At 39.3% G+C, this 72089-nt stretch overlaps 3 protein-coding genes across 8 annotated transcripts; 2 read left to right on the plus strand and 1 right to left on the minus strand.

Annotated features, from left to right (window-relative positions):
• The first annotated feature begins 6628 nt into the window (after nt 1–6628).
• LOC122033518 (ADP-ribosylation factor 2-B) lies at nt 6629–10392 on the plus strand. 3 transcript variants are annotated; one of them, XM_042592558.1, is made up of 7 exons: nt 6629–6778; nt 7098–7256; nt 8354–8424; nt 8712–8831; nt 9177–9295; nt 10018–10099; nt 10206–10392. In XM_042592558.1, exons 2-7 carry the CDS (start codon nt 7109–7111, stop codon nt 10206–10208), a joined length of 543 nt encoding a protein of 180 aa, XP_042448492.1. In that variant the 5' UTR covers nt 6629–6778; nt 7098–7108; the 3' UTR covers nt 10209–10392. The 3 variants fall into 3 exon arrangements, with proteins under 3 accessions (XP_042448492.1, XP_042448493.1, XP_042448494.1); XM_042592559.1 differs by having other exon boundaries at nt 7103–7256; XM_042592560.1 differs by lacking the exon at nt 6629–6778 and adding an exon at nt 6789–6914.
• Nucleotides 10393–19068: 8676 nt separating this feature from the next.
• On the plus strand, nt 19069–33650 carry LOC122033519. Of its 4 annotated transcripts, XM_042592561.1 has the most exons (5): nt 19069–19574; nt 20470–20660; nt 30199–30269; nt 31830–31911; nt 33092–33650. In XM_042592561.1, the coding sequence occupies exons 2-5, from the start codon at nt 20547–20549 to the stop codon at nt 33158–33160; spliced, it is 336 nt and encodes a 111-aa protein (XP_042448495.1). In that variant the 5' UTR covers nt 19069–19574; nt 20470–20546; the 3' UTR covers nt 33161–33650. The 4 variants fall into 4 exon arrangements, 2 of the variants coding, with proteins under 2 accessions (XP_042448495.1, XP_042448496.1); XR_006126567.1 differs by having other exon boundaries at nt 30974–33650; XM_042592562.1 differs by lacking the exon at nt 20470–20660.
• Nucleotides 33651–37873: 4223 nt separating this feature from the next.
• On the minus strand, nt 37874–40675 carry LOC122034030 (putative disease resistance RPP13-like protein 1). Its single transcript, XM_042593168.1, has one exon. The coding sequence runs from the start codon at nt 40673–40675 to the stop codon at nt 37874–37876; it is 2802 nt and encodes a 933-aa protein (XP_042449102.1).
• Nucleotides 40676–72089: the final 31414 nt, after the last annotated feature.

Here is a 72089-nt window from a genome sequence, read left to right on the forward strand (position 1 = left end):
CATCCAAGCTTGCTACCCTTAATCCTGACAGTCCAGAGACCGAGCTACCGAGCTCTTCTCCGACTATACATGCCAAGTTTCCATACTTGGACTTCCCAACACCAGATGTCCGATCACCCTTGATCCATCTGGATTTTCCCTTGCCTGGCTTCACTCACCAGGACTTTCCAATTGCCTGGCTTCACTCACCAGGACTTCCAATTGCCTGGCTTCACTCACCAGGACTTTCCAATTGCCTGGCTTCACTCACCAGGACTTTCCAATTGCCTGGCTTCACTCACCAGGACTTTTCCAATTGCCTGACTTCACTCACCAGGACTTTCCAATTGCCTGGCTTCACTCACCAGGACTTTTCCAATTGCCTGGCTTCACTCACCAGGACTTCTCCCGTGCCAAGCTCCTTGCTCGGACTTTTCCCAATCAGATTAATCAGGTCAACCAAGTCAACCCTGATTTGTCTGAGTTAATTCAATATCTGATTGAAACTTAAATCAGTGTCAACATCAAAACAACATCCAGGTCAGACTGTATCAACAGAGTTCACTGATTGGTTCGGCTATGTCACAACCAGGGCGCTCTGAAGGTTCCAGGCGTCCCGAACCTCCTATATAAGGAGGGTCAAGGCTGAAGCTCCAACAACAACTCACGACTCGATCTCCTGTGCTCCTGCGACACTGCGAAGCTACTCCGACCACGCACTGTTCTTTTGTTTTCTTCCTTTTGTCGGTATTGCTTTTCTATTAGCATTCTTGTAATTTAGTTTGTAATCAAATATTCGAATTGCTAGTGGATTGACCATCGAAAGCACCCTTGCATGCGGACCTTGGAGTAGGAGTCGCAAAGGCTCCGAACCAAGTAAAAAATAACTCTTGTTAGCATTGCTTTATTCTTTTGCATTTACTTTTCCGCTGTGTACTTTCGACGAGTTTTAAATCGCTATTCACCCCCCACCCCCCTCTAACGAAACTCTACGATCCAACAGTAAAAACATCATGGTTCTGCTGGAGGTAGTTGATCAGTTCAACTTTTTGCTCGGCCCCCAGGTTGGATGCTATAAAGGTCGTCACATCTGCTCGACCAGGATGTATCTGTACTTCTTTCTTTTCCTCATAAACCAGATTAGGAGGTTTTTTGATTATGGCGTGTACCTCTAGACAGGGCATCTTCCGAGCAGACTTGGCTTCTGTCTTGACCATCTCCACGTAGCAGCGTCGAGCAGCCAACTGATCCCCTTTGACTTCCCCGACCTGGTCTTCGACTGAGAACTTGATCTTCTGGCAGTAGGTTGACACTACCGCTTAGAACTCATTGAGGGCCGGTCGACCCAGAATGACGTTGTAGGTGGAGGAAGCGTCTACTACGATGAAGTTGGTAGTCCGCACCCTCCGAAGTGGCTCCTCTCCGAGTGATATGGCCAACCTTATTTGGCCGATCGACTGAACCTCATTGTCGGTGAACCCGTACAGAGGGGTCGTTATCGGCAGCAACTCGGTGCGGTCGATCTGGAGCTGATCGAACGCCTTCCTGAAAATGATGTTGACTAAGCTCCCTGTGTCAATGAATATGCGGTGAATAGTATAGTTGACAATTATCGCTCGGATAATGAGGGCGTCTTCGTGCGACACTTTAATCCCCTCGAGATCCCTGGGGCCGAAGCTGATCTCGGGTCCGCTCGCCTTCTCTTAACTGCAGCCTACGACTCCAGCCTCCGAGCGTATGATTTTCGGGCTCGATTAGAGTCTCCGCTGGTCGGTCCACCAGCTATGATGTTGATCTCCCACTGGGCGGCATTGCTTCTGTTCTCCTCCTCCCGGGCGGATGGTCTGCCTCGTTCGTGTGAGGCTCAAAGATGGTCATCACTTTTTAGCTGATGATGATGCCGACGCTCGGGTGATCGCCTACCCTCCTCCCGTCGTCCGGTGCTCTGACGCCTATGTCACCGGTCGGGGGAAGGCGATCGACGGCGATGACTTCTAGGGGTCGTTTGAGTGACTGAGGGAAACCAGCGACCATCGCGGGTGTTGTGGGTTGTCGACTGATGGAAAGCACAGAACATAGGAGTCCATACCTTTCCCTTTGGCTTTGGCCGCTCGGAGGCCACATGCTGGACGGCGTGTGGCCTTGCTTCCTGATGTGGCCGTGCTCCATCGGCTCGGGGCCCTCTTGGTTGCTGGTGGCTAGTCGGTGGCCTTCGCTTGGTCGGCACCAATGGTTCTGATGACGCTTCCTTCCTTCTGGCCGCTTGGGCTTCCTCCACGTTTATGTATTCGTTGGCCTTCTTCAACATATGATCGTAGTCTCGGGGCGGCTTCATGACGAGTGATCAGAAGAAGTCCTCGTCCACGAGCCCTTGCGTGAAAGTGTTCATCATGGTCTCGGATGAGACCGAAGGAATATCCATTGCTACCTGGTTGAAGCGCTGGATGTAGGCTCGGAGAGTCTCTCTTGGCCCTTGCTTCATGGAGAACAGACTGACGCTTGTCTTCTGATAGCGCCTGCTGCTCACGAAGTGGTGGAGGAAAACCATTCGGAAGTCCTTAAAACTCCGGATCTACCCATCCGACAACCTTCGAAACCAGCGTTGTGCCAAGCCGGATAATGTAGTGAGGAAGACTCGGCATTTGACTCCATTTGTGTATTGATGAAGAGTAGTGGCGTTGTCGAACTTACCAAGATGGTCGTCGGGGTCGGTTGTGTTGGTGCAACTTTAGGTCAAGGTTGACCTGGTTGACCTGACTCGAGTTGACCTGACTCGAGTTGTATTTTGATGTTTGACTTAGGAAGATTGTTGGTACAACCTTAGGTCAAGGTTGACCTGGTTGACCTGACTCGAGTTGACCTGACTCGAGTTGTATTTTGATGTTTGACTTAGGAAGATTGTTGGTGCAACCTTAGGTCAAGGTTGACCTAGTTGAGTTGTATTTTGATGTTTGACACTCGTGGAAGAGTTGTATTCTTGATATGGGACAAGAATAGATGTTTGGGAGATTATTGGTGCAACCGTAGGTCAAGGTTGACCTGGTTGACCTGATTCGGGAAAAAGTCCAAGTATGGAGACTTGGCACTGGAAAAGTCCAAGCAGGGAGCTTGGCACGCGAAAAGTCCAAGTAGGGAGCTTGGCACGGGAAAAGTCCAAGTATGGAGACTTGGCACTGGAAAAGTCCAAGTATGGAGACTTGGCACGGGAAAGTCCTAACTGGGATGTTAGGCAGTTGGAAAGTCCTGGTGAGTGAAGCCAGGCAGTGAGAAAGTCCTAACTGGGATGTTAGGAAGTTGGGAAGTCCTGGTGAGTGAAGCCAGGCAGTGAGAAAGTCCTAACTGGGATGTTAGGCAGTGTGGAAAGTCCCGTGAGTGAAGCCGGGAAAAATCCAGATGGATCAAGGGTGATCGGACACTTGGTGGAGAAGTGCTAGCAGTCAAGGGAGTGACCGGATGCTAGAATGATGTACCAACAGTCAAGGTTGACCAAATGTTGGTGTGAAGCCTTAGGTCTAGGGTCGAGAAGTTTGGATCGGCCCGATGACCGATCCAGGATATCGTTGCCGATCGGCCCGGTGACCGATCGTAATCGATCGCGGCTCATCGATAATATGATCGGTCCGGAGACCGATCAGAGGCAACGCAACCTCGCGAGAAGAAAGCGTGGATCGGTCTGCCGACAGATCCAGTGGAAGCCTGATCGGCCTATGGACCGATCAGAGGTTCGATCGGTCCACGCATCGTGAGACGCCGATCGATTTAGGATCGAATCTCGATCGGTCTGTGGACCGATCAGGAGGTTCCCTGATCGGTCCATGGACCGATCAGGAATCTAGCCGTTGCGACGCAACGGCTAGTTCTCTGCTCTTCTTCTTCGCAGGTATAAAAGAGGGCTACAGGACTTCGGTGAACGCTCTTCTTCTGGTTCTGCTTCTTCCTCTTCTTCCGACTGAGCTGCTGCTGTGCTCTTGAGCTTTGTTGAGTTCCGAAGCTTCGTGTGAGCTTCTTCGACTGGGTTCCTGCTGTTGTAGGCGTCTCGTGAAGTTGCTGCTTCAACCAGTCGACGAGAAGGCAAGCGTGTTGGTTTTTACATTCATATTGTCTTGTGCTTCTTTGTATTTTGTGTATTTCTATCTTGCTGTTGCAAGAGTTATTGTGGCGAGGTTTCTCCACCCACAAGGAGTATATATTAGCCGGTTCTCCGGGGACTCATCCACCGACGGATTGATAGGCTTCGTCCACCTTACGGACACGCCGAGGAGTAGGAGTTTCATCTCCGAACCTCGTTACATCGCTGCATCTAAGGTTTGATTTCTCCATTTACGTTTCTGTTGTTATTTTTCCGCTGCGCTAACCTGATTTGTAGAAAGAAACGAGTGATTTGGGGCGACTATTCACACCCCCCTCTCTAGCCGCGTACGAAGAGATCCTAACAGGTTGATCCGTTGTATTCTCCGATCGCCAGAGGAGCGTAGTGCCTCGGTAGCGGATCTTGCAGTATCGCCTCGGAGAATTGGCAGTTGACCCGCTCGGGAGACAAATAAGCTTTCTGCGCTTTGCCTTTCCTCGCGTCCCGAATGGGCGCTTCTTCTGACGAAGAACCTCGCTCTTGGTTGGCTTGCGCGATCTCGGAGGGCGTCTGGAATAAAGCCTGGTGGAATGGTATCGGGGCGTGCGTCGCCTCCCCTTGCGTGCCGGTTGACCCTTTATTCTGTCCTCAGATGGACAATTGTTCCGGCCGGTCTTCCTGCACCGCTCGACCTCCTGAAGCTGATGTCACCTGTTGCGCCAGCCGATCGACCAACGCTCTTTACTGCTGCTACTCGACTATTTTTGCCGCTCGTGCTTGTTTGAGCGTGTCGAGCTCCTCCTGAGTGAGCGTCAGGATGTGAAGTCGTCCATCTTCTTCCATCTTCCATCTTCTTCCATCTTCCACAGACAACGCTAAATTTGATCCTGTCCGAGAGTTGAGTCGACGGACATTGGGGAGATGGCGCTCACGTTGACTGGGTGTAGACTGAAGATGACGTGGGCCTCCGATGAGTTACGCCTGCAACCATAAGTCGTTAGTGCCGAGCTGGGGAGGGGTTTCCGGCGATGACCCTCTGACGCTCAAGTCAGTCACCCGCGGCAAGCGAATGAAGTAGAGAAAGAAGCAACAACGTAACTGTGGCTACGGTAGTGAACATACCTCCATCGAAGTCTGGGGGTCCTTATATAGGGCTCCCGAGAGACGCGCGCACGCTTCCCAAGGCGTGCACGCTTGTCAGAGCATACCTGGAAAGGAGGTGTCAGAAAAGTGTGTCTGACGCCATACCTTAACAACCCGAGCATATCCCTGCCGTGACAGTGGAAGCTTCCACCGTACGATTCTCTGTCTGATCATGCCGCCAACCATGCTGCTTGTCAGCTACACTGGTCCCTAGGAAGATATTGTCAATTGCTTCTTTTGTCTGTTATTGGGTCGAGCGAGAGAGTCGCTTGGCCAGTCTGTCGGCCGGGTGTTACCATGGCTGGGCCGAGCGGAAGAGCCGCCCGACCAGTCCATTGTCCGTTTGATATCATGGTCGGGCCGAGCGCCCGCTCAGCCAGTGGTCTGTTGTCCGGCTCCGTCCTGTCGAGCGAGGGAGCCCTGCCTGCCTGGTCGGGACTGCGCCCACCATATAACCGAGCGAGACGGCCGCTCGGCCTTCGTCCTTCCATGCTTGAGTATTTTGAGCATCGGAAGCTCGGTATTTTGCCGAGCTGTCGAAGTGTCGGATCGACTACTCTTCCTGCCGATTGAGAAGGTGGTTCGCCTGATCGGACTGGTGCTCAGGACGTTAACCACTTTGACTGACTTTTCACGTGGCGATGACTTTCTACAAGGCGGGCCCCACCCTTACCATCAGATCATATATTTTATCAATCAAATATATCTAGAAATATATATTTAAAATAAAATGGACACAAACGAGTACGCATATTTGATAAAAAGTATTATTTTTATTTTAAAAGTATAAGAAAGAAAGATAATAAATTAATATAAAACTTAATTTATATATATATTTTTAATCCGTAGGTCAACTCAAGTATGTCATGGGTCGATCCATGTGGATCGTGGATTTAGATAGGTCGGTCCATGGTAAATTTATGATGATAAAATTTTAATCCAATTCATTTAAATTATTGAAGAGAATAGATTAATTTGACGAATCTTACTTAAATTGACATCTCTAGATAATACAGTTGAGGTTTCGACGACTATGTGTACGGTGCACGATGCATGATGCACGACGGCTATCACAGGTTGATCAGAGACCCAACGGTGGCTTGGTTGCAGGACTGGTGGTTGGTACTAATTGAGTTTGTGTTGATGGTTTGTTTGGCCGATGTCTCGAGGTTAGTATCGTGAGAGTATACATGCATATAGTTTTATACCTTAGATAACTCGAGTACGATATTTTATCAAAAATAATTGACTATCTTTAAACATATATTTGATTTTGTACCTTTTATTGATGATATATAATGTACTTGTCATAAAAAATAAAAAATAATAAAAAAAATAAAATATAAAATGAGCACTGCCGTTGCAACACAGTTATATCAGACAGTTACGCCAATCTGATATATTATGTCCGTTATTTCGAAGAGTTACTTCGTCGCCTTTATATCGGTTAGCGCCTCTATGTACTCCTCTTCGCATTTTCTTTTTCTCCAGGCGGAACAGTAGAAGCGGAGACCTATCGGCTCTCACGTTCTCATATCCATCAACCTACCCGTTTCGTACGTTCTACACGCCTCCTGTGATCACCAGGTGATCCCGATTGCATTGTTTCATGTCGATCTCCTTAGTTTTAGGTCACGAGATGCTTGATCTGCTTCCTCCGTCTCTAAACGTAGATTGATCTTTCGCTTATTGGCGGCGACGCTCGGATCGGAGTCTTATTCACGTAGATCTTTTATTCTAAAATCTTCTCCTTGATTTGGTCTCAAAATTTTTGTTGTTTCGTGTGCAAATGCAACGCCATGCCTGGTTCTGCTTCAGATCTGTGGTCTTTGTTGTCGGATCTTCGTCGAGTGTTGTAGTCGTAATTGTTTTAGGCTTTATTAAGTTTGCGTTTTGTTCATGATAGATTAGGGAACGATGGGGCTCAGTTTCGCCAAACTATTTAGCCGCCTGTTTGCGAAGAAGGAGATGAGGATCCTGATGGTCGGGCTTGATGCTGCTGGTAAGACGACCATCCTCTACAAGCTCAAGCTTGGAGAGATTGTCACCACCATTCCAACAATCGGTGAGCACATTTGTGATCGCGCACATTTATCTGCATTTTCATTTTTTTTTTAATTTCAGCGAAGATTGCTATATTTGGTTTATTAACCTAATGTCCTTATCCAGTTATTTAAAAGTCGTAGGCATGCATTATTTTACCTAATGAAAGTGATTTTTGAAGATTTGTGTATGGTTGTAAATTGTGAACGGTCTTTTTTTTACATCATGGAGAACAAAAAACGGATGAAATCTAGTCGTGAATAATTGAAACAACATCTGTAGATTAGCCATGGAGATCAATTTAATTATACTAATGAAACATGATCAACCCTATTACAACTCTTAGACCCATATTCAAAACATAACCAAATTACTGCAATTTGTTTTTTTAGCAAGGTATGTAATATATTGTCAAATATTTAATGTGTTTCCAGGAGTTCTATTTTTCATCAAATTGAAAGATCTTATGATCAATTCATAGATCATTTTGACTCCATTGAAAATGAGGATTTAGAATTTCCCACATCGATCAAACAAAGATTCTACAAATAAAGGAAATGTTGATTCTTTGAGATCCTTCCTATCTCCAAATATGAGAACCAAGATAGAATCAGATCAACTCCAGTAAATACCTTTTTGGATCTTCCTTGATGGTCCCAGCTATTCACGGAACACAGAAAGCAGGCAGATTAACAAATATTTGCTTTTGGAAGACAAATTCAACAAAAGTTCTGAAAAAAAAACAAATTCATACAAATTGTCATGTTTTGAATTTGCTTTTATATCCGCATTAAAATCAGTTATTTTGGTAGGAATTGTAATAAATATTAAACTTGTATTTTGGTAAGTATTATTATTCTTTTTAAAATAGTTTTTGTTTTCATTTGAAATTAACTGTTATAATATTTGTTTGTTAAATAAATGATTCTTCCTTTTGGTGGCGATTATATTAATTTGAAGTGCTCTATATGGACAGGCAATACATGGGTAATTAGGTGTGGCTTGCAACACCATATGAAGTTTACATTTAGTTATTGTAGATTATTTGAAGGGTCCGTGGTTTTCTGATCTGTTTAAATGCATGCTATCTCATTTTAGTTAAAATTGGTTTTAATGCAGGATTCAATGTGGAGACTGTTGAGTACAAGAACATCAGTTTCACTGTATGGGATGTTGGTGGTCAGGACAAGGTACCACTTCATTATTGTTCTTGTTAGCCAGTATTTCTTATCTAAACAATTCTTTTACTTTGAAAAAGTGTTTTTGGTAACAACTGTTTTATGAGAATTCCAGAGGTTGATGGGACACTGAGACAGCATGGGTATTTAATATTTAGGTGGTATCATCAAAATTCACTTTAGATGTTATTAACTTGACATGCAGAGCTGACTTGATTCTCTCATGATGATTTGTTTGTTAATAGTTGCCTTGTTTGCCTTGTTTGCCTGTTTCTAAATAATGTTCTGGTGAACAACAGATCAGACCTCTCTGGAGGCATTACTTCCAGAACACACAGGGACTTATTTTTGTTGTTGATAGCAATGACCGAGATCGTGTTGTGGAGGCAAGGGATGAACTCCACAGAATGCTTAATGAGGTAACATGTTTTACTATAATATATTCCTGTTATAATTTTCAGAATTAATTCTCGTTCTTCATAATCTGTTCTGGAGGAATAAAGTAAATTTCTTCTTACATTTAAGCAATATGGTTGTGATATCATTTCTATTTTATTTTATTTTAAAAAAATGCATATTCTATATGTATCTAGCATATTCCTTAATAATTAAGGGAAATTGTGAAAAAAGTGGGAAACTTCTGTAGTTATATGCCGTACATATTCCTTTCCTGATTTAGTTAGCATGAATGGAAAATTCCTCAATTGTTTTTATTAATGCCTACATGGATCTTACTTTTATTTATTTTTAATCTATGATGATAGGATGAGTTGAGGGATGCAGTCTTGCTTGTGTTTGCTAACAAACAAGACCTTCCAAATGCAATGAATGCTGCTGAAATAACTGATAAGCTTGGTCTTCATTCTCTCCGTCAACGTCACTGGTAAGATATATTTGTGCTATCTGTTTCGATTTGTAACTAACATTTTGCTTAGCAATTGGTTTTTGGAATATATGCTGAATTATCATAAACCAGTCAAAAATAATAACAATCATACAATGGATTTTGTCGCATTAAATATGCTTAAGCTCGATGTATACTATTGTCTTCTTAAGATGATGACACTAAATTGCTCTTCAAGGTTAGAAGGTTGGGTTATTATTAATCTCTTCGATATCAAGAAAGTTGGTTTGGAAACTGCTCTCTCATGGAATCCAGATTGGTAATAATAATAGATCACCTTTCTTATTGCATGTGATGCTAATAAACTTGGGTTGCATAATGTTAGCATAGATCGTTGGCCTCTCTAAACTTAATAATTCAGAGTGACTTATAAAATTATGGTCTCGAGCAGGTAAGTTATATCAAAATGTCCTTTTCCAGTTCAGGGAAGTTCACAAAGAGTGACCCCGTCTATTTTTCTGAGCTGAGTTTTGCTAGTTTAGTCTACACAGCCTCTGCTTTCTGTTTTTTTTTTTTTTTAAATTTTTTTATATTAATATCTTCCCCATGAATCTGAAGTCGGTAGCTCTGCCTATATTACTAATGAATTAATGCCCTATTGTCATTTTCTTGGTTCTTCAACTTCAAGATAACCGTAAAGTTTAAGATGTTGCAATATTGATTTTTGGAGATTGAGAACATAGATTTTGTTTGTTTGCCAGGTACATACAGAGCACTTGTGCTACATCTGGTGAAGGTTTGTATGAAGGGCTTGATTGGCTCTCCAACAACATTGCTAGTAAGGTATCTACTTTTTTATTTTTTAAAGTTGAATCCATTATCTGTTACTTAAAAAAATAAATCATTTTATAGTTTTATTGTAATGTAATGCTTCCCTATTTGTTTACAGTAATCAAAACTTCTTGGAGGTTCTGTCTTAACAACAACCGTTGTTGGCATTCGATGCTTTGGCAACATCGCGGAAGCAAGAAAACTATCAGTGCCGTTTTTTTCCGCCTTATGAAAAACTTAATACTTATCTGTAGAACAAATATGTGCTTGGTTGTCAACAATTGCTATATAAATCACTTTTTATATGATTTATGGATCTCGTGGTTAAATTTCCTATATAGTTCAAGGCACAGCACACTCCCAAAAAAAATTGCACTCCCAGAAAAACCAAAAAAGTGTGTTGGTGAACCATAGTACAGTGTCAGAAAAGATATCCTTATTGTTGCCTAAAACTAGTCACATAAATACTAAACATTAAAAAATTGGGTTCGCACATTATGACATGCTTAACTCATTTAATTCACGGGGGCATCTTATGTCACAGAACAAATTTAAGGGTGCATTTAGTTTAAATTATCATGTATAATTTTAGTTATGTGATTATCATGTAATCATATAATCTTAGTTATGAGGAATGAAACATAACTTAATGTTGTTTGGTTTAATTTAGATAATGTAATAAAATTTTGTTTGTTTGAAGATTTTAGTATATAACCTAGTATGATATTTTATCATATTATTCTTAGTTTAATAAAGTATGATATTTTATCATATTATCCTTAGTTTAATAATGATAATATTATTATTAATAATGATAATATTATTATTAATAATGATATATAAATAAAATTGATTAACATTTTAATTGTTTATTATTATTTTAGGAAATTTTTAGATAATTTAATTAGATTTTAATTAAATCTATTCAATTTATCTGAATTTAATAAGGTTTTAATTAAAATAACAAAGTTAAAAAAAAAAAAAATCTCTGTATCTCCCTCTTCCGCGCGTCGCCTGCTCTCTCGCTCACGCGCCTACTCCCGCTCCCGCTGTCGGCTCCGGCTCCCGCCGCTTGTCGCCACCCCCCTCTCCCGCCCCCTGCTGCCACCTCCGGCTGCCATGCCTGCTCGCACCGCCTGCTCTCCCACTCACGCCGCCACTCACGCTCCCGCCGCCCCCTCGCACCGCCTGCTCTCCCTCTCACGTCGCCGCTCATGCTCCTGGCATGCCCGCTCGCACCGCTTGCTCTCCCTTCACGGCGTCGCTCACTCCCGCCGCCCTCTCAGGCTCCTGCCGCCCCCCCCCCCCCGCCCCCTGTTGCCACCTCCGGTCGTCATGCCTGCTCGCATCGCCTGCTCAGATCCCACCGCCCGCTCCTGCTCCACCTCCTCAACACTGCCTCGCTGTTGATATGAGACCGCCCAGATCGACGACCTCGGCTCGCTCCGATCAAAGGTTAATTTGGGAATATTTTTTTGCTTAACCTTAGGAATCGACAAAAACCAAGGCAGATGGAGGTTTTCTGATTCCTGGTGATATGCTCAAATTGATGACGTGTATGAATTGAGAAAAACTTAGGAATTTAAAAAAACCTTGAACCAAACACGGTTATCATGAATAACCATATACAGATAACTAAGATTATCCATAATAATTCTGAATCAAACACGCCCTATTAAGCACACAGACACACTACTATAAACATTTTAATATAAAATATCATAATATATTTAATAAAGTCGTATGTGGTAACGGAAACAAGAAATAGGATTAATAACTTTGCCAATAAATCTTGTAAATGTATCTAGATCTTTTTAGATAAACAAACTTTAAAGGTATTTAAATGGTTGGTAAATGGATTTACCATGTATATGTGGTTGTTTAACTAACTTATCGGATTTATGATTTGCTTATATTATATCATTTTATGTGGGTAGATGATATTATTTTATTAAATGAAATATGTGTTAGGACCAAAAGTAGCTAGAGGGGGAGGGGGGTGAATAACTCATCGTGTTCGCTAGGTATTCGGCGTTGCTTGTTTCTTCAAAGATATGGCAGCGGAAAATACACAAACAATCACACAACGCTAACACGGTTGGTTTACTTGGTATCCACCTCACAAGAGGTGACTAATCCAAGGATCCACACCAACACACACACCCTCTACTAATAAAACTCTCGTTTATGGTAACTACCAAGGGCGGAGAAGCCCTACAAGACTCAATACAAGAAGAGAGGGAAAGGATACAAGAAATACAAGCTTACAAGCTTACAATGAGTATAAACCCTAACCCTAGCTTCTCTTCTTGGCTTTGATCCGCCTCTTGACTTGGAGAACTTCCAAGATCCTTCAAGAACTGGCGATCTGAGCTTTGTGAGTGCTGTGGAGGAGCTGGCGAGAGATCTGGAGTGAATCGGTGAAGCGATACCGAAGACAACGTTCGCCTGCGGCTATAAACCCGACGCAACGGTCGGATCCCGATCGATTCGAATGTTCCCAATCGATCGGGGAGGCTTTGGATCGATCCACGGATCGATCCAGAGCGCCTTCGCGGAAACGCCGGATCGATCCATGGATCGATCCGAGCTATCACTCGCCCCAATCGATCCACCGATCGATTGGGACATCTGGATCGATCCAGGCTCGCTCACAGAAGGCCTGGATCGATCCACTGATCGATCCATCTCCTGGATCGATCCATTGATCGATCCAGCACTTGGTTTTTGCCCAAAACCAAGTCCCAAGCCTCTCAAACCAACATCCGGTCAACCTTGACCTGTTGGTACATCATGCCTAGCATCTGGTCACTCCTTTGACCTGCTATGACTTTCCACCAAGTGTCTGGTCAATCCCTTTGACCCACTTGGACTTTTCTATTCATGTCAAGTATCTGGTCACTCCCTTGACCTACTTGGACTTCCATCATATGTCTGGTCAATCCCTTTGACCTATCTGTATTTCCTCGTGCCAAGTATCCAGTCAATCCTTTGACCTACTTGGACTTCCCAACACCAGATGTCCGATCATCCTTGATCCATCTGGATTTTCCCTTGCCTGGCTTCACTCACCAGGACTTTCACCTAGCTTCACTCACTAGGGTTTTCCATCTGCCTAGCTTCACTCACTAGGGCTTTCACCTGGCTTCACTCACCAGGACTTTCACCTAGCTTCACTCACTAGGGTTTTCAATCTGCCTAGCTTCACTCACCAGGACTTTTCTTCTGCCTGGATTCACTCACCAGGACTTCCATTCTACCTAACATCCCAGTTAGGACTTCCCAGTCAAGTATCCGGTCAACCTTGACTCTTCTTCAATCAATTTCTTATTGTCAAACATCTAAACTCAAACCAAGACTCAGCTTGGTCAACCAGGTCAACCTTGACCTGAGGGGTGTTGCACCAACAATATGTGAGGGAGTAAATGCTAAATTAGAATTTTGATAGGAAATACTAGAAAGAAAAAGTTTTAGATTTAATAGAATAAAGTTAGAATATATGGAATTTAAGTTTAGCGATGTTAGACATAACGAGACAATTGTTATGATAAGAGATAATGAGTTGTCCGAAACTGAGAGTTGTAGATATTTAGGATCTTTTTTGTAAAATAATGGAGGGATTGAGAGATGTGTCTTACATATAATACAAGAATGATGATTGAAATGAAGGAGAGCGCCGGGTGTTCAGTTAGACCTGCTATATTATATATATATATAGAATTGAATGTTGGACTATAACTCGAGCACATCAGCAAAAGATGAGAGTTACAGAGATGAGAATATTAAGGTGAATGCATGAAAAAAAAACTTCGAAAGATACGTTTAAGATGATACAAGTATGTACTTAGACGACCAATAAATGATGTGAAACTATAATAAATAAGCATATCAAACGAGAAAGAGAAAGATCGAAAAAAGATTTGGTTAGTAATAATAAAATAAAATAAAAATTATTTAAGTATAGATAATGATATAATAAAAAAATAGATATAAAAAAAATTCATATAGCCGATTTAATATAGTAAAATAAGATTTTATTATTATTATTTAATTTTATGTGTATAGGGTTCATACAGATGCATTTGAGAAATAAAGAGACATGAAATTCCATAGTCATAGTCGTCCTTAAATACATGTCAAGTAATTCAGATAGACAACTACTATTGGTTGTGAGCCTGCATCGTAAACACACAAATCATCAAACTCATTGCTATTACCCAGAAAGAGAGATAAAGACCTATCATTTTCATTGCCATTGACAGTGGATGGTGTATCAATTCTTGAAAAATCTATCCTCTAGGGATCATCTAGCCTATCAGGTAAATTGGGGCCCAAAGAAATGACAATCTTATGAAGCATAGGAAATTCACCGTCTTCATTCACAAAACATTTCCAAAATAGGTATTGATACGATGATAAGGAGGATCCACTAAGTATGGGTCAAGGATTGAGATAACAGATGATATGGAGGTTAAAGTTAAGGTCAATGTAGAGGTCAAGGTTGTCAATGTCAGGGAACCAACGGACTTACCAAAAATAGGCCGAGCGGAGGTTGACTTCAGCTGTCGATCGGGCTTAATGGGTCCGATCGACCAAGAAACTTATCGAAGTATATCGCTCTTCTGGACAGGTCATATAGAAGAAACATCATATGCTCATTACGGATCGACAGAACGCTTAGGCGACTGGAGCGCTGGGCTGATCAGGCGGAAACAATCAACTAAGCTATAGGATGATGGAGAAGAACGGCTAAGGGCGACCGGGTTGGGATCCTCGGTCGAGCGACTTTCCTCTCAGTCAAACAGTGGAACCCCTCTTATATCTCTTAATATCCCTTTAGGAGATAATGTCGCTGACAACCAGACATGATCAATAGGCGGATCGTATGACGGAGATTTCTACTGTCTTGTCAAGGATTTGTATGTCTGTTAAGGTATGGTGTCAATGACACTTTTTTGACATGTCCTTTGATAGGATAATTTGGAGAACGTGTCTATGCCTTAAGAAGCGTGCACGTCACTTACTGTAATGTTATATAAAGGGAGGTTTATGCATCGATGGAGGTACACGTTATTTACTATTCATGCTAGTGCTTTCACTGTTGGTGTTGCTCCACTTTTTTTTACTATTCCGATCACTGATTTGAGCATCGGAAGGTCAATGGGGGGGGTCTCTTCCCTGACCCGGCACTGACATTTCTTATGTTACAGAGCACAGCGAAGTCTACACGAGGTCAACCAAGAAGTCACATCCCCAGCTAGTCTTTTTCATAATTTTCAGATAAAATCAGGTATGTTTTCTATCGTAAGAATCTCCAGAGATAGAAACCCCTTTAAATTCGCCAACTTTATGATTTTCTTCTTCTCTTCTATATGCAAGCGTTTGAGCTTAGGTAGCAGTCCAAGTGGCACCAAGGATTCACGCTCTTCAAAGCCAGATTATCTCACCATTTCCATCCTCGAGAAATTAGTGTTCGCCAGCGCATCTGGAAATTAGCTAACAGGATAATTCAAGATCCACATGTATTTTAGATACTCATGTGGCTACAATTTATCGACAACTTCATTCCAAGTATTTTTTTTCCAAATAATCGAGATTTAAAACTCAGGCCAGTACATGTCTGAATTTGAACAACTAGTGATACTTTAAACAAGTAGTGATACTCAGGCATCATGTCAAGAGTTACTTTGTTTCTTGAATTTGCTTTGTGGTCGAAATATAAAGTGGAACCATCAACTAAGGATTAATTGATGTAATTAGGATATCTATGATCTGTTCGAAAACTGGAAAGATGTCTTGCTAAAAACTAAGCTTTAGTGTTGACTGGATAGATATTTATCGTTGTCCTGCGTGTCACAAGGCTAGATAAGAAGTCCTCGGCGTTAGTCTTCCGATGCTTAAGTCAGTAATCAACTTTAAGAGAGAAATAGTGAATGAACTGTAGTAATGAGCATGTAAAAAATATGTAGCATCGCATATTTTGCTTGTGGATGAGGATCCCTTTTATAATGTCACTATTGTGTCCATGCGCGAATTATGAAGCACTTCCTAAAAAAGGGCAAATCATAAAGTGATCCGGACACTTTTCTAAAACGAGTCCGCCAATCTCTATGATTTGACATACTGAAAGTTTCGAAAGTGCGATTTGTCTGTAGAATATCTTCTGTCCTCCTTGGTACAAAAGGCTAAAAAAATGTACTAGTTTTGTTGGTTACGAGGTCTATAATAGATTACTTTGATAAATTGATTAAATTACTACTATAATCCAACCAGCCGTGACTCCCGAAGAGTACCTGATCAATGTTTATGAGTGTCGGTGACTTGACTTTCACTCGATTTCTTTATTTGAATTGTACACAACTAGGTGTCTTAGTATGTCTGATTAGATCATATGTCTAATCGGTTGAAATATTCAGTCGGGATAATTAATACTTAGTTTTATATTTCATCCTACTTCATCGTTGATTGTAAGATTAGTGTTCAAGGCCAAATTGACCGGAGGGTCCGATTGAATGAATCCCTAGTCTAACACTTTGTCCGTACATAGGACTATGACTCACGGTCAAGCCAGCTCAGACCTTCTCTTGTTTCCCGTGAGATTGAACGTCTTTTAATTTTAACTTTAAATTTTACATGAGTCGACTTTTTAGACTTTGACTCCTCCCAAAAGAGCTTCCTTGGCTTTGCTTATTGGATTTATTTGGTGGCCAAAATATAGTGCCAAATCATCAATTGAGGATTAATTGGTGTCAGTGGGATACTTAATATAAAAAAAAATTGTTAAATACTTAAAATATTAATGGGATAACATAAAGGGTAAAAAAAATCCAACATTCATGGAAATCGTTTTATTCTTTGAACATTTCAACATAACGTAATATCTCAACAATTGTACACTAAGTGGATCGAATACTACTATGTCATTCTTATCATAATAACCTATCTTTACACAAATAATCTTACATTATGTGTGTGCCAACAATGCAAATATAAATGAGGCAAGTACGACTACACAATCAGGCAGCAATCATAACTCAAGAAATTTTAAGTTGTAACACTTTTGTTTTCTTTAGCTTTTTTGTTTTTTGTTTTGTTTTGTTTTTTTTTTTTTGCTTCGGAACTGGTTGGCTTCCCTTTCACTTAAGTAAGGTGATCGTTTTGATTCCACTGATATTTTTTTTTTATTGATTATCAGAATAAATTAAAAAATATGTATGATGATTAATCTGACATTCTTTAGTTGCGCTCCTCATGTTGCCACAATGAGATCTGAGATTCGAATTTCGGCAAAACCTAGGTAAATGCTTCCGTTATGTGCTAGTCACTATTCCAAAGGCTAGTAGCCGTCTGTGATTTATCTCCTCCGTGTTGACCCTGGGACGGATTGGTGGGTGCGTTGGGGGCGAGCGTATTTACCTTTTGCCATAATTTAGTTGCGCTCCTCATTTGAAAAAAAATTCCTTTAAATATGTCATAGCTAAAAATCAATCTATGAATATTTGGATAATAATCTGAATATCCTACTATGACACAATAACTCCGGGAATGATTGACTTTCCTTTCTCGACCCAAAGTGAGGAGGAATAACACCTTATGGACCACCTCATTCCTCGTGTCACAATAAATTTTATTGCGGTTGCCAAAATACATGGAAATTAATATAAGGATCAAATAAATAAAGGGTAAATCTCCAATCATAATTTGAATTTTACATGTAATCTCTATTCATTAAAAAATCAATGGAGACTACATACAAATTTACCCTCAAATAAATATGCCTCGAGTTTTATTGAGGAATACTTTATGCGTAAGGAATTAGATGAGAAGAGAAAAAAAATGTATAGGTTAATTGAGTTGGTTCATTGTCAAACATTTAATATATGAAAACTGCATATACAGTTAAAATAGAAGTATTTACAATTAGAGTTGTGAATTTAAATTGGATCCGTCAAATTGATCTATCTTATCAAATAATTTAAATAGATTGAGTTAAAATTTTATCAATCTAAATTCGTCACGAGTCAACCGCTTCGGCCCGCGATCCCACCACAGGTCGGCTCGTGATGGACTTGGGTTGGTTCGAGGATTGATAAAATCTTTCCGAAGTAAAATATTAAAGATATGAAATATTTATTTAAAATTCTTTTAAAGAATTTTGATTGGCCCACGGATTGGCCCACCAAACTCGTAACTCACATTGGATTGTGTTGGATTAGAAATTTTCTAATCCACTAAGTTAATGGGTTGGCTCGTTCCGCTCCGTCAAATGATTGACCCGTTCTATCATTAGTTGACCCATCTGATAACTTTATTTGCAGCGAGAACTTAATTTAAGTGAATATATATATATATATATATATATATATATATATATATATAGAAGTTAATTGATTTAATTTATTAAGTTTTAATTAAAATATTAAAGTTAAAAAAGAAAATCCTTCGTCATCTTCCTCTCTTGCTTTCTCGCTCCCGCTGCCCTGGTCTATTGTTGCCACCTCTGGTTGCTGCGCCTCTGCCCACCGTTGTCACGCGAGCACGAAGTTTCGGCGGTGACCTGCGCACATGATGGAACGCAATGCCTGCTACCCCCTCCGACACTACCTCGCTGCCAATCCAGCACCACCCTCTCGATAACCACGCTCAGCTCTGATCATTCAAAGGTTAATTTAAAAAAAAAAATTATTTAACCTCCGGAATCATGGAAAACTTCGATAGTTCAAAGTTTTTCAATTCCCAATCAAATATCCTAATTGATGACGTTTTAAAATCGAGAAAAATGTCATAATCCAAAAAATCTTGAACTAAGCTTGATTATCATAGATAACGATAGATAGATGAATAACCAAGATTATCCGTGATAATCTTGAATCAAATCCGTCCTCCTGAAAGGGAAGGTGATAATGTAGATTCTGTTATATTATTGAATTTTTCAAAGAATTTATTTATATTTTTATAAATGCTAGAATTTTTTTGCAACAATGCAACTTTTAGTATTTTCTCCCTCCCGTTCCCTCTTTCATGTCAAACCCTAGTTTTTTTCCTCTGCGCCGGCACCGCCGCCACTGCCTTTATGGCTTACACAGTAGTCGTCATCGCAGATCAACGCCTCCTCCTCCTTCTCATTATTACAAACCCTAAACCTCATTTCATTATATCTCTCTCACACGTGATCTAAATCCTTGACGTCGCTATTTGATCGTCGACTCGCCGCCCTTCGATGTTCTTCGCTACCGTCGCCGGTTGTTTTTGCTGCTGTTGGTTGTCACTCCTCTCGTCTCCCAACAACCATGGGATTGGGCTTGCATAAAGGAAAGGGGCGGTTTTTTCTTATTCTTTCCGGCAAATCAAATTCAGATTTTGCCCTCGCGCTATTCAGTGTGCTATGTTAATTCTTGAGGGGCAAGTTAGAATGTATGTAATTGATACAGGCTTGGAGAAAATTTTATTTCATCTTCGAATCATGGATACCCTTGCTCACTTGACGGTATGAAGCTCTAATGACATTTGATTTTTTTCCTCTCTTTTGTATTGCTTATTTAAGGAGTTCTTTGGTTTCATATAGTGAAGGTTGAGTTATGGTTAAGTTTAAAAGTTCATGTGGGATTGAATAAGCATTCATCTGGATGGAGTCTTCGTGCTTGTTTCACCTTAATTACCTTGTGCATGATTAATTCTGTTAAAGTAGATTTAGTAATAATGTATTTCTTCTCTAGATGGTCGATATATGATTTGACATTGTTTGTCCTTATTTTGATCTTATTGTTATTCATCCCTCCTTGTTCGTCTTAAAATTTGTTTGTGACATAACTAAAATAGAGATATAAAGAACTTGAGATAGTAATATTTTAACAGAATATGAACTACTCTAATAAATTGAAAGAAAATTTAAGATGTAATTATATCTCCAAATAAGTAAAGTAATTGATATATTAGTTATGCTTAACTGGCTTTACGTTTTGAAATAAGTTGCGTGTTATTTGTTATGAGTTAACAAAACTATAAATGAACTACTTTAATTGTCAACTCTACGATTTAAAAGGGGTTGTGTAAACCTCATGCTTAATTAAGAGAATGATAAATGCAAAACTAGAGGTATAGAGCTTCGGTTCCGCCATCTAATAGTTGCGTGATTACTATAGTTTAGAGTTTCAACTCTGTTCTCTAATAGTTGCATGATTACTGTAGTTTAGAGCTTTGGCTCCGCTATTTAATAGTTGTGTGATTACTGTAGTCTAGAGCTTTGGCTCCGCTCTCTAATAATTGCGTGATTACTTGTAGTCTAGAGCTTAGGCTCCGTTATCTAAGGGTTTGTGTGATTATTTGTAGTTTATAACTTCAACTTCAGCTCCGCTTTCTAAGAGTTGCGCGATTACTTGCAGTATAGAGCAGTTGACTCCGCGCATAAAGAGGACTCTTGAGTCTTTTAGAGAGGTTCAAAGGCTTCGGCCAAATTGAGATGATTTTCCTCACTGGATGGATTGCAAGTCTCACGGGATGGATTGCGGATCATTCATCTTATTGTTATGTGAGGCACTTTTCGGGTGGATTTCTAGTCGATCATCCTATATATGTATGTATATGTACATACTCATGATGTATTTTGTATTGGGTGGATTACGTGTTATTCACCTTATCTATGTATGTATAAGTGAATACCTATGATGCATTGCGTTATGAGTGAATTGCGGGTTGTTCACTCTCGTATATGATGCATCTCTGGGTGGGTTGCGGGTCGCTCATCTTTATTTTTACATTTATACATGATATGTTCATATTAGGTGGATTGCGGGTAGTTCATATTTTACTTATACACGAGACATCCTCAATGGATGTATTTCATGTCGTTCACCCACTTAATATATTTTGTTGAGTTTTCGAATAAAGTAAGACTATAATATGTGTAATGTTGAAAACAAGAAATTACGGCAGACTGATTAAATGAATTAAGAAAAAGATAAAAGATGAATGACGAGGAGTAATAATGAAATAGTGCTTTAGGACATGGAAACATAAGTTGTAAATTATGTTGTTGCCCTCTTTGATTATATTTTCATGCACATCTCTGATATCTCCACTTTGCACTTAGTGCTCACTCTCCCTTTCCTTTGATCTCCAGGTTAATTGTTGAGATATGTATAAAACACCAATACAGTTATTTAAGAGGTAAGCATGTAGTCAGTTTAGTTAGTTAGTTAGTTAGTTAGTTAGTCAATTGAGTCACAGTTCATGCACGGCAAGCGAAGCTAGTATCGCGGCAAGCCTAGTTTGTGCAAGGCATGACATGTTCATTCTAACACATATCACGTGGCCTTGCCAAGTCAAAGAATTTCTCACAAAGAATTTCATTTAAAGATCTTATGATCAATCCATAGATCATTTTGACTACATTGAAAATGAGGATTTATAATTTTCCACATTGATTAAACAAAGATTCAACAAATAAAGGAAAGGTTGATTCTTTGGGATCCATCCTATCCCCAAATATGAGAACCAAGATAGAATCCGATCAACTCCAGTAAACACCTTTTTGGATCTTCCTTGATGGTCCCAGGTATTAATGAAACATGAAAAGCAAGCAGATTAACAATCATTTGCTTCTGGAAGACAAATTCAACAAAAGTTCTGAAAAAACAAGTTTATACAAAGTGTCATATTTTGAATTTGCTTTTATATCCACAGTAAAATCAGGTATTTTGGTAAGAATTGTAATAAATATTAAACTTAGTGGTGAGAGCTGAGAAATGTTGATGAACAATCAACAGTATGATAATTCTTTTTTAAATACGTTTTTTTTGTTTTCATTTGAAATTAGTGATGGATCGAAAACGCTAGAGGAGGGGGGGGGGGGGTGAATAGCGCTCGTGGCTATTTCGTTTTTCGAAATCGTAAAAGCTTGTTCAGAAATAACGCAGCGGAAAAGTAAATAAAGTGGACACGAAGGATTTACTTCGTTCGGAGCCTGTGACGACTCCTACTCGAAGGCCCGCGATCCTTGATCGCTTCCGGTGGGCAACAACTATAATTCGTAAAAGCTATTACACGCTAAGTACAATTTAAGCAGAAAAGAATATTGTACCGTCAATAAAAAGAATAAAGCTGAAGCTCCGAATTGTCGTTGCAGCACTTCTGAGTCGAGACGTTAGCAGCTTGTCGCACGGAGAATGCTTAGAAGATGGTTGTCTTTGAAGCTGCACCTCAATCCTCCTTTTATATGAGGTTCCGGGCGCCTGGGGCCTTTCCGGGCGCCTGGAGTGTGACATGGCCAGCCAACTAGGTTGCTCCACGTGGTGAAGTCGCGCAGGGGATAAAAGTTGGTCCCGGGCGCCCGGACCTGTTCCGGGCGCTCGGACCTGTTCCGGGCGCCCGAACCTCCTTTTTCCAGGAGCCGCTTCTCCTGCAAAACAAGGTTAGTCCGAGCAATTGCATACCCTGCAAGACAATGTTAGAATCTGATAATTCATAAGTGAAAAAGAGCTGACAGTCTTCGGACTGTCCGAGTCTGACTTCGGATTTCCAACCGGAAACCCTAGGTCGACTCGACGCCTACTGTTCCCTTTACGGGGAACGCGTCCTCACCTACTCCACTCAGGAGATTTACCTGATGCCAGTCCGGTCCTCCAGACCGACTGGACTTTTCGCATAGGGTTACCACCCCCTAGGACCTAGGGTTACCGCCCCCTAGGGTTTTTCTCCACCTAGGGTTACCGCCCCCTAGGACCTAAGGTTACCGCCCCTTAGTGTTTTTCCTCCACCTAGGGTGACCGTCCCCTAGGACCTAAGGTTACCACCCCTTAGGGTTTTTCACCTGCCTAACCGCAGCTAGGACTTTTCTGAAACACTCATTCAAACATGTTAGATCACACACTAACTTAACTTTGAATCTTTTGCCATTATCAAAACTAAGGTTCGATCGTCGGATGCTTACTGCACCAACAATCTCCCCCTTTTTGATAATGGCAACCGAAATTCAATGTTAAGTAAAAAAATATGCGGTTATGTATAAGTACAAGAAACAAGATAAGCATAAACATAGCTCCCCCTTAATACAAGCTCCCTTTAAAATATTTTCTTTGAATTTCTCTACTCTTTCTTTGAATTTGAATTTCTATTTTTATTTATTTTTATTTCTTTCTTTGAATTTTATTTCTTTCTTTGAATTTCTCTACTCTCCCCCTTTGCCATATATCAAAAATGAGCTAGTTTTGAAAAACTTAATTTTTCAAGACAGAATTTAGCAGAAAACATTTTAACTTAGGCAAGGAGCAAGTGAAAGGTAACACCTTAGAATAGCAATATTTTTCAAAATTTTGTCAATTGATTTTGTTTGAAGTGATTTGCCAAGAGGAACTCTTTTTAACTTAGTGTGTTTTGAGGAGTTTCCAAAATTTTCACAGAAAAAATTTTCAAACAAAAATTTAACTTCAGAAATTGTCAAACAAAAAATGTAAATTTCAAAAATTTTCAAACAAAATTTTCAGCTTTAGAAATTTTCTGGAAAAAGTATTCAGGTTTTCAAAGAAAATTTCCAAGGAAGATTTTCAACCTAACGAATTTTCGAAAAAGTTTCAGCTTAAATAATCTTTCTAACAAGATTTAAAAAAGATTTTCAGAATAGAGGACACTTGAAAGTTTAAAATTTGGAGAAAGTTTTTGAAAAAGCTGCTATGAAATGAATTTCAAGAATACTTAAGGCAAAGGAGAAGCGATAACCTTATTTTTTAATAGCTTGTCATTTTGTTTTAGTAAGGTATCAGAGCCCTAAAGTCCAAGCATGAGTAAAGATTTGTTTTGATCAGGTATCAGATCCCTTAAGTACAGACATGCTTAAACTTATTATTTCCTTCACCAACTGTCTAACCGTTTAGCTACTTGCTGATTGCCTAGAGGGCAACAGTGTTTACTTGGTTAGTCAAGTCAAGTCAATTGATCCAGTTAGATTTGACTAAGGCTGGAAGACTTGATTTGATTACTTTTAATCACGTATTTAACGCCCAGACTCATTTTGATGCACAAAGATAAGCATCCAGGCTGTACCCTATGCATCTCACACCGTTCTATGTTTTACAAACACAATCAAGGTATACCTAGGTGTTTGTGAGATGCTCTGGCTGAGTCCTGGGGGAACATGATTTCTAGGGGGAAATCCTAGGCTAAATCCAACTTTTGAAAGTCTAGTAAAGTAGGGATTTTGAAAAATCAGTTTTGCCTAGAATTTCAAAAATGTGATTAAAAGACTGATCTATTAGATTAAGATATAATCAATCAAGTCTGAAGTAAAAAAATCGACATAGATAAAAGAGTCATAATAGAGCTGCTACATGCTGCTACATGCTGTACTAGAGTCATAATAGAGCTACAGTCGGAGCTACTGAGATGATGAGGGAGGTGGTCCGGAACCCAGTGACCGAAGTAGTGTCAGGAGCTCAATGTGACGAGCCCGATCATCCTCTCGTAGATCTCGGCGCAGGTCGGAGAGCTCCTGCCGTACGTCTCGTCGTAAGTCGGAGACCTCCTGTCGGACCTCTCGTCGAAGATCGGAGACCTCTCGCCGCATGGCCTGATGAAACTCGGAGCTCTCGTTCTGGAGACTCGACATAGCCCTCTCTAGTCCGGAAACTCGATCAGCTAGAGTGCGGGGAGCTGGGTGTGGTGCTCGAGGTGGTGGTGGGGCAGGAGCAGCCTCCTCAGGAAATAGTGCCAACATGAACTCATCTTGCTCTGCCTCCCCCGCCTGCTGGTGCTGTGCCCCCCTTCGCCAGGACATGGTACCCTCATCGTCTATATGGATATTTGCTAGGGAAAAGTTCCTAGCTCCTATGATGTCAAACTCGGTCATGTGGCGGATGTCACCTCTGGTGACATCAATGTGCAATGAGGACATGTAAGCTGTCAGAATGTGACAGTAAGACATATGTACTCATTTGCTGGTCACATATCCAGCTGCGTAAATAATAGTGGAAAAGATGTGTAGGCTGATGTCTATGTCTAACCTATGACACAGGGCATAGAGAAGAAAGGAGTGAAATGGACGCATCACCGCAATGTCGTGAGTGGTCAGCGGTAGAATACAAAGCACTAGAACCCTATAAAGGGCGTAATCCTGAATTCTAAGGGTAACTGACCTAAACTGGGTCTCAGTGGGATCACGCTGGTCCTCAAAGAAATACGAATAGATCGTATCGAGGGTAATATGTGAGTAGGAATCTCCAAAAGGTAGCTCCCTAGGAGGATAGCATAAAAAGGTGCAGGGTGACTCTCGTAACCCTAGAAACTCACGAATGGTAGTGGGAGATAATGTGATATCCGTGCCCCTAGTGGTATAGGAGAAGTCGTCTACTTTTACTAGGTTGTTGTAAAATTCGGCACATAAACTTATGTTTATTGGGCTGGTGCACTCAACAAGGTTTCGCAACCTATAGTGGTTTATAGCCTTGGAGACTGGAATACAAGAGCGTAGAAAGAACGATCTATCTATACATTTGGTTCTAATGGCCATGTAATTTGTTGACATAAACTTAATCCTAAGTTCGTCGGTGGGAAACCTAGGGTTAATGCTAGGTGTAGAGGGCCCAGCACCAGATTTAGAACGCTTCCTAAATTTCAAACTAATATTACACTAAGAAATAAACAAGCATTATAAGAAATAAAGTTTAGGAGGGGATAGAAATTTTACCGAGGAGCCATTGTAAGAAATTTTAGAACTGACGACCTCGGTTGAGTCACGACTCCGTATCAACCGCGGAAAATTTTAATTTTGAAAGTCTTCGCAGGGAAGCTAAAAAGCTTAAGGAAGACTTGGAGGTGCAAGGGTAGGGGGCGTCCCCTGCCCCCTATATATAAGGGAGTCCGGGCGCCCGGACCTGTTCCGGGCACCCGGGGTCGTGTGAGGCGGGGCGCCCGGGTTCTCTGCGGGCGCCCTGAGTCCGAATACCGGGGGCGCCCGCCCCCGGTTTTTGACCCTTGTTTGTTCGTTTTTTTTTTTTAATGTTTTAATTTATTAACTTAAAAATGTTTAATTTAATTTGATTTTAAAAATGTTTAAGTTAAGTAATTTGGAGATATTTGAGTTAATTTAATTTTGAAAATGTTTAACTTAACTTAAGTAAGATTTAAAATTTAGTTTGCTTAGTCATCTCACCCGATCTATGTTTTCAATCAGGGACTCCTATTATTCTGTGAGATGAATTAGTTCAATTTTTAGGGCTTAGTTTAACTTTATGTTAGATTCGGGTTTAGCTTGGGTTAAACAAGTAAGCATTCTTTGGATAGACTTCTGGGCTATGGTGAGTCACAAGGAGCTCATTAAAGTAACCAAGCCTTCGAGGTTTTCCAAATAGTCCTACCCATTGAACTTAATACTAAATCTTGGTCTAACTAGTTAGGATCCATTTAAGGGTAGCTTCGGTTAGTTCCACTTGGCCAAATGCACCAGGTCGAAGCCATATCTTCCTAGACATGCGATGCCCAAGTTTTCCCAACGTACTATCATCCAAAAATTTCACCAGTACTGTGCTTCCAGTTAAAATTTAACCCTTTTTAATCTATCCTTATTTACCCATCCGGGTAATCTACTCTTGTTTATCCATTTCGGGTAGATTAAGTTCGGTTACCTGTCGGGTAAATAGATTTTGGAGTTGCCAGCTATTCTGGACCCTCCTTCTTATTTGATTTTTGAGTTTTGAATTTTAAATTTTAATTCCGAATTTTGAGTTTGAATTTTAGATTAATTTCGAATTTTGAATTTTGAATTTTGAATTTTGAATTTTGAGTTTTAGATTTATTTTGAATTTTGAATTTTGACTTTTGAGTTTTAGATTTATTTTGAATTTTAGATTTATTTCGAATTTTTTATTTTGAGTTTTAGATTAATTTCGAATTTTTGATTTTGAGTTTTAGATTAATTTCGAATTTTTATTGTTTTAGCTCCCCCTGGATCATAGCCTCGATAAGGTTTATTGAGGTAATGTATTTGATCCTTAGGAACCCAATAATGTCCAAGTCCAACTTGATTGATCAGGTTGGACTTGGCAACCCATGCTTGGACCACTTTTCTATTTGGTTTGTTTATTAAGGATAGGTAAGATTTATATTTCTTTTTATATCCTAGTCCAGTTCGATTGTAGATTGCCCTTTGTGTTCCAAGAATCAAGTCAAGATTCTTGGATCCCAAGGAAAATCGTTCTAGGGTAGTTTTCAAATCCTTTACCTGACTTTTCAGATTGAAATTCTCTTCCTCAAGTTTTTGAACTTGAGTTGAGGTTCCAGTCTGAACTTGATCAGTTAAGGATTCGTTGTTTGGCGTTTCTTTAAGGAGTGTTACCTCCTTTAGAAGCGTTTTGATTCGAATCTTGGACTTAGCTACTTTATGCATTAAATAATTAATTAAGCTATATAAACGATTTTTACTTACAGAGAGGTTCGGTCCTTCGGAAACGGATGCGGATCCGTGGCTTCTCTCGGACTCGGTTTCCGATTCGTCCTCACTTCCGGATCCGTTGGTGTAGTCCCGAGAAAGTTCGTCTGTTCTAGTTCTTCGTCGTCGGATTCCTCGGAAGAAGACTCGTCCCATGTTGCCTTCAATGCTTTCTTTCTTTTGGGTTTCTTTGGATCCTTCTGGTTCGGGCAATTTGCCTTGATGTGACCCTTCTTATTGCATCCGTAGCAGGTCACTTCGAATTTAACCTTCGAGCTTGGTTAGGCTTCTTTAGACTGAATGACCTTTCTGAGATCCTTTTTGTTGAAGCCCTTCTTTTTGCAGAGCTTCTTTACTAAGTTGACTATTTCGATTGTAAGTTCATCGTCGTCTTTTGAATCTGGTTCTTCTTCTGACTCAGGTTCGGTTCTCCGCTTGATTTTTGACTCACGCGATCTCCCTGTTCCTGCAACCAAAGCCAACCCTTTCTCGGTCGGGCGTGTATTAGTCTGTTCATGAAGTTCGAGTTCTGCAAAAAGTTCATCTAGTTTAATGGTAGATAAGTCCTTGGAGACCTTGTAGGCATCTACCATGGATGCCCACAAGGTGTTCCTTGGAAAGGCGTTTAGAGAATACCTTATGATGTCCCGGTTGTCTACCTTCTGTCCAATTGCATGAAGACCATTGAGCAGATCTTGAATCCGGGCATGGAGTTGGGCAGCTGTTTCACCTTCCTGCAATTTGATGTTAAATAATTTATTAAAAATTAGGTCTCTTTTACTTACTTTGGTGTCGGATGTCCCTTCGTGAAGTTCAATTAGTTTCTCCCACAACTCTTTGGCACTGTTGAAGGGGCCGACGCGGTTGAGTTCTTCTTTTGATAGGCCACACTGGAGGGTGCAGGTTGCCTTGGCATTAGCTTCCACTTTCTTGATCAAAGATGCATCCCAGTCCTCGTACGGTAGTGGTTTGCCGGCGCTGTCAGATGGTAGTTCGAATCCGGTTTTGACAATCATCCAGACTTCAAAGTGAGTCTGGAGATATGCCTCCATCCGACCTTTCCAGTACCCGAAGTCGTCTTCGGTGAATAGCGGAGGGCGGGCAGTACTGTAGCCTTCTTGAAGGGCCATTTCAGTTTTACCTAAAGCGAAAAACAACCACAAAAAAATGTCCCAGGACTTGGTCCTGGCTTAGTAGTGCGGTAGGAAAAAAATGGATCACGAACTCGGATGATGTTGCACCAATTCCGAGAAAAACCGATTCGAGGGAAAAAGAATTAGAATATAGCTATGAGGCTAAATTCTAATCGACTCCGAAAATAAAAAAAATACCACGAAAAAATATTTTGAATGGTGGTTGCACCGATTCAAAATGACCTCGCTCTGATACCAATTGATGGATCGAAAGTGCTAGAGGGGGGGGGGTGAATAGCGCTCGTGGCTATTTCGTTTTTCGAAATCGTAAAAGCTTGTTCAGAAATAACGCAGCGGAAAAGTAAATAAAGTGGACACGAAGGATTTACTTCGTTCGGAGCCTGTGACGACTTCTACTCGAAGGCCCGCGATCCTTGATCGCTTCCGGTGGGCAACAATTATAATTCGTAAAAGCTATTACACGCTAAGTACAATTTAAGCAGAAAAGAATATTGTACCAACAATAAAAAGAATAAAGCTGAAGCTCCGAATTGTCGTTGCAGCACTTCTGAGTCGAGACGTTAGCAGCTTGTCGCACGGAGAATGCTTAGAAGATGGTTGTCTTTGAAGTGCATCTTTGAAGCTGCACCTCAACCCTCCTTTTATATGAGGTTCCGGGCGCCTGGTTCCGGGCGCCTGGAGTGTGACGTGGCCAGCCAACTAGGTTGCTCCACGTGGTGAAGTCGCGCAGGGGATAAAAATTGGTCCCGGGCGCCCGGACCTCCTTTTTCCAGGAGCCGCTTCTCCTGCAAAACAAGGTTAGTCCGAGCAATTGCATACCCTGCAAGACAATGTTAGAATCTGATAATTCATAAGTGAAAAAGAGCTGACAGTCTTCGGACTGTCCGAGTCTGACTTCGGATTTCCAACCGGAAACCCTAGGTCGACCCGACGCCTACTGTTCCCTCTACGGGGAACGCGTCCTCACCTACTCTAATCAGGAGATTTACCTGATGCCAGTCCGGTCCTCCAGACCGACTGGACTTTTCGCCTAGGGTTACCACCCCCTAGGATCTAGGGTTACCGCCCTCTAGGGTTTTTCTCCACCTAGGGTTACCGCCCCCTAAGACCTAAGGTTACCGCCCCTTAGAGTTTTTCCTCCACCTAGGGTGACCGTCCCCTAGGACCTAAGGTTACCACCCCTTAGGGTTTTTCACCTGCCTAACCGTAGCTAGGACTTTCCTAAAACACTCATTCAAATATGTTAGATCACACACTAACTTAAGTTTGAATCCTTTGCCATTATCAAAATAAGGTTCGATTGTCGGATGTTTCCTGCACCAACAATTAGGAGTTATAATATTTGTTTGATTCTTCCTTTTGGTGGTGATTATATTAATTTGAAGTGGTCTATATGGATAGTCAATACATGGGTAATTAGGTGCGGCTTGCAACTCCATATGACATTTATATTTAGTTATTGTTGACTATTTGAAGGGTCCGTGTGGTTTTTTGATCAATTTAAATGCATGCTGTCTCAGTTAAAATGGGTCTTAATGCAGGATTCAATGTGCAGACTGTTGAGTACAAGAACATCAGTTTCATTGTATGGGATGTTGGTGGTCAGAATACGGTACCACTTCATTCTTGTTACTTGTTAGCTAGTATTTCTTATCTAAACAATTCTTTTACTTTGAAAAGTTTTTTTGGTAACAACTGTTTTATGAGAATTCCAGAGGTTGATGGGACAATGAGACAGCATGGGTATTTAATATTTAGGGTGGTATCACAGAAAATCACTTTAGATGCTATTTTAAATTGCCGTGCAGAGCTGACTTGATTCTCTCATGATGATTTATCTGTTAGTAGTTACCTTGTCTGCCTGTTTCTAAATAATGTTCTGGTGAACAACAGATCAGATCTCTCTGAAGGCATTACTTCCACAACACTCAGGGACTTATTTTTGTTGTTGATAGCAATGACCGAGATCATGTTGTGGAGGGAAGGGATGAACTCCACAGAATGCTTAATAACATAACATGTTTTACTATAATATATTCCTGTTATATTTTTAGAATTAATTATGTTCTGGAGGAATAAAGTAGATTTCTTCATACATTTAAGCAATATGGTTGTGATATCATTTCTATTTTTTTTTTTTTAAATAATGCATATTCTAATTAATAAGTAAGGAAAATTGTGAAAAAAAGTGGGAAACTCCTGTAGCCATGAATGGAAGGTTCCTCAATTGTTTTTATGACTATAGTTAACCTGCATAGATGTTTACTTAATTTTTTATTTTATTTTATCTAATTTCATATTATTCTATGCTGATAGGATGACTTAAGGGATGCCGTCTTGCTTGTGTTTGCTAACAAACAAGACCTTCCAAATGCAATGAATGCTGCTGAAATAACTGATAAGCTTGGTCTTCAGTCTCTCTGTCAACATCACTACTAAGATATACTTGTGCTATCTATTTTGGTTTATTTATCTACTATGGATCTAACTGAATTTTGCTTAGCAATTGATTTTTGAATGTATGCTGAATTATCATAAACCAGTCAAAATAATAGCAACCATACAATGGTTTTTGTCTCATTAAATATGCCTAAGCTAGATGCATTTTATTGTCTTCTGAAGATGTTGACACTAATTTGCTGTTGAAGATTAAAAGGTTGGGTTATTATAAATCTCTTCAATATCAAGAAAGTTGGTTTGGAAATTGCTCTCTCTCTTAGAAATTCAAATTGGTAATAAGAATAGATCACCTTTTATATTGCATGTGATGCTAATAGGCTTTGGTTGCATAATGTTAGCATAGATTGTTGGTCTCTCTAAACTTGATAATTTAGAGTGACCTATAAAATTATGGTCTCGAGCAGGTAAGTCATATCAAAATGTCCTTTTGCAGTTTAGGGAACTTCACAAAGAATGACCCAATCTATTTTTCTGAGCAGAGTTTTACTAGTTTAGTATACACAGGCTCTGCTTTTTGCTTTTATTTTTATTAATGTCTTCCGCATGAATCTGAAGTCAGTAGCCCAGCCTACATTACTAATGAATTAATTCCCTATTGTCATTTTCTTGGTTCTTCAACTTGAAGATTATGCAAAGCATCCTTCTATAAAGTTTAAGAAGTTGCAACATTGATTTTTGGAAATTGAGAACACAGATTTTGTTTGCTTGCCAGGTACATACAAAGCACTTATGCTATATTCGGTGAAGGTTTGTATGAAGGGCTTGATTGGCTCTCCAACAACATTGCCAGCAAGGTATTTACTTTTTAGTTTTCCAAGACCACTCTCTCTGTGACGTCAAGACCCTCGTCAAATGTTATAGAATCACTATGAATATTGCCAAAATTGAGAGCAAACTTGACGAGATTTATGAAAGCAGTAGGAATCTCCGATTGAAGCCTGTAGATGGGTAGTGCGACGGTTCGAAGATGGATTTGTCTCTGTCGTTGCAACTTTCGATGAATCTTGAATCGTCGGAAGAAGCAAGGAGTGTGAATTTGTTGTGGCCGCTTTCAAAGCCGATTTGGTCTGGAATCTATATGTGGTTGTGATCTATATCCTTGTTGGAATCAGTAAGACTACACTCAGCGCCAATTAGTATTCAAATCCTATTGAATTCAATGGTGACTTTGAGATGATGATATTATTGTCTTTAACGAACGCGTACGGCATTGTAAAGACTACAAAAACAGATTATCAAAGAGATAATTGGGAAAGACTACATGATCAAAGCTTTGACTACTTGCAAAATCATCTTAAACTTATGAAGGGCAAGAGATTCTTGCTTGTGCTTGACAATTTCAGCACGAAGGAACCCATGGTCTTTGACAATTCTTCATGTGGCTAAAGCTTTGACTCTTGCAGTTTTCCCTAGTTATTTCTTTGATTATCTCTTCTGTTGCCTTTATGGCGCTGTACACTTTTGTTAAAGACACCCATATCATCATTTCAAAGTTGTCATCGCTTATAGATTTAGCAGGGTTTGTGAATTGTAGAACCTGCCTCTAGATCACTCTTAGAGAAATATTTGAAAACTAATTGGGCGTGTAGTTTTATCGATTCCAGCAAGGCCATGGATCACAACCACACGTAGATTTGAGATTGAATTGGCTTTGAGAGTTGCCACCACTGATTTGCGCTCCTTTATTCTTTTGAAGATTTTAGATTTGTCAAAGGTTGTAATGGTAGGAACAGAATCCATCTCGTTCGAGCGATCACTTCACCGTTGCCCAACTAAGGGCTTCAATTGGAGATTCCTCTGGCTTTCGTGGATCTTGTCAAGTTTTTCCTCAATCTTTGCAATATCCTTTGTGATTCTGCGATGCTTGACAAAGGTCTTGACGCCAAAAGAGAGGACTGACAACTTTATTTTACGGGAAGGAGCTTCCTTGGCGTACTTGATGATGTCGACGAGAGTTTGGAACTTGTTGATAAGGTTTTCGGCGTTGAAGGTCTTCATCTCGCCGACTCAGCCCCTGACGGCTTCCTGTTTGATGTCGAGTGACTCAGTGTTGATGATTAAGCACTGGATCCGATTGTGGATTCTCTGGAACTTGTCGACCATGTCCTCGAGGTTTCGAATGAGGGAGGCCTGATTGTAGCCTACAGTGAGAAGACACCAGAAGATCTTGCTGCCCGTCTCTGTGAGGATCTCGTTGATCCAACCTATGGCGAAGGCCGTGCAGATGGGAGTTGGAGGGAGGGAAGGAGGAACAAAGGGCGATCTAAATTGACTACATTCTTGAAAACAAGCGAGTGTGAGGTGCCATCAAAATTATGGAATGGGAACTTGGGAAGTTGCCTGGAAACGAAAGGCTTTACCAACGGCGACTTTGAAAATATTTTGTATAAAGGTGAGACATCATTTCTAAAAACACGGGCTATGACTTCACCGAACACAAGGTGAATCCAATCTAACTTAAAATATCAAAAGATTTATGTGAAACAATCTCTTAATATTTGTGTAGTTTAACAATTCTCAAACGGAGATGTCAGAAAGATGCAAGAGTAAAGTATCCCTCTGCTCTCAGATCCTCTGGAGAATTTTATTAAACTTATAATGCTTTAATTATGCTAATGACTTGTAAAAATATCATTAGCGATCAGTAGTGTTTTGAGTACAATATATGATCACTTCACTGTGGAAGCAGAATAGTTAAATACTAAAAATATTAATGGGATAACATAAAGAGCAAAAAAAATCCAGCATGAATGCCCCTTTATTCTCTTAAACATCTCAAAGTAACGTAATATCTTAGCAACTTTACAGCAAGTGTATCGAACACTATTATGTAATTCTTTTCATAATAACCTATGTATGTGTCAACAATTCAAATATAAATCAGTGTTTGAGGCAAGTACTACTGCACAATGAGGCAACAATCATGGCTCGAGAAATTGTAACACTGTTTAAGTTAGGTGGTTTTTGTTGCTTCAAAGGAACTGGTTGGCCTTCCTTGGTGCAAAGTGAGGAGGAATAACACATTATAGACCACCCCATTCTTCTTGCCAGAATAAATTTTATTGTGCTTAAGATACATGGAGAATAAGATAAGGATCAAATAAATATACCTCGAGTTTTATTGAGGAATACTTTATGCGTAAGGAATTAGTAGAGAAGGAAAAGAAATGGGGTAATTGAGTTTTTTGATTCTCTAGCATTTAATATATGAAAGGCGAATTTACAATTAATGAACCGAAGTATTTGCAATGAGAGCTTTTTAAGGAAGTAATTTAAGTCGACAAAAACTTTACAACCTTAGAAGCATGTTTGCTAAGGAAAAATGAAAAGAGACAAATGGATAGGTATAGATGAATTAATAGAGATGTAAATGGATGGATATTAATTGTTTAATTTAATTTTGTATAGGTATGGACGGATAAGTGAGACAATTCTTTGCTTTTCTTTTATTCCCGATTTAAAAAAGGATTTATCGTTCCATATCTTTCTTTTGGAGATTCAAATTCTCTATGAATTTTGCAAAATTAATCTGCCTATATTTGGGCACAAATACTCTTTGAATACAATTCTTTTTTCAGTTTATAACAAATCTTTTTATCACTTTATTCTAGTAATGATTATTGTATTACATTATTCACACATATACTTTATGATCTATTCAGTCATTTAAAAAGATATATATTATGAACTCGTGTTGAAGGTGATAAGGGTGGATCAATGGAGGCATATGTACGAGATTAGTTGGTTATGCTGCCAGATGAGTTATTAGGTTGACAAACGTACCAATTGGGTGGCTTAGAGTCTCAATTGGATGCTCATGGGTGTTGATTGAGCTAGATTTATAAGGTGAGCTTATTTGGGGCAAATGGATAGGTCAAGTTAGATAAGTCAATCGAATTGAGATAACTAGATAAGTAAAACAAGCCAATCAAGCTGAGAGGACAAATTAAGTTAGGGTAGTCAAGTCGAGCAGCAAAATGGGCTCAACAAGTGGGTGTTAAAGCATTTCATTTAAAGTGAAGGAGATCAAGCATGTTCATTCTAACACATATCACGTGGCCTTACCAAGTCAAACAAAGAATTTCATTTAAAGATCTTATGATCAATACATAGATCATTTTGACTCCATTGAAAATGAGGATTTAGAATTTCCCTCATCAATCAAACAAAGATTCAACAAATAAAGGAAAAATTGATTCTTTGGGATCCTTCCTATCCCCAAATATAAGAACCAAGATAGAATCAGATCACTCAAGTAAACACCTTTTTGGATTTTCCTTGATGGTCCCAACTATTCACGAAACACGAAAAGCAAGCAGATTAACAATCATTTGCTTCAGGAAGACAAACTCAACAAAAGTCATGAAACAACAAGTTTATACAAAGTGTCATGTTTTGAATTTGCTTTTATATCTACAGTAAATTCAGGTATTTGGGTAAGAATTGTAATAAATATTAAACTTAGTGGTGAGAAATGTTGATGAACAATCGACAATATTATTATTCTTTTTTAAATATTTTTTTTTGTTTTTATTTGAAATTAAGAGTTATAATATTTGTTTGTTAAATAAATGATTCTTCATTTTGGTGGTGATTATATTAATTTGAAGTGCTCTATATGGATAGTCAATGCATGGGTGATTAGGTACGGCTTGTTATTTACATTTAGTTATGGTAGATTATTTTAAGGGTCCGTGGTTTTTTGATCAGTTTAAATGCATGCTATCTTATTTTAATTAAGATGGGTCTTAATGCAGGATTCAATGTGGAGACTATATTGAGTACAAGAACATCAGTTTTACTGTATGGGATGTTGGTGGTCAGGACAAGGTACCACTTCATTGTTCTTGTTAGCTAGTATTTCTTATCTAAACAATTCTTTTGCTTTGATTTTTTTTTTTTTTTGGTAATAACTATTTTATGAGAATTCCAGAGGTTGTTGGGACAATGAGACCACATGGGTATTTAATATTTAGTGTGGTACCACAGAAAATTACTTTAGATGTTATTAACTTGCCATGTCGAGTTGGCTTGATTCTCTCATGATGATTTATCTGTTAATAGTTACCTTGTCTGCCTGTTTCTAAAGAATGTTCTGGTGAACAACAGATCATACCTCTCTGGAGGCATCACTTCCAGAACACACAGGGACTTATTTTTGTTATTGATAGCAATGACTGAGATCGTGTCGTGGAGCAAGGGATGACCTCCACGGAATTGCTTAATGAGGTAATATGTTTTACTATGATATATTCCTGTTATAATTTTCAGAATTAATTCTCATTCTTCATAATCTGTTCTGGAGGAATAAAGTAGATTTCTTCCTACATTTAAGCAAAATATGGTTGTGATATCATTTCTATTTTATTTTATTTTTAAAAAATGCATATTCTTTATGTGTCTAGCATATTCCTTAATAATTAAGGTAAATTGTGAAAAAAAAAGAGAGGGAAACTTATGGAATATATGCTGAATTAGCGTAAACCAATCCAAAATAATAGCAATCATACAATGGATTTTGTCACATTAAATGTGCCTAATATAGATGCATATTATTATCTTCTCAAGAAGATGACACTAATTTGCTGTTCAAGGTTAAAAGGTTGGATTATTATTAATCTCTTTAATATCAAAAAGTTGGTTTGGAAGCTACTTTCTCTCCTGGAAACCTAGATTGGTAATAAGAATAGATCACCTTCATATTGCATGTGATGCTAGTATGATTGGATTACATCATGTTGCATAGATTGTTGGCCTCTCTAAATTTAATAATTCAAAGTGACCTAAAATTATGGTCTCGAGCAGGTTAGTCATACCAAAATGTCCTTTTACAATACAGGGAAGTTTACAAAGAGTGACCCAATCTATTTTCTGAACTGAATTTTACTAATTTAGTGTACACAGGCTCTACTTTTTTTTTTGTTTATTATGTCTTCCGCATGAATCTGAAGTAAGTAGCCCAACCTACATTACTAATGAATTAATTTCCTATTGTCATTTCCTTGGTTCTTCAACTACAAGATTATGCAAAGCATCTGTAAAGTTTAAGAAGTTGCAACACTGATTTTTGGAGATTGAGAACACAGATTTTGTTAGCTTGCCAGGTATATACAAAGCACTTGTGAAGTCATTGAACAAACTTAAATGTTAAGCAAACAGACACACAACTATAAACAATTTAATATAAAAACTCAGCATATATTTAATAAAGTTGTATGTGGTAAATGAAAGAAAAAATAGGATTAATAACTTTGCCAATAAATCTTGTAAATGCATCTAGATTTTTTTAGATAAACAAACTATAAAGATATTTAAATGGTTGGTAAACGTTTCAAATGGGTTTACCATGTATATGTGGATGTTTCACTAACTTATCGGGTTCATGATTTTCCTATATTATACAATCTTATGTGTATAGTGCTCCTGATTTGCTAACCTTATACACACTGTACATAAAAGAAGACAAACTGCATTTGTAGCTAAAATAAGCAATGATGTCAATGCGATGTAAGAATATTAGACTGAGATGACATGGCAATTTTACTGTTCTGACTTAAAATAAATTTTCATTTAACATGAAACAGCATTCAACAGATCATTCAACATGGCATTTGAGAAACAAAGGGAGAAGAAAATCCATAGTCGTCCTTAAATACATGTCAAGTAATACAAGAAATGACTAAAAAAACTATTGGCTGAGGCTGCATAATAAACACACAAATCATCAAACGCATTGCTATTACCCAGAATGAGAGATCAAGACCTATCATTTCCATTGCCATTGTCAGTGGATGGTGCATCAATTCTTGAAACATCTATCCACCCGGGAATATTCAACCTACTAGTATCAGGTAAATTGGGGCACCGATGAATAACAATCTCAATGAGATTAGGAAATTCATCATCTACAAATTCACAAAACGTTTCCAAAACAGGCATGTCTTTTATTGTAAGAGTCTTCAGAGATGGAAACCCCTTCATATTCTCCAAGTTTCTCAGTTTCTTCATCCCTTCTATATGCAAGTGTTTGAGCTTAGGTAGCAGCCCAAGTGGCGGCAAGGATTCACACTCTTTAGAGCAAGATAGCCTCACCATTTCTATACTTGAGAAACTAGTGTCTGCCAGCCAATTTGGGAATTCACTACCAGGATAATTCATGATCCACAGGCATCTTAGATACTCATGTGGCCGCAATTCATCGGCAACTTCTTTCCAAGTACTTGTGCCTTGTTGTGCACTAGAAGTATCATCGCTCCATCGCAGCATCTGCTTGACAACTTTCTTCCAAGTATTTGTGCCTTGTTGCACACTAGAGGTATCATCACTCCATCGCAGCATCAGCTTGTCAATGTGGCCCTTCGCCCTCAAATTAGCTTTTTTAGCATCGCTTGCATTAGTAATGTTTTCAAGCTTGCAGATGCAGAGCTCCCCATGAAGGTCCAAGTCCTTCAATTCCCTCAAGTTGCAGCCATCCTCCTTGGTCACAGTGAATCTTGACAATGTCTTCAGAGAAGTCATGTAATTGATTCCAGGAGGCATGAAACTCAAATCCCTAATCCGTTCCCAGTCAAGATGCAAAATGAGATGCTTTAGGTTGACCAAGTTACTTGTTCCTTGCGGTAACGAGGAAAGGTTGTAACAAAATTTGAGCTCCAAAGTCTGCAAATTGTACAGGTTTTCTATAGATTCAGGTAGTTTTCTGACATTGGTTCTAGCAAGGCCAAGATATCTCAGGTGAATGAGCTTGCCAACTGAATCTGGCAATTCTTCTATGCCACTGTTGCTCAGATCCAACAACCATAGGTTTTTTAGTTTGTTAAACAAATCATTTGGAATCCTGCCCACACCTGCCCCAGATTCATTGATCAATTTCAGCACCCTCAAGCTCACCTGATTGTAGAGTTTTTCAAACAAAATCTCGTCCTTTTTATGAAATATTGATGCGTAACGAAATTGTCCTGATGGAGGATTCAACTCATTGTCTTCCATAACCAGTAACTCATTCTTAAAGAGAGAGCATGCAAGACGACGAATCAGCTTGGGCATTGTGTATTTACATGTATATTTGCTTGAACTAGATTCGGTGGAGCATTCGAAGAATGACAATGATTGAAGGTTGTTAAAGAGCATGCTACCTTTGGCTTCCGACATTCTCTGTACCCAATCTTGTGCTGTCCACATCCTGACCAGCTCATCTTTGTCAAACTCATAACTATTTTGAAAAATAGAGCAAAAAGCAAAGCACTGCTTTGATTCATAGTTCAATTGATGGTAACTTGTCATGAAACTCCTCAAGATTGGACAAATGCTATTGTTTTCTAGACGTAGTATTTCATTGCAGATGGCTTGCCAGTTGTCGACATTAGCTTCCAATTTTAAGACTTCACCAAGGGAGATTATGGCAAGAGGGGAACCTTGACAGATGTCCACTATGCTTTCCCCGATGTCTTTAAGTTTCTGATAGATGTCCCTGTTAGCTTGAGGAAATGCTATATCACTAAATAGTTTCCAACTATCATCCTTCTGGAGACCCTGTAACTGCACCAAATGACAATTGATCATCCCTCTCGGGACGCCACTGTTCTGAGCCGTGATCAAAACCCGGCTTCCTGTTGCTCCCTCCATAAGGGGAATAGACAGTCTCTCCCAACTGAACATAGATTCCTTCATGCAGAAATTGTCAAGCACAAGCAAGAATTTCTTGTCTTTCACAAGTTCCTTAAGACTATTCTGCAGGTGGCTAAAGTTTTGACTGCTGCAGTTTTCCCCAGTTATCTCTTTGATTATCTCTTTTGTAGCCTCTAGGACGTCATACACTTTCGTCAAAGACACCCATATCATCATCTCAAAGTTGGTATAGCTGATCGCCTCTGAGAAATGTTTGAAAATTAATTGGGCGAGTGTAGTTTTACCGATTCCAGCGAGGCCATAGATAACAACCACCCGTAGATTTGAGACTGAATCGGCTTTGAGATGGTCCACAACCGATTGATACTCCTTGTTTCTTCCAACAATTCTAGATTTGTCGAAGGTTGCAACGGTGGGAACAGAATCCATCTCATTCGAGCCATCGCTTCGCCGCTGCCCATCTGAGGGCCTCAATCGGAGATTCCTCCAGCTTTCGTGGATCTCGTCACGTTTGTTATCTATCTCGACAATATCCATCGCGATTTTGCGACGCTTGAAGAGGTTCTTGACGCTTCCGAAAGAGGGGACTGGCAACTTCCTTTTACGGGAAGGAGCTTCCTTGGCGTGCTCGATGACGTAGGCGAGAGTCTGGAACTCGTCGATAAGGTTTTCCGCGGCGAAGGCGGAGGTCTTCATCTCGCAGACCCAACCCCTGACAACTTCCTGGACGATGTCAAGCGACTCAGCGTCGTTGAGGAAGCACTGGATCCGCTTGTGGGACCTCCGGAGCTTGTCGACCGCGTCCTCGAGGCCTCGAATGAGGGAGGCCTGGTTGTAGACCACAGTGGCAATATACAAGATGGTCTTGCTGCCCAACTCCGTGAGTATATTGCTGCCCGACTCCTCGAGGATCTCTTTGATCCGATGCATGGCGAAGGCCGGGCAGATGGGAGATGGAGGGAGGGAAGAGGAAAGAGAGGAGGAGCAACAAAGGGCGATCCGAATTGCGAGCTGCGATTAAAATTCTGGAATGGGTAGTTGCCGAGAAAGTGGAAACGAAAGACTTCACAAACGACGACTTGGGATGACTTTGGGTCACTCGGATGGCAATGGATTAGGTGGACGGATTTGTCAAATCTGAAATCCGTTCCATCTCCCTTTGACTGATCCTGTCCCGTCCAGTGAATTTAGCGGGGCGGATGTGAGTTAGATCCATTAGATTTTATCACATTTAAAATATATTAATTTTAATTTTAAAATATTATAAAATAAAATTTTAAATAAATATTAATTATTAAATATAAGTAAAATTATAACTATATTAATAAATTATATATTTATATATATATATATATATATATATATATATATATATATATATATATGGGTCCGGAACGAATTCGATTAAACCCAGGATTTATCTTGGGTCCGTCTTAGACCCATTTAGACGGATCTAAATCTGCCCATTAAGACGGATTTATTATGAGTTCAGATTTAAATCCGTCCATTACTAACCCTACTCATAAAATAATTTTTTTTTATAAAAGACTAAGACATCATTTTTGAAAACACGGTTATGACTCTGTCCAATGATTTAAGATATAATAATTAAATAATAAATATTATTTAAGAAATAGTATTAAAAAATTATTAGAAATTTTTAAAAAGATTTTGACAATTAAATCCGTACGTCAATGAAATTAAAAGAAATTTAAACAGAAAAATGTTTAATTTTCTAAAATATATTTAATCGTTTAAATAAGGAAAAACTAAGTTTATAATTACCAAACACTAAGGGACGTTTAGTTTAAGAGAATAAGAGTGAGAAATGAAAATAATAATTATTCATTGTCATTATTAATATTTGGATTACATGAATAGAAATATAAATAAGGGAATGAATCCTTATAATTGGGTAATAACTCATTCTCATATCTCCTTCAATGAGTCATTACCCTATTTTCAACAATCAAAATATTTCTTTATTCTAAAAATACCCTTGACCTAAAACTAAAATCCCCTCCCCCCTTAATATCAAATATTAAAGTATATTTATTTAATTTTTCTTTCATATTACTTTCTCTCTCCTTGTTCTCTCTCATCATATTTTTTCTCTCCTTATTTTATCACACACTTTCCCTCTCCTCAATCTCTTTCATCACACTCTCTTCCCTTTTTTTTTCTCATCACACTTTCTCTCTCATCACACTTTCTCTCTCATCACACTTTCTTTCCCCTCAATCTCTCTCATCACACTCTCTTTTCTCTTTTTCTCTCATCGTACTTTCTATCTCTTCAATCTCTCCTATCACACTTTCTCCTTTTTTTTTCTTAATTACACACTTTCTCTCTCATCAATCTCTTCCATCAAACTCGCTTCCTCTTTTTTTCTCATTACACTTTCTCTTTCATCATATTTTTCTCTCTCATCATGCTTTCTCTCTCCTCAATATTTCTCATCACAAACTCTCTTCTCATTTTTTCTCATTACACTTTCTCTCTCTTCATCCTCTCCTATCATATTTTCTCTGTCATCTTCTCAAATCATGCTCTCTTCCATTAGACTCTTTTTTCTCATTTTCTCTCATCATACTTTCCCTCTCTTCATTTTTTCTCATCACACTTTCTCTCTCATCACACTTTCTGTCTCATCATTCTATCTTATCATATTTTTCTCTCACATCTATTTTTTTTCTATTATTTTCCTTTAATGGTAAAAAAGGAAATTTTGATTTATTCCGATAGAAAATATTCAACTAACCAAACATTGCTTTTAAGAGTGATATCTATGCTTATATCCATTCTCATTCCACAATACTATGATTTCCATTCCGATTTCTATTCCTAAGAAAGAACCAAACGCCCCCTAAGTATATACAACCTATACTATAAAAAAACCCTAAGCTTAAAAAAAAACCCTTTCCACCTCCTCATAGTCTCGATCTTGTTGCTCACCGACCGCTCGATGCTGAGCCTTGCCGATTCCCTGGACTAGCCTCTCCTCCTTGGACGACGATTCCAATCAAGAGCTGACCCACGTGGCGACAACTCGGAAGCCCTACCAAGTCGTGCCCTAACTCCTCTTCCTCTCTCGATTTGCCACGAGCCACTACTGATGTCATCTCTTCTTCCTTTGGCCCACCGAGCAGTGGCCAGCCTGTGTCCTAACCCAATTTAGCCAAACACCGCTTCCTTTTTCCCCTCTCTACAGCGAGACTCCACAGCTCCACATCGCCGACACCGTTGATCGCTGGCACCGACAACACCCAACGGTCGCCACTCTTCCGACCACGAGAAGGTATAGTGTGTCACTTTATCTCTGTTCATTTCCCTACCTAACCGCCGGCCACTATGTTGATTCGATCGTCACACTAGTTGTCGATCTAGGGCTACAACGACCATCTTCCTGACAGAATCTCGACCACCACAGTAGGCCGATGATCCCTGAGGCGTCGTGTGCTGTTGGGATCAAATTTGCAATTGTCGGAGCCAAGTTACGTGTCGTTGAGGTAATAGATTAACCCTAACTGTAGATTTGGATGTTTAAATGCTGGCGTTCTGATTTGGGGTATCTGATTTAGTGGTCAGGAGCCTCACTAAACTCTAGCCACCAATTTCTGATGGCAACCTTCTCCGACTGTTAGTCGGTGCAATTAGATTTAGGTGAGTTTTTGGGTTGATTTGTGTAAGAACTTAAATCCAAATTGGGTGTGGAATGTTTAAGGATTAGCCAATATAATTTAATTGAGGAGTGATTAGGGTTAATTGAGAATTAAATCTAATCTAATGAGAATAAGAGACCTAAACATTTATTTGGAGTGTAAGCGAAGATTGTGATACGATGAAGGTTACTCTAATTAGTTTAGGGGATTGGATTTAGTTATTTGATTCATATGAAGATAACTAAATTTTATATGCTGATGCAAGGCTCTGACTAAGACGAGCGACACGATGTGGGAGTTATCCGGCACGAATTACTCACATAAGGCGTGTACTTCCCGCCTTGTTCATTTAGTACTTTGATCTCAGTGTATCATTTATATTTAGATAGTTGCTATATTTACCGTGACTCTATTCGTTCTTACTCTTGAGCTTGATCTTTTATCTTGATCTTATATGTTGATCTATTTTGATATCCATGTAGTCTCATTGTTATCCATGCTATTTATGACTATTTATGCTTGTACTATTATATTAGCGATATTATATCGTAGCATAGTTGTAGAATATTGAACTAAGTTACCGGCTTGATATTTATTCATGTCTGTGTATTTGTAAGATCATACCGTAGTGTAGGATATCGAGTATCCTACTTGACCTTGTATGTTATTTAGGCTCATGCCTAATTACTAGTGATGTTATATCCTTCTACGTATTGTTATATTGGTATATCCTATCAACTATTGTCTCTCACTCTTGGTTGACAGAGTTATCAACGACTGTTGGTATATCCTGTCGACCATTGTCTTTCACTCTTGGTTGAGAGAGTCATCAGCGATTATGTAACGACCCGCCCTCTCGGCCCCTTGGGTGGCCCAACTGGCGGCCCATTTGGTAGCCCCTTGGCGGTCCCTTGGGCGGCCCAACTAGCGACCCCTTATGTCGTCGACCGACAACCCTCGGCCGTGCCGTTACTCACTAGGACTTCCCACCCCTGGCCGTGTATGTGATGATTATGTTGTAGAAAAGTTTCAGATTGTCACCCGTACAGGGGAGATACTGTCGAAATTTCTTTGGGCAGAGACTACCTGGGGTGTGACCATTTATTTGGCGCTCACTTGGCTACCAGGATTCATAAATTCTAGTACTTAGCCTGGAGGTCTAGAGTTCGAATCCTAGGGAAGGTAAAAATCCACTGGCCAGGGGTGAGAAGACCTAGTGAGTAACGGCACGGCCGAGGGTCATCGGTCGACGACATAAGGGTCAGTTGGGCCGTCCAAGGGACCGCCAAGGGGCCGCCCAAAGGGCCAAGGGGCCGGGTCGTTACAGATTATTATATATACGATTACTTACAAGACCATTGATAGTAGTGAGTTCGCGTGCGGTCCATAGATAGACAACTACATATATACCCTGTCTGTCCACGAGACCATTCATGGTGGTGAGTTCGTCCGCAGATAGTGACCGTTTACTTACCCTGTCTGCCCACGAGACCATTAGTTGTAGCAAGTTCGCTTGCAGACAGTGATTATTTGTTTACCCTGACTGTCCATGGGGTCATCCGTGGTAGAGTGTTCTCCTGCAGTCAATGCTTATTATATACTTGCTATGTGTCAGTTATATATTTGTTCGTGCAGATTGGGATATGCTGTATGTACTCTCGATTTATTGGTCACACCTGGGTGAGCAGGTTAGTAGAGGATGTTGCAAACCAAACAATCTGTAGTACGAGATTTACAGGAAATTAGCTGAATCTAAATCCTCGAATTAAATTCAACTCACAGTTAAGATGACTTCAACAGATAATCTCAGGCTGCCAGCAGGGGCTGGTTTTCTGACCTCAGAGTCTGAGCAATCAAAGCGTCCGAGCAGACTGAAGGATAGATAGGTAGAGCGGGAGACCGGTCGGGCAGATCAAAAGGGCGAGTGGTCGAACCAGCAGATGAAGAGTCCAACCGAGCGGACAAACAGAGCAGCGGACCAAGGCCTGCGAATGACGCAGTTTCCTTGAAACAGATTCGCCCCACCTCCGGCTGTGCTTTGAGGTTTTCTCGGATCATTTGTTTCCCAGGATACAACGGCAAAACCACGAATGCAACCAAGCACTGGTTGTTCGTGGTGAACTGAGAATGCACCTGAGTGCTATCACAAGTAGTTTAGCCGAGCGAATGCACGACTGAGAGAAAAGAATCGGGGAGGAGGTGGAGGAATTCTCTTGCTTTTGCTTCGCTTTCGCTTCCGCTTTTCCGCTTCGCTTTGCTCAAGATCCAGCCTCCTTATATAGGAGCTCTCATCTTGCCTGCAATAAATGATCAAATTATGATCATTTAATGCTGAGTTTAATTTCGTCATTAATGGGTTTAATGTTTTCATTAATGTCGAGACGTTACAGAATCATTATTAATGAGATTAATGTCTCCATTAATACTGAGATGTTACGAAATCACTATTAATGAGTTTAATGCCGCCATTAATGTCGAGGCGTTACGGAATTAGCATTAGTTTCACATTAATGCTTCCATTACACCCTTGAGCAAGATTCAAGTGGCAATATGTTGGTTCATTCTTTTGGGTAAATTTTACCTCAACCGATCCGGCATTCGACATGCGCAAGTCGTGTTCGCGCACGAGTCAACCTTGGTTCAGTACAATCCGGGCCCTGAATTTGTACCCACCCCTACGCACTCACGCGTGAGAGAGTCTCTCCCCATGCATATGTTTACAATGTCAATGCATGTGTCATAATTTAAACCAACAATAAAGCCAAGAGACTTCTAATGTGGGACTAAACACATGCACAATAGAGTCTCTTCGTCTCCACCTCTTTATTCCATTCACATTTCTAACAATCCCCCACATGAATAGAAACCAATGTATGTGATAGCATTCAACAGTTGAGTCAAGTATAGGATAGGTAGGTTTTACCCTTTGAACCCTCCCTTGTAAAGATCTGGTTGCTTACTGGCTGATAGTAGACACGATGTCTTTGAACTATACTGTTGTCTGTGTAAGTAGTGACAAATCTCACTCAAGACTCTCCCTGATACAACTCAGTTCTCATGAGTGTGTTCGTTCTTGGCCATTAACACGCCTGGTTTTGTGAGAAGCTCTAAGAATTGTGCCTCCAATTCTCTTCGAAGCGGCCCCACTTCTTTCTCACATAGGTGATCTGTCAAGAGTTGTCATCTACTCGTTTTGATGATTAAAAGTCCATCGGCTTATCCTAGTCTAATCACTATTTCATTGGGCTCTCCCCCCCACAGTGTGTCTAGTCAGTGCATATTAGTTGTCCCTTTGAACCTAGTTCTTGGGATCTCCAGTCAGCATAGGTTGGGTGTCCTCTGTACTGATCGCTGACAACGACATTAAGCTCATTCCTCTTGATGAGCTTGCAACTAACTTTTGATTTAACCCTTTGGTTAGCGGATCCGCTAGGTTATCCTTTGACTTCACATAGTCAACAGTGATAATTTCAGTTGAGAGTAGTTGTCTAATGGTATTATATCTACGACGTATATGTCTAAACTTACCATTATACAGATGGCTCTGTGCCTGACCGATTGTTGATTGACTATCGCAATGTATGCAAATCGCCGGCACATGTTTCGGCCATAGAGGAATATCTTCTAAGAATTGTCGTAGTCATTCAGCCTCTTCACCGAACTTGTCAAGAGCTACAAACTCATATTCCATCATGGATCTGGTTATTACGGTTTGCTTAGAAGATTTCCAGGAAATGACTGCACCTGATAGAGTGAAGACATATCCATTCGTAGACTTAGAGTCTTTTATGTCAGATATCCAACTTGCATCGCTGTATCCTTCGATCACAGCAGGATATCTCGTGTAGTGCAGTCCATATTCACGAGTATACCTCAAGTACCTCAGTACTCTTGTTATCCCTTTCCAGTGCTCAACACCGGGATTACTCGTGTATCTACTCAGTTTGCTTACTGCGTAAGCCAAGTCTGGTCGAGTACAACTCAACAAGTACATCAGACTTCCAATCACTCGAGAGTACTCTATCTGCGAGATACTTTCACCTCGATTTTTTGATAGATGTTGAATCGTATCTATTGGCGTTCGTGCCAACGCAATATCGCCCTTGGTGAATTTCTCAAGAATCTTGTCCACATAATGGGACTGACTAAGAACAAGTCCTTCTGTCGTTCTAAGAATTTTAATTCCTAGAATCATATCAGCTAGGCCCATGTCTTTCATGTCAAATCTTGAGTTCAACATATCTTTAGTGGATTTGATTATCTTATCATTGCTCCCAATGAAAAGTATGTCATCTACATAGAGGCACAAGATGACATAGTCACTCTTTGTGACTCTCATGTAGACACATTTATCATATTCATTGATCTTGAATCCACATTCCTTTATGGCATTATCGAATTTCTCATGCCACTGCTTTAGTGCTTGTTTCAAGCTATAAAATGACTTCACCAGTCTACAGACCTTGTTTTTCTATCCTGGCACAGAAAACCCCTCAGGTTGGTCTATGTAGATTTCCTCTTCTAAATCCCCGTTTAGAAAGGCTGTCTTTACATCCATTTGATGTACTTCGAGATTCCATAGAGCGGCAATAGCCAACAATACTCTAATGGAAGTTATTCTCGATACCGGAGAGTATGTATCGAAGTAGTCAAGGCCTTCTCGTTGTCGGTATTCTTTAATTACCAATCTGGCCTTGTATTTATCGATTGTGCCATCTGATTTCATTTTCTTCTTGAAGATTCACTTGCAACCTAGTGGTTTACTTCCCGGAGGAAGATCCACGAGTTCCCAAGTGTGATTTTCCAAGATAGATTCTATCTCAAATGCAATTGTCTCTCTCCAGTGAGGTCCATCAGACGAGCTTACTGCTTCTGAATAACTCCGGGGCTCACTTTCCAACATGAAAGTGATAAAATCCGATCCGTAGGATTTTTCTACCCGAGCTCTTTTACTCGGTCTAAGCTCAACCTCTACTGGTTCATCACCATCTTCTTCGTCTTGTGTTTCATATGCCCAATTTGAGGAGTTAGCATCCTCTCGGGTCTTATACGAAAACACATGCTCGAAGAACGAGGTATTTCTCGATTCCATTATCAAGTTCTTGTGTATCTCCGGTATGTGTGACTCATACACACAAAATCTATACGCAGCGCTGTTTTGTGCATATCCAATAAATATGCAATCAACTGTCTTTGGTCCTATCTTAATCCTTTTCGGATTAGGCACCAACACTTTGGCAAGACACCCCCATATTCATAAATATATATAGGACGGTTGTCTTTCATTCCACAACTCATAAGGGCTCTTATCTATTTTCTTCCGGGGCACCTTATTTAAAAGGTAATTAGCTATTAACACAGCTTCCCCCCCCCCACATGAACTCTGACAATCCAGAGCTTAATAGAAGAGCATTCATCATCTCTTTAAGAGTTCGATTCTTTCGCTCAGCAACTCCGTTTTGCTGAGGAGTATAAGGAGCTGTTGTTTCGTATCTGATCTCATGTTCAACACACAACTCAGCGAATGGTGACACATATTCACCGCCTCGGTCACTTCGAACCACCTTAATATTTCTATTAAGCTGGTTTTCAACCTCTTTCTTATAGAGAGCAAATTTCTCTATAGCTTCATCATTACTTTTGAGAAGATACACATAACAGTATTTTGTGTTATCATCTACAAAAGTGATGAAGTATTTGTTACCTCCACATGTTAGCGTACCTTTTAGGTCGCACACATCAGTGTGGATTAGGTCAAGTGGTTCATTACTTCTTTCAATATGTTGAAAGGATGACCTTATCATTTTTGCTTCAACACAAATCTCACACTTGTGTTTTGGATCAAGGTGGAATGTAGGTATGCTTTGCATGTTTATTAATCTACGCAACACATCGTAGTTAACATGTCCTAGTCTACCATGCCACAAACACGAAGACTCAAGCATATAAATGGAAGAGCTTTCATTCTTATTTATCTTAGGCCTAATCGCCATTACATTGAGCTTAAACAGCCCATCAGATACATAGCCACTTCCTACAAACACTCCATTCTTGGACAATACAACTCTGTCAGACTCAAAAATAATGTGAAAGCTATGCTTGCTCAACAGTGATCCAGACACTAGATTCTTCCGAATATTCGGAACATACAGCACATTGTTCAGAGTGAGGTCCTTGCCCGAGGTCATCTTTAGCACCACCTTTTCTTGTCCCATGATGTCCGAGGTTGCTGAGTTCCCCATGAACAGTTTGTCTCCAGTGACTTCCTTGAAGTTGTGGGGCAGCTCCTTGTTGCAACACACATGTCTGGTGGCTCCAGTATCGATCCACCATTGCCGCGGGTTTGAATCGATCAGGTTCAACTTAGAGACCACAGTGCAGAGGTCGTCAATTTCTGGTCCCTCGTTCAGGTTGGCCTCTTGCTTCTTTTTCGGCTTTCTGCACTCCGAAGATTTGTGACTCACTTTGTCACAGTTGAAGCACTTCCCAGAGAACTTCTTCTTGCTGATGTCTCCTCTGGGTCCCATCTTGGAAGACTTGGGGTTCTTCCGCTTCGAGCTTTGACCGAGCTCGACCACGTTGGCTTTCACAGTAGTCAGAGAGAACAGTTTCCTCTCTGAACTCTTGTTGTCTTCTTCGATGCGAAATCGAACAATGAGTTCCTCCACATTCATCTCCTTCCGCTTGTGCTTCAGGTAGTTCTTGAAGTCCTTCCAAACGGGAGGCAACATCTCAATGACAGCAGCCACCTGGAAGGTTTCACTCAGAACCATCCCTTCTGAGTGGATCTCTTGCAAGATCACCTGAAGCTCCTGGACTTGGCTGATCACCGTCTTGGAGTCAACCATCTTGTAGTCTAGGAATCGGCCCACGATGAACTTCTTTGCCCCTGTATCCTCTGTCTTGTATTTCTTGTCCAGGGACTCCCACAGCTCCTTAGCCGTTCTCTTCATGCTATACACAGTGTACAGCGAGTCGACAAGACAGTTGAGGATATAGTTTCAGCAAAGGAACTCAGAATGAGTCCATGCCTCCACTGTACTGATGGTTTGCGCATTAGTATCCTCAGTGCGCTTGGGAGGGTCCTCGATCAAGAACCGAGCCAGATTGAGCGTGGTCAGGTAGAAGAGCATCTTCTGGCTTTTCCCCATGACTGATTGGCACAGTTCCAATCGGGGCAGAGGGGGCCTGCATGTGTTGAGTCTGTTGCACCTCGACATTTCGTTCCGCGGTCATCTCAACAGAATCTAGTCTATTTCAAGATTGTTGCAAACCAAACAATCTGTAGCCGGAGATTTACAGGAAATTAATTGAATCTAAATACTCGAATTAAATTCAACTCACAGTTAAGATGACCTGAGCAGATAATCTCAGGCTGCCAGCAGAGATTGGTTTTCTGACCTCAGAGTCTGAGCAATCAAAGCGTCCGAGCAGACTAAAGGATAGACAGGCAGAGCGGGAGACCGGTCGGGCAGATCAGAAGGGCGAGTGGCCGAACCAGCAGATAAAGAGTCCAACCGAGCGGACAAACAGAGCAGCGGACCGAGGCCTGCGAACGACGCAGTTTCCTTGAAACAGATTCGCCCCACCTCCGGCTGTGCTTCGAGGTTTTCTCGGATCGTCTGTTTCCCAGGATACAACGGCAAAACCACGAACGCAACCAAGCACTGGTTGTTCGTGGCGAACTGAGAATGCACCTGAGTGCTATCACAAGTAGTTTAGCCGAGCGGATGCACGACTGAGAGAAAAGAATCGGGAAGGAGGTGGAGGAATTCTCTTGCTTTTGCTTTGCTTTTCCGCTTCGCTTTGCTCAAGATCCAGCCTCCTTATATAGGAGCTCTCATCTTGCTTGCAATAAATGATCAAATTATGATCATTTAATGCTGAGTTTAATTTCGTCATTAATGGGTTTAATGTCTTCATTAATGTCGAGATGTTACAGAATCATTATTAATGAGATTAATGTCGTAATTAATACTGAGACGTTACGAAATCACCATTAATGAGTTTAATGCCGCCATTAATGTTGAGACAATCAGCATTAATTTCACATTAATGCTTCCATTACACCCTTGAGCAAGATTCAAGTGGCAATATGTTGGTTCATTCTTTTGGGTAAATTTTATCTCAACCGGTCCGGCATTCGACATGCGCAAGTCGTGCTCGCGCACGAGTCAACTTTGGTTCAGTACAATCCGGGCCCTGAATTTGCACCCACCCCTGCACACTCACGCGTGAGAGAGTCTCTCCCCATGCATATATTTACAACGTCAATGCATGTGTCATAATTTAAACCAACAATAAAGCCAAGAGACTTCTAATGTGGGACTAAACCCATGCACAATAGAGTCTCTTCGTCTCTACCTCTTTATTCCATTCACATTTCCAACAAAGGATTATTATTATTGACTATGCTTTAGTTAGCAAACGATTATAGTTGCACACTTACTTTTGTAGTAAGTATTTTTTTGAAATTGTATATCTTTGTTCTTATATTATTATCATGCACTATCTTCTATTACCTACGGAGTCATTTGTACTCACTACATATTGTATTTTTTTTCCTTCATGTAGCAGGTAGATAATATATGTATGGAGTTGTTTGGAGGATTCTACTGTCAGTCCCAAGTCGCATCGAGAGTTTTGTTTCTATTGTTGCTTTTACTCATTTTTTAGTTTTCCAAACATGTTCATATAATAATTAACTTGAGTGTGAATTTTTATCTTGCGTGGTTATGGTTGTTTCCAGCCGTGTGGGTTTATTTATTATTCAACATGTGAGTATGTATCCAAGTTTCAATTGTCATTGTTACAGGTGAGGTGTTGTCCAATTTTCATCGGACAACCTTACCCTCAAAGTATGATAATATTAAAACACAAGGCGAATCCAATCTAACTAAAAACATCACAATATTTATGTGAAAAAATCTCTTAATATTTTTGTAGTTCAAGAATTCTCAATGTAAGAGTAAAGTATCCCCTGCTCTCACATCCTCTGGGGAAGTTTAATAGCTTATAATGTTTTAATTATGCTAACGAATAATAAAATAGTCAATAGCGATCAGTAATATTTTGAGTACAGTAGATGATCAATACTTGTAGAAGCAGAATAGTCAAATACTTAAAATATTCATAGGATCAAATAAAGAGCAAAAATAATCAAACATGAATATTCTTTTATTCTCAGCAACTGTACAGCAAGTGTATAGAAAATACTATTACGTAATTCTGATCATAATAACCTATCTTTACAGAAATAAACTTACATTAATTATCTATATGTCGACAATCCAAATATAAATCAGTGATTGCTGCCTCAAATAAGCTTACAATGAGGCAGCATGGCTCGAGAAATTGTAGCACTGTTTGAGTTGTAGCACGTAGTTTTTGTTGCTTCAACTTCCCTTTCTTGGCACAAAGCTTGGAGGAATGATACATTATATTATAGATAGGGGTGTAATCGAATCTAGTTTAGCCAAACAGAACAAGGTTTGAGCTCGATTCGATTGGTTTTTTAATAAACATGAGCTCAAGCTTGGCTCATGTTCGATTTGATATTTAATTCATAAGTTCTAGCTCGATTCGTAATGAAATTAAACAATTTTCAAACGGCTGGAGTTTAGTTTGAAAATAATTCATTTAAAAATTAAATAAGCTTAATTTGAACTCGGCTCATTAATATATCATTTTCAAATCGTTAAATAAGCTCGAGTTCTAGCTTGTTAAACACATATAATTGAGCTCGAGTAAACGGTGTTATTTGCTTTTAAATTTTAATTAATAAGAAATTATTATATTTATAATAATAATAATAATAATAATATTATTATTATTATTATTATTATTATTATGTTCACGAGACTCTTCACAAATACGTTTGTAAGCTTCTAAACGTATATAATCATGAGCTTACGAACCAAATATTATTAAGCTCGACCTCGACTCATGATCAAATAAATATTCCTAGAGTTCCCTCGAGTTTTATGGAGGAATACTTTATGCGTAAGGAATTAATAGCGAAGGAAAAGAAATAGGGTAATTGAGTTTGTTGATTAAGCTGCATATACATTTAATGAATAGAAGTATTTTCAGCGACAGTTTTTTAAGGTAGTAATCTAAGTGAATGCAAACTTTATAACGTTATGAGCCTGTTTGTTAAGGCAAGCTGAAAAGAGACAAATGGGTAGGTATAGATGAACTAATAGAAAAGTAAGTCGATGGATATTAATTGCTTAATTTATGTTTATATAGGTATGGATGGATAAGTGAGACAATTCTCTGCATTTCTTTTATCCCCTATTTAAAAAGGGATTTATCGTTCCTTATCTTTCTTTTGGGGATTTAAATTCTCTATGACTTTTGTAACATTAATATGCCTATACTTGGGCACAAATACTCGTGGGATACAATTCATTTTCAGTTTATAATTAAGCAACGCTTTTTATCACTTTATTCTAGTAATCATTATTGTATTACATTATTCACATATATAATTTATGATCTATTCAGTCATTTAAAAAGACATATATTATGAACTTGGGCTGAAGAACCCTTTTGTGTTAGGTGATCATGTGAATCGGTTGGGATGACATGGGTGAATCAATTGAGGCATATGTATGAGATTAGTTGGTTATGTTGCTGGCCGGTAACAAGGAATTGTAGCAAAATTTGGTCTCCAAAGTCTTCAAAATGTAAAGTTTTCTACATATTCAGGTAACTCTTTGACATTAGTTCCAACAAGGCCAAGGTATCTCAGGTGAACTAACTTGACAACTGAATCTAACAATTCTAATCTGTCATTGTCTTCCATAACCAGAAATTCATTCTTAGAAAGAGAGCATGCAAGATGACTAATCAAGTTGGGCATTATGCATTTGCATGTAGTTTAGATGAATGACATATGGTTGTTAAAGAGCACGCTACCATTGACTTTCAGCATTCTCTATACCCAACCTTGTGATATCCACATACTATAACTAGCTCATCCTAATTCAATTGATGGTGACTTTTCATGAGACTCCTTAAGATTGGACAAGGCTATTATTTTCCAGCATTTCATTGTCGACTGCACTTTCCGATTTCAAGAGTTCACCCAGGGAGATTATGACAGATGTCCGCTATGCTTTCACTGATGTCTGTACGTTTCTGATCGACGTCCTAGTTAGCTTGGGGAAATATTATAAAATAATAATTTCAGCAATCATCTTTCTAGAGACCCTGAAACTGCTCCAAATAGGGATCCATCATCCCCTCAAGATATCATTGTTGTGAGCCGTGATCAAAACCAGGCTTCCTTTTGCTCCCACCAGAAGAAGAAGACACCGTCTCTCTTAGAACATGGGTTCCTTCATGCATAAATTGTCAAACACAAGCAAGAATTTATTACCTTTCACAAGTTCCTTAATTAAGATTTTTTTTTTTTTGCATATGGTTAAAGCTTTGACACTGTAGTTTTTCCAATTATCTCCAGGATGATCTCTTTTATAGCCTTTATGACGATTGCATGCTTTCGCCAAAGACAACCACATCATCTTCTCAAAGTACTTGACAGATTCAATAGGATTTGCAAAACCCACCTCTCGATCGCTCTTAGAAAAATGTTTGAAGACTAATTGGGTTAGTGCAGTCTTACGGATTCTAGCAATGCCATAGATTACAACCACATGTAGATTTGAGACCAAATCAATTTTGAGAGTGGCCACAACCAATTCACACTTTTGCTTCTTCCAAAGATATTCTAGATTCATTGAAGATTGCAACAGTAGTAACAGAGTTCATCTCAGTCATTAAAATTAGAATATAATATATCGATCTCTAATCTTATTGACCGAATTAAAATCGATTGTTAATTTAGTAACTAAATTTAAATTCGATAATTAAATTAGTGATAAAATTTTTAAATCATTTGCTATTTTAACATAATTATAATTTATTATTTAGCAATCGAATTTAAATCCAGTCATCCTTTCTATGAACTAAAGATGCATAATGAAATTGTCATGATGAAAGATTTGTCTTTCATGAGGAATAACTCATTCTTACAGAGAGGATGCTAGACGGTGAATCAGTTTAGGCATTGTGTATTAGCATGTACATTATTTTACTATTTGAACCATATTCAGTGGACTTTGAAAAATGACATTGAAGGTACCATTGGCTTCTGGCGTGTAACAACACTACAAGAAAATGTTCATTTTACGTTCGAATATTGGTCGACTTGACCATGTTATTTGTCAAACTCATAATTATCTTAGAAAAATAGAGCAAAAAGCAAAGCCCTACTTCCATCCCTAAACAATTGATGGGAACTTACCATAGACTTCTCAAGATTGAACAAGTGCTATTGTCTTCCAGACATAGCATTTCATTGCATATGATATTCCAATTGTTGACATTTGTTTTCGATTTCAAGAGTTGGCCGCAAGAAGCGAATCCTACTTTCACCGATGTTTTAAGTTTCTAATACACATCCTCATTAGCTTTTGTAAATGCTATAGCACTAAATAATTTGTAACAATCACATCCTTCTGGAGACTTTGCTCCAAATAGTTATAGGTCATAATGTAATTTTAAGATCAAATATTTAATCGGTCATTAATTTTGAAATCCATTGATATTTAAGCGACCGATTCAATTTCAATCGCTAATTTGTGATAGAAAATTAAAATTTATCGTTAAAATTAAAATTTATCTTTAAAATTTAATCTATCGTTAATTTAACGATCATCCTTCTAAAGACCCTATAACTACTCCAAATAGGGATCAATCATCCCCCTTGAGATGTCATTGTTCTCAGCCGTGATTAAAATCCAACTTCCTTTTGCTCCCACCAGAAGAAGATGACATGGTCTCTCCTAGAACATGGGTTCCTTCCGACATAAATTGTCAAGCACAAGCTAGAATCTCTTGCCTTTCACAAGTTACTTAAGACGATTCTGCATGCGATTAAAGCTTTGACACTCACAGTTTTTCCAATTATCTCGTTGATGATCTCTTTTGTAGCCTTTATGACATTGCATGCTTTTGTCAAAGACAACCAAATCATCTTCTCAAAGTACTCGTTGTTCATTGATAGATTCAATAGGATTTGTAGAACCCGTCTCTTGATCACTTTTAGATAAATGTTTGAGGACTAATTGAGCTAGTGCAGTATTACCGATTCTAGCAAGGTCATAGATTGCAAACACATAGATGACCGAATCAACTTTAAGAGCGACCACAACCAATTTACACTTCTTGTTTCTTCCAAAAATTCTAGATTCATCAAAGTTTACAATGGTAGGAATAGAGTCCATCTCGGTAATTAAAATTAGAATATAATATATCGGTCACAAATTTTAATGACCGAATTAAAATTAGTTGCTAATTTAGTGACTAAATGTAAATTTGATAATTAAATCATTCATTATTTTATCATAATTATAATTTAATATTTAATGATCAAAATTATATTCTGTCACCCTTTCTATAAACTAAAGATGCATAACGAAATTGTCTGATCAAGGATTCAATTGATTGTCTTTCATAACAAATAACTCATTCTTAGAGAGAGCATACGAAACAATGAATCAGTTTAGGCATTGTGTATTAGCATATAGTTTTAATTGAACTATATTCGGTGGACTTCAAAAAATGACATGGATTGAAGGTTGTTAAAGAGCATACAATCATTGACTTCCGGTATATACAAACACTACAAGAAAATGATCACAACAACTTGACCTGCTCGTCTTTGTCAAACTCATAAATATCTTGGAAAAATAGAGCAAAAAGCAAAGCATGCTTTGCTCCTCAAAATTGGGGTCTATTAATTTTAACACTTAAGCTTCCAATTTTGAGAGTAATATCAAAACTTGTCTCAAAATCATTTGCAGAGTCTCAAAATCTCTTCTCAAAGCTTGAAATTGTGCACGCTTCACTCTAGTAGAGCCTTGATATTTTTTCTTCATGGAATCCCAAATACCTTTAAAAGTTTCTTTACTAAGAATTGCTTCCAAGATGGGACGATCAATTGCCTGGAAAAGGTAATTTTTTGCCTTCAAGTCTTTGAGCTTTCCCCCTTCCAAATCTATTTTGCTAGTGCTTGAATTACAGATTCAATGATTAGCCAATACTCTTTTGATCTTAGAAAATTCTCCATCAACATACTCCAATGGTCATAGTGACCCTCAAAACGTGGAATTGAAGGTTGCTTAAAATTGTTGTCAGACGTCATTGAGTCTTGCTGTTGCAAGATGAAAACTGCTGTTTCTTTTTGACTCTGATATCACTGATATAATGGCAAGGAAAAAGCAAAAGAGATATATTGAAAATGAAAAGGTTATGCTCGTTAATGAAAAAATTGAGCTTATAAATAAGTTTTACATAAGAATTTTTCAAACTCTATCTCTTATATAGTAGGATCAATAGATAAGAAATACATATACAAAATCAAATAGCTAGACATCTAAAAACTCAGATAAATTAAAAATGACTAACATTTAAAAACTCGGACAAATTAAGAATAACTAAAGCTTTCAATAAATAAAATATTTTAAATCTTAACCGTCGGCAACGGTCGGCCGCAGCTGGCGGAGTGGCGGAGGCCACCACCATTTGAGCGGATCAGCCAGCAGAGGACGAGATGCGAAGAGCCGCAGAGGACGATGCGCTGTGGACCTTTCAGTACGCGCCTCTACTATTTTAACTTTTCTTTAATCTTTATTTAAAGGATAAAGGATAAGAAATATGAACGGCGGAGATGCAATCGATCAAACAGTGGAAATGTGAGTAGCGTTGGATTACATCGTGCTTTTTTAGGGAAGAAAATACGGAAGAAGTATTTGATTACTAATATTAACTTTATTAATAATAAAAATGTCTAAATCTAGTTGGAAACAAATAAACAACCATTTTAAACCATTAGAATAAATGATAATATTATTCAAGCAACTCATTATAGTTAGTTTTCGGGTAAAATATAGTTAGTTTTTGGGTAAAATATAGATAAATAAATTATAAAAATATTTTATCCTAATATAATGATTAATTATATAAGAAAGATCAAACATCAAATGAGATATTTTATCCTAGCAAAAGATAAGAGATCAAATACTCAATGAAATATTTTATATCCATTTAATTTTAAAATCTATTTAGTAAATACCCATATAAATATCAATTGTTGATATGTCGGAGTAACCATTTTGAACTATTGAACTAACATAAAATTGCATATAGATATAAAGAATTTTCTTTGAAATTAATTAAATTGAGAAGATGAGCATTTGGCCTGATGACTACCAGCCTAGCCTATTCAGCTTACTCAAAATAAATTTTATAATAAAATTGTTAAAAAATTGTAAATAATAAAAATTTTATAAAAATATATCAAAATAAATTTTATATGATATTTTTAATTTTTTTTACTAACTACTGTTAATATCAATATTGTTGAAATATTTAAAAAGAAATCATTAAAAAATTGGATGATATTTTTAATTTTTTTAGCAATCAAAATTAATATAATTATTGATTATATTTTTTTAATAAATTTTTAGATTGACATTTTAAATGAAATCCAAAAAAGTTAGTCAAACTTGAGCAACTATTTTATTAAGAATCTAGATATTTTAATAATTAATTTTGGTGAAGTCAAAAATAAAATTATATTAATATCCTTTTTTTTATTCATATCGAAAATAATTTTAAGGTTTATTAGTAATTTTCATAAATGTATCAATGAAGGATCTAAAATTCAAGCCTCAGTTGTAGTGTATTATTGAGAGTTTTACTCATTAATCAATCAAGAATCTAGAGTTCGAGACTCAGCTGTGACATATTATTAGAAATTTTTCTCATTAATCAATCAGGGATTTAAAACTCGAGACTTAGTTGCAACATATTATTGAGAATTTTTATCATTAATCAATTCAGAATTTAGAGTCTTTTTCATCCTGTAGTATCGTTGCGCTAGAGGGGAGGGGTGAATAGGGCTCGTGGCAAGTTCGTTTGAAAAACACGATCAGAGATAGTGCAGCGGAAATAGAAACAGAAAGAGAAACAAACACGGCTAACACGGTTTGTTTTTACTTAGTTCGAAGTCTGTGACATGTGACGACTCCTACTCTAAGGTCCGCAATCGTTGAGCATTCTCATTGGACAATTCACTATCAGTTCAGCAAATTTTTACAAAGATGAGTACAATAGATTTACAATTTAAGTGATGTAATTAAAAGTATGCCAACAACTTCTAGAGATCTGGAAAGTTGTGCTTTCAGTTGTTGGAGCCGCGTCACTCAGTCATCGGAGTTGTGTTGCTTGGTTGTCGGAGCAGCGTCACTCGGTCATTAGAGTCGCATCTTGGAATTGCAAGAACATCTTTGGAGCATCGCGTAGAGAGCAATCGCAAATCAGAGTTGTATATTGAGCTCTCGGTCAAATGTTGCTTAAATAGGTTGTTCCAGGCACCTAGAACCCTTCAGGGTGCTGGACCGTGACGTTAGTCCATCCAATCAGCGCACTCCAACCTGGTGAAGCGATAACTCTTGGCATTCAGGGCGCCCGGACCAGGTTCGGGCGCTTGGACTAGGTCCGGGTGCCCGGATCCCTTCCGGACGCCCGGACCAGTTTTTTCTAGCACTTTATTTTTTGCAAAATAAAGTTAATCCAGACAATAACTAATGCCCAAAATATAAATTTTACTATGAATTTGACAGCCTCGAACTATCCGGTTCTAACATTGACTTTCGCTGAAACTCTAGGTCGAATCGACGTCTACTGTTCCCTCCTCGAGGGAACTCGTCCTCACCTACTCCTCTCAGGAGAGTTTACCTTTTTGCCAGACCGGTCCTCCAGATTGTCTGGACTTTTGCTCAACATCCGAGACTTCAGGTCTTCATGATGAATGTCCATTCCATGACGCGTCTAAACTTTCACTTGATCCCCAACCACCAAGATTGTCCCTGACTCTAGGATTTCACCCAAAGTGCTCGACTCGCCAAGATTTCACCTTGCCTAACCATAGCTAAGACTTTCCACCACCTAGGATTACCTCCCCCTAAGACCTAGGGTTTTCCACCTGCCTAGAATCTGTTGGTGCAATATCCCTCAGGGCTGACCTGGTTGACCAAGCTTGAGTCTTGGTTTGGGTTTCGATATTTGACAATGCAGTTGTTCATTTGGGGAGATTGTTTGGTGCAATTCCCCTCTGATCAGGGTCTGATCAGGTTGGTTGAAGAAGAGTCAAGTAGGTCAAGGTTGACCGGATACTTGACTGGGAAGTCCTAACTGGGATGTTAGGCAGAAGGAAAGACCTAGTGAGTGAAGCTAGGTGAAAGTCCTGGTAAGTGAAGCCAGGCAGAGGAAAGTCCTAGTGAATGAAGCTAGGCAGATGAGAAGTCCTGGTGAGTGAAGCCAGACACAGGGAAAATCCAGATGGATCAAGGCTGATCGGACATCTGGTGAAAGTCCAAGTAGGTCAAAGGGATTGACCGGATACTTGGTAAGAGGAGAAAAGTCCAAGTGGTCAAAGGGATTGACCAGACACTTCGTGAGAGAGTCCTAGCTGGTCAAGGGTGACCATGCTAGGTTTTATGTACCAACAAGTCATGGTTGACTGGATGTTGGTTTAGGGGGCTTTGGACTTGCTTTTGGGCAAAAACCAAGATCTGGATTGATCAACGGATTGATCCAGTAGATCTGGATTGATCAGCGGATTGATCCAGCAGATCTGGATTGAACAGCGGATTGATCCAGCAGATCTGGATTGATCTAGCAGATATGGATCGATCAGCTGATCGATCCAGCAGATCTGGATAGATCAATCGATCGATTGGATCATGCCCAATCGATCAGCTGATCGATCGGGTGAGTCCCCACGAACAGAACCCCTTTGGATCGATTCGTGGATCGATCCAGAGGTCCCAATCGATCAGTGGATCGATTGGGAGCTGTTGTTTGTGCACGATAAGCCCTGGATCGATCAGCCGATCGATCCAGGCTATTCCAGAGAGCACAGAGGCACTCTGGATCGATCGGTTGATCGATCCAAAGACTCCCCGATCGATTGGGAGCAATCCAATCGATCGGGATCCGACCGTTGGCGTCGTATTTAGCTACAGGCGAGCGTTTCCTTCAGTAGTGCTTACACGATTCATCTCCGATCTTCACCAGCGACTCCACAGCTCTCTCTCAAGTTCAGATCGCCAGTTCTTGAAGATTCTTGGAGGTTCTTCCAAGTCAAGAGGCGAATCAAAAGCAAGAAGAGAAGTTAGGGTTAGGGTTTATTGTAAGCTTTTGCTTGTATTTCATATCCTTTCATTTCTTCTTGTATTGAGAGTTTGTAAAGGCTTCTCCGCCTTCGGTAGTTACCGTAGAAGAGTGTGTTTCATAGTGGAGGGTGCGTGAGTGTGTGGATCCTTGGATTAGTCACCTCTTGTGAGGTAGATACCAAGTAAATCCTCTTGTTAGCGTTATGTATTTTGTTTCCTGTACATTTCCACTGCACATCTTTGAAGAAATAAGCAACGCCAACTATGAAGACGAGCACGACGAGCTATTCACCCCCCCCCCCCCTCTAGCTACTTTTCGGTCCCAACAGAATCCACTAGGACTTTTGCCTAAGAACACTTAGGGCTTTCTTGTAAGCTCATTCAACCTTATTAGACAACAAGTAACCTTAACCTTAGACCCTTTGCCATAATCAAAACTTAGGTTCAATTGTCTGGTGCTCCCTGCACCAACAATCTCCCTCTTTTTTATTATGGCAACCTGGTTCAAAGTTAAGTAAAACATAATAATAATGCAAAGAACTTAAGCATAAGCACAAGTGAAATAATTAAAAGAACTTATGATAATTTGACAAAAAAAAATCTCCCTTATGCTCCCCCTTAATCAAAAAAATCTTCCTTATTCTCCCCCTTAATTAATAGTTTTAACTTAACTTTAACCTTTCTCTTCCCCTTTGATATGCATCAAAAAGATACTAAGTTAGAGAGAAAGTTGATTTGTAAAGATAGATCACTTTTCTTAGCTTTATCTTTAGCTAAATTCTTAGATTTGAAAAAAATACTTTGTCAAGTACTTAGCTTTTGAAAAAAAATTGATAAAAACTTGGCTTTAAAAAGAATTTGATAAAAACTTAGCTTTAAAAATAAAAAACTTAGCTTAAAAATTTGATAAAAACTTAGTTAAGTACTTAGCTTTAAAAAGATTTTGATAAAAGCTTAGCTTAAAAAATTTGATAAAAACTTAGCTTTAAAAAGATTTTGATAAAAATTTAGTTTAAAAAATACTTTGATAAAAAAATTTCTTAAAAAAATTTGATAAAAACTTATTTTTCTTGATACAAAAATATTTAAACTTGTTTTTTCAAATAAAATATTTAAGGCTTATATTCAAAAATAGTTACAAAAAACTGAACTTGCCTTTTCAAAATATTCTTTAAATTTTTTAAACAAAAATTTTAACTTTAAAATTTCGAAAACAAGAATACTCTAACTTTTCAAAGGAAAAAATTTAACTTTGAAATTTTAAAAAATAATTAATGCCTTAACTTCCTTTCACTCACCCTTGATTAATTTAATGCAAAAGAAAATAAGTGTTTTAAGTTTAAGGGTCCTAGAGTCCTAGTATGAGAGCTCAAAGAAAAAAACACAAATTAAAAATAGAAATAATTATTTATTTTCCTAATTTTTCATCTCACTCACCCATTCTATGTTATCAAGTATGTTCATCTTATGAGTTTGTGTGAGATGGAGTTAAGTTAAGTTGATTTTATCTTTGACTTTGAAAAATATTTATGATATTGAAGAATATTTAAGTTTGAAATTCAAAAACAATTAAGTTGAGATTTCAAAATACTAAATTTTTAATTTTAAAATATTTAAGTTTGAATTTAATTTTAGATTTCAAAAATATTGAATTTGAGATTTAAAATATAAGTTTGAAATTTTGAATTTTAAAATATAGGTTGAATTTCTAAATTAAAATTTTGAAGATTATTTGAAAATAATTACAATTTTAAAGATTAATTAAAATTTGAAAATAATTAATATTTTGAATATTAATTAATATTTAAAAATAATTAATATTTTAAAAATTAATTACCACTTTTAAAAAATAAATTTTAAAAATTAATTAGATTTTGAAATTAAGTAATATTTTGAAATTAATTAGCTTTAGTTGAATTTTAATAAAGTTAATTTAATTGAATTGAGTTTAATTAATTTGGGTTTGGTTAACTACTTTTTATTTTAAACCTAGGTCCATCTCATATTTTTAATCTAAGTCCTTATCTACCTTAGTCTAAGCATGTATAATAAAAGCAGTAAATCAGTCATCAAACAAGTATATCTAATGATAAAAATGGTCTTTCTATTATCTCCCCCTGGATTATAGCCTCGATAGGGTCTATCAAGATAATAGATTTGATCCTTGAAGATTCATTATTAACCAAGTCTAACTTGGTTAATCAAGTTAGACTTGGGGACCCATGTTTGGACTGTTCCTCTGTTGGTATAATTAACAAGACATAAATATGATTTGAATTTGTGTTTAGCTTTACATCCAAGTCCGGATCGATTGTATACGACTCTTTATTTTCTAAGAATCAGATCAAGATTTTTAGAGCCCAAGGTGAACCATTCCAATATTTCCTTTAGTTCCTTGACTTGACTTTTTAGTTTAAAATTTTCTTCCTCAAGTTGTTGAACTTGAGTTGAAGTTCCAGTCTGAATAGGTTTAATCAAGGAACTTGGGTTAGTCACTTTCTTAAGGGTTGTTACCTCCTTTTGAAGTGACTTGACCCAGACGTTGGATTTAACTAACTTGCGCATAAGATAATTCACTAAGTTATGCAATTTATCTATTTGGGAAGAACTTACAGTGGGGTTAGGCCCTTGGGAAACGGATACAGATCTGTGACTTCTCTTAAACTCGATTTCTTACTCGTTCTTGGTTTCAGATTTATCGACTTGTTCTCAGGCCGTAAGTGCGAGGAAGCTCGTCTGCTCGACATCTTCATCAGAGTCTTCTGAAGAAGATTAATCTCACGTTGCCTGTAGTGCCTTCTTCCGTTGCTTCTTCCGTTCCTTCTAGTTCAGGCAGTTGACTTTGATATGCCCCTTTTTGTTACAACCGTAGCAAGTTACTTCGGACTTGGCTTTTGGACTAGGTTGTACTGTTTTTTATTGGATCACCTTCTTGATGTCCTTTTTAGTGAATCCTTTCTTTTTCTTGTAGAGTTTTCATGCTAGGTTGACAAGCTCGGCAGTGATCTTGTCATCATCGTCTGAGTCTGGTTCATTTTCGGATTCAAGTTTGGCCCGGTGCTTGATTTTTGGTTCCCGCATTCTACTTGTTCCTGCAATCAAAGTAATACCTTTCTTGATCTGAGTAGTATTAGTTTGTTCATGAAGCTCAAATTCAGAAAATAACTCATCTAACTTAATTAAGGAAAGATCCTTAGATACTTTGTAAGAATTTACCATGGACGCCCACAAAGTATTTCTCAGAAAGGAGTTGAGTGTATACCTGATAACATCGCAGTTTTCCACTTTTGACCGATTGCGTGGAGGTCGTTGAGCAGGTCTTGAATCCACGCGTGAAGTTGGTTTGTCGATTCACCTTCTTGCATTTTTATATTATAAAGTTTATTTAATATCAAATCACGTTTGCTTACCTTGGTGTCTAAGGTTCCCTCATGCAGTTCGATCAGCTTCTCCCATAGTTCTTTTACGCTTGAAAATGGGTCGACTCAGTTCATCTCTTCTTTAGTTAGTCCGTATTGGAGGGCTTCAGTCGCCTTGCCATCAACCTCGATCTTTTTCATTATATTGAGTCACAATTTTTACATGATACTGGTTTTCCATTGCCGTCGAGTGGAAGCGCGAAGCTGGTTTGGATGATGATCTACATTTCTACCTCGATCTTTAGATAGTACTCCATTCAGCCCTTCTAGTAGCCGAAATCTTCACTAGATAATAGAAGTAGGCAGCAGTGTTGTAGCCTTCTTGGTAGGCCATTTAGAAAAAGTCTCTTGCAAAGACAAAAATGATAAAATTTGTTCCAAGACTAGGTCTTGGCTTAGTAGTGCGAGATAAAAAATTTAAATAAACAAACTCGAGTGGTGCTACACCAGATTTGAGATAGGAAAAACTCGATTGTGAAAAATAAATCTGAGATAGGAAAAACTCGATTGCGAAAAAGAAATCTATTCAGAAGGGGTGATGATATCAATTTCAAGAAAAAATATAATAATAATAAAATAATAAAAAATAAAAATATATAATGTCAAATTTGTCAAGTGTGATATTTCACGAATTCTTATTAATGGTGAAAAAATAAACATGAATTTTAAAAAAAAAATAGAGGGAAAAAACGAAAGGCGTATATAATTTTTAAACAAAAATGATATACAATTTTCTTTTCCAAAAAGGAACCCCCTGCACAATTGATGGTTTCACCAATTCAAAGTGTCATCGCTCTGATGTCAATTATATGATCATTGTGCTAGAGGCGGGGATAGCGCTCGTGGCTAGTTCGTTCGAAAAACACGATCGGAGATAGTGCAACGAAAATAGAAACAGAAAGAGAAACAAACATGACTAACACAGTTTAATTTTACTTAGTTCGAAGTCTGTGATGACTCCTACTCCAAGGCTCGTAATCGTTGATCACTTTCATTAGGCAATTCACTATCAGTTCGACAAATCTTTACAAAGATGAGTATAATAGATTTATAATTTAAGTGTTGTAATTAAAAGTATACCAACAACTTCTGGAGATCTGGAATGTTGTGCTTTTAGTTGTTGGAGTCGCGTCACTCAGTCATCAGAGTCGTGTTGCTCGGTTGTCAGAGTAGCATCACTCGATCGTCAGAGTCACATCGTGGAGTCGTAGGAACGTCTTTGGAGCAGCGTGTAAGAGAGCAATTGTAAATCAGAGTTGTATATTGAGTTGTCGGTCAAATGTTGCTTAAATAGGTTGTTCCGAGGGCCTGGAATCCTTCAGGGTGCCTGGACCGTGATGTCAGCCCATCCAATCAACGCACTCCAACCTGGCGAAGAAATAACTTTTGGCATTCTGGGCACTCGGACCAAGTCCGGGCGCCTAAACTAGCTCCGGGCGCTCGGACCAGATTTTTCCAATACTTTATTTTCTACAAAATAAAGTTAGTCTAGACAATAACCAATATCCAAAATATAAATTTTACTATGAATTTGACAGCCTCGGACTGTCCGATTCTGACTTCGAGTTTCGCTAAAACTCTAAGTCGAATCGACACCTACTGTTCCCTTCTAAAGGGAACACGTCCTCACCTACTCCTCTAAGGAGAGTTTGCCTTTTTGCTAAACCAGAGTTGTATATTGAGTTGTCGGTCAAATGTTGCTTAAATAGGTTGTTCCGAGGGCCTGGAATCCTTCAGGGTGCCTGGACCATGATGTCAGCCCATCCAATCAACGCACTCCAACCTGGCGAAGAAATAACTTTTGGCATTCTGGGCACTCGGACCAAGTCCGGGCGCCTAAACTAGCTCCGGGCGCTCGGACCAGATTTTTCTAATACTTTATTTTCTGCAAAATAAAGTTAGTCTAGACAATAACCAATATCCAAAATATAAATTTTACTATGAATTTGACAGCCTCGGACTGTCCGATTCTGACTTCGAGTTTCGCTAAAACTCTAAGTCGAATCGACACCTACTGTTCCCTCCTAAAGGGAACACGTCCTCACCTACTCCTCTAAGGAGAGTTTGCCTTTTTGCTAAACCAGTCCTCCAGACCGTCTGGACTTTTGCTCAGCGTTCGAGACTTTAGGTCTTCATGTTAAACGTCTGCTCCATGACCCGTCCAGACTTCCACCTGGTCTGCGACCACTAAGATTTTCACTTAGAGTCCCCGACTCTAAGATTTCGCCCAAAGTGTTCGACCAGCCAAGACTTTGCCTTGCCTAACTGCAACTAGGACTTTCCACCACCTAGGGTTACCTCCCTCAAGGACCTAAGTGTTGGAACCCCAAGGTATTTTGATGTGATCAAACAAACTAAGTTAGGTCCTACGTTGTCTAACCCTTGTGTCTAAGTGTGCAGGAGCTTAGGAACACAGGAAGTCGAGCGAAAAACGCGGCTAGCGAGAATGACGGCACGGGGAGAAAGCCGACGGGCTCTGTGCGTCCGAGGGACGAGGTGACCGCGAAAGAGTACACCGGTGGACGAGAAGAACGTGCACGGCGTTCGAGGGACGAGAAACCGGGAAGGAAGGCTGCTCGAGGAAAAGGCCGGAACTTGGGTTCGGGTGAGCCCTATTCCGGATGGCCGAGATCACCCAAGCTAGTGGAGCCGGAGCGAACAAGACCCAGACCGAGACGAGCTGAACTGGAGATGAAAAAGTCAACATCTGTTGACTTTGGGCTCCGGGGCGGCCGGAGCCCTTTCGGGCGCCCGGACTTGGATTTTGACCAGGATCGCGTCAAACGCGATCTGATCGTTGGGGGATAAAATTTTATCCCCCCCAGGGCACCCAGAATCCCTTCGAGGCACCCCGACCAGTGCTATAAATATAGCACTGATCTGCACAGTTAAATCAACGAACTTATAATTCATTTCCTTCTGTGCTTTCTATTCTTGTGTACTGTCAATGCTGTAAGAGGCTACTCCGCCCAGAGGAGAATCAGATAGTGCGTCATCTTGCCTTGGATTAGCAATCCTCTGATTGCAAACCAAGTAAACCCTCTTGTGTCTGATCTTTTAATTTAGTCTCTTCTTTTTATTATTACAAGTGTCTGTTAATTAGTTGAATATCTGAGAAAGGTCAGTTTTATTTTTGTAGGGCAATTCACCCCTCCCCTCTTGCCGGCCTCCAAAGGGACCAACAAGTGGTATCAGAGCAAGGCGCTTTAGGAGGACTAACCACCGATCGAAGCAACAAGATGGCCGGACCAAGCATCGTTCCACCAAAATTCGCGGGGGACTTCGCAGACTGGAAGTGACGTATGGAGGTATTCCTAAGAACTGAATTTGAAATTCGATTTATTATGAAGTATGGTTTTGTAGCTCCGATGAATCAAGAAGGAGAAGAAAAAGAAGAGAGCCATTGGACAAAGAAGGAGCAGAATGAGTCTGTAGCGAACAGCCGTGCGGAATATCATCTACTGAGCGTGTTGCCGCCCCAAGAGGTCAATTGCATCAGAAGTTATTCATCTGCTAAAGAACTCTGGGAGAAGTTCCTGGAACTCCACGAAGGCACGTCCGAAGCGAAGCTCGCTAGAAGAGACATCCTTTGGAACAAGCTAATGAACATCCGACTGGAAAAAGGTGAGAAGGTAGCCAGTCTACACGCAAAGGTAAAAGAACTGATTGTTAGGATCCTACGTACTCGGCTAGAGAGGGGGGTGTGAATAGCCGCCCCAAATCGCTCGTTTCTTCCTACAATTCGTTAGCGCAGCGGAAAAATAAACTAGAAATGAAAGGAAGAATATCAAACCTTAACACAGCGATGTACGAGGTTCGGAGATGATGCTCCTACTCCTCGGCGTGTCCGTAAGGTGGACGAACCCAATCAATCCGTCGGTGGATGAGTCCCCGGAAACCCGGCTAATAGATACTCCTTGTGGGTGGAGAAACCTCACCACAATCTTTGCAACAGCAATAGGAGTACAAATAGGAACAAGAAAACAAGAACAGAAATGTAAACAACACTTGCTTGCCTTCTTGAAGTCAGCAGGAACCCTGGTGAAGCAGCAGCTTCTCGGATCCAAGCCTAGCTAGAAAACCAGCAACAGGAAGAAGCTCACGCGAAGCTTTAGCACCCAACGAGCTCAACAAAGCTCAGCAGGAAGAAGAAGCAGAAGCTTCAGGCAGGAGAGAACTTCCAGAAGGAAGAAGAAGTAGCTGCGGGAGAGCTTTCACTGAAGTCCTGTAGCCCTCTTTTATACCTGCGAAGAAGAAGAGCAGAGAACTAGCCGTTGCGTCGCAACGGCTAGATTCCTGATCGGTCCATGGACCGATCAGGGAACCTCCTGATCGATCAGGTGTCTCGATCGGCGCCTCGATCGGTCCACAGACCGATCAGGCTTATGCCTGATCGGTCTTGCCGACCGATCAGGCCATGGGTGGATCGGTCAGCAGACCGATCCACGGCTTTCTTCTCGCGAGGTTGCGTTGCCTCCTGATCGGTCTCCAGACCGATCAGATTACAATCAGTGAGCCACTGATCTAATTCTGATCGGTCACCAGACCGATCAGGGCAAACGCAGTATCACTGGATCGATCACCAGATCGATCTAAACTTCTCAGCCCTAAACCTAAGGCTTCCACACCAACATCCGGTCAACCTTGACCTGTTGGTACATCATCCCTAGCATCTGGTCACTCCCTTGACCTGCTAGCACTCCCCGCTAAGTGTCCGGTCAATCCCTTTGACCCACTTAGACTTTTCCACACCAGATGTCCGATCATCCCTGATCCATCTGGATTTTCCTCTTCGTGCCAAGTATCCGATCACTCCCTTGACCTACTTGGACTTTCCAACACTAGAAGTCCGATCATCCCTGATCCATCTGGATTTTCCCTTGCCTGGCTTCACTCACTAGGACTTTCACCTAGCTTCACTCACTAGGGTTTTCACCTGGCTTCACTCACCAGGATTTCCACAACTGCCTGGCTTCACTCACCAGGACTTTCCAACTGCCTAACATCCCAGTTAGGACTTTCTCATTCACCTAGCTTCACTCACTAGGATTTTCACCTGGCTTCACTCACCAGGATTTTCCCGAATGCCTGGCTTCACTCACCAGGACTTTCACCTTCACCTAGCTTCACTCACTAGGATTTTCACCTGGATTCACTCACCAGGATTTCCAACTGGCTAACATCCCAGTTGGACTTTTCCGTGCCAAGTCTCCATACTTGGACTTTTCCCGTGCCAAGTCTCCATACTTGGACTTTTCCATGCCAAGCTCGACTTTTCCGTTGCCAAGTCTCCATACTTGGACTTTTCGCGTGCCAAGCTCCCTGCTTGGACTTTTCCAGTGCCAAGTCTCTATACTTGGACTTTTTCCCGAATCAGGTCAACCAGGTCAACCTTGACCTACGGTTGCACCAATAATCTCCCAAACATCTATTCTTGTCCCATATCAAGAATACAACTCTTCCACGAGTGTCAAACATCAAAATACAACTCAACTAGGTCAACCTTGACCTAAGGTTGCACCAACAATCTTCCTAAGTCAAACATCAAAATACAACTCGAGTCAGGTCAACTCGAGTCAGGTCAACCAGGTCAACCTTGACCTAAGGTTGCACCAACACTGATTACTGGTCTCGAGAACCTCAGAGAAACGGTAACAAATCGGGAAACAATACGCTACGCACTCAACGTGTTTCCCAGAACTTCAGATTGGACATCAATCGTCGACGCCTACTACATTTCGAAAGACCTGGAGGTAAGTACTTTAGAAGAACTATTCTCCACTCTTAAATTGTAGGAAACCAGGTGTGTCAGGACAACAAAGGAAGCAAGCCAAATGATTGCACTAAACACAACCAAGAAGGATGAACCCGAGTCAGATTTAGAAGACGATCAGGAAGCATACATGGTAAGGAACTTTAAAAAAAATTTTAGATCAAATAAATTCAAAGAAATGCAGAATAAAAAGAATCCAAGAAATAGAAGAAGGATGTGTTGCTACCAGTGTCAAAAGGAAGGACACCTAATAGAGGATTGCCCAGAACTAAAGAAGGACAAAGGCAAAATTCTCAAGAAGCACAAGAACCTAAAAGCTACTTGGGACGCCACTTCATCATCTGAGTCCGAGATTCAAGAATATGCTGGGCTAGCGCTGATGGCAAGCTACGAAGGGTAAAGCACATCAGAACCTAGCATCGATGAAGGGGGAGCGATCTCAGATGAAAGCAGCGATGCAGGGGGAGATTCAGGCTTCAAGTCTGATATGGTAAGTGAGGTATACCTCTTACCCCCTGATCAACTTTACTTTGGTATTAAAGCAATGGCTAAATCCATGTATAAATTAGAAAATAAAAATACCAAATTAGAAAATGAAATTTTAGAAACAAAAAGAATTTTGGCAAAATCATGTCTGATAGAGGATTTAGATAAATTGAAAATTGAAAATGAAAAACTAAAAGAAGAAATAGAAAATTTGAAAAAGTCTAATGGTTCAAATATTTCTACTTTTAGAAATTATAGAGGTTTAAATTGGTATTATAGATTTCATCAAAGTCAAATTAGAAATATATCAAAAGTTTATGTACTTAGGAAATACTTGGTTAATCCTGTAGGTAGGAACCTCTATTGGGTTCCGAAAACATGTTTAACTTGAATTTTTTTAACATCTTTCAGCAAGAAAGTTAAACAGATAGTTTCTTTATGAGGCTTTGTCTAAGGAAGTGGTTGTTGCTCCAATAACCAAGAAGGCCTAGTGCCTCGCCACGACCTGGAAGCCAAAATACTGAAATCAAATGTTTAATTAATTTTCTGGAAAAAGTATTAAAGTTAGAATTAAATAATGCTTAAAAGTTGTTAAACATTTGTTTTGAAAATTTTGTTTAAACTTAGAAAATGTTTGTTTTAGAAATTAAAATTTTTTTTCATGTTTTTAACTTAGAATTTTTTTAAATATTGCCTTAGAAAATATTTTTTTAAAAAAAAAAAAATTCTGAAGAGTGTCTTTACTTAGACATT

Source organism: Zingiber officinale, chromosome 11B (assembly GCF_018446385.1).
Source record: "Zingiber officinale cultivar Zhangliang chromosome 11B, Zo_v1.1, whole genome shotgun sequence".
NCBI lineage: Eukaryota > Viridiplantae > Streptophyta > Magnoliopsida > Zingiberales > Zingiberaceae > Zingiber > Zingiber officinale.

What these genes read in the sequence shown, in the direction of transcription:
- LOC122033519 (XM_042592561.1), top strand. Translation starts at nt 20,547, where the DNA reads ATGATTTTCCTCACTGGATGGATTGCAAGTCTCACGGGATGGATTGCG. An exon ending in TAGTCGATCATCCTATATAT is followed by an intron (nt 20,661 to 30,198) that starts GTATGTATATGT and finishes GTCTTAATGCAG; the next exon opens with GATTCAATGTGCAGACTGTT. An exon ending in ATGTTGGTGGTCAGAATACG is followed by an intron (nt 30,270 to 31,829) that starts GTACCACTTCAT and finishes TTTGCTTGCCAG; the next exon opens with GTACATACAAAGCACTTATG.
- LOC122033518 (XM_042592558.1), top strand. Translation starts at nt 7,109, where the DNA reads ATGGGGCTCAGTTTCGCCAAACTATTTAGCCGCCTGTTTGCGAAGAAG. An exon ending in CACCACCATTCCAACAATCG is followed by an intron (nt 7,257 to 8,353) that starts GTGAGCACATTT and finishes GTTTTAATGCAG; the next exon opens with GATTCAATGTGGAGACTGTT. An exon ending in TCTCTCCGTCAACGTCACTG is followed by an intron (nt 9,296 to 10,017) that starts GTAAGATATATT and finishes TTTGTTTGCCAG; the next exon opens with GTACATACAGAGCACTTGTG.
- LOC122034030 (XM_042593168.1), bottom strand. Translation starts at nt 40,675, where the DNA reads ATGCATCGGATCAAAGAGATCCTCGAGGAGTCGGGCAGCAATATACTC.